At 42.9% G+C, this 72,089-nt stretch overlaps 1 protein-coding gene and 1 long non-coding RNA gene across 2 annotated transcripts; one reads left to right on the top strand and one right to left on the bottom strand.

The window, feature by feature from the left end:
- Positions 1 to 2,999: 2,999 nt before the first annotated feature.
- Positions 3,000 to 13,754, bottom strand: LOC126473386 (ankyrin repeat domain-containing protein 54-like). The gene is made up of 7 exons (XM_050100395.1): positions 13,250 to 13,754; positions 13,039 to 13,165; positions 12,824 to 12,946; positions 12,166 to 12,316; positions 4,637 to 4,752; positions 3,767 to 3,894; positions 3,000 to 3,687 (listed from the first exon to the last, which is right to left on the bottom strand). The coding sequence occupies exons 1-7, from the start codon at positions 13,478 to 13,480 to the stop codon at positions 3,514 to 3,516; spliced, it is 1,050 nt and encodes a 349-aa protein (XP_049956352.1). The 5' UTR covers positions 13,481 to 13,754; the 3' UTR covers positions 3,000 to 3,513.
- A 35-nt stretch (positions 13,755 to 13,789) lies between these two features.
- Positions 13,790 to 52,367, top strand: LOC126473387 (uncharacterized). The gene is made up of 3 exons (XR_007586449.1): positions 13,790 to 13,861; positions 51,456 to 51,577; positions 51,725 to 52,367. It is a non-coding gene; the product is annotated as an uncharacterized LOC126473387 (long non-coding RNA).
- Positions 52,368 to 72,089: the final 19,722 nt, after the last annotated feature.

The following is a 72,089-nucleotide window of genomic DNA, read 5'->3' on the forward strand; positions in this document are numbered from 1 at the left end:
AACAAGGAGATGTAATGGATTGTTTAGTAGAAAGTGTATGCTAAACCATTTGTCATTGTTCCCCCTGAAACTGAAACATCCAGATATCTCTTGATTCTAAAAGCTTCTAGTAGTGTATTACCTTCAATTCGCAATGTTTTTCTTATTTCCCACCTACATCTAAAACTGCTAACCATATGGATACAGAAAGCATGTGTCTGAACATTACTTCAATGACAGCAAAATAGCATGTACAAATCTCATACGAAGTATGCTCTCCCAGTTTAGTGCACTGCACGTAATATGTACAATTAGTATGTTTGGTGATTAATAAACATAGTTTTGAATTTTATTTCATAAACTGTTTTCTACAGAGAAAGCCATACATGACCTTATAAACAAAGTCATGATAAGGTTAAACAAAGCAAAAATATGTTGATGACATGGCCTGGCAACTTGCAAAAATCTTCAACTTTGTGAACCATAAAATTTGATTTAGGAAACAAAAATTTTACGTATTTGCTAATTGTGTTCAGTACATCCCACTATAGAGGAGAGGCTTCCAGCATATGGAACAAACCAAGCTATACGTTAGGCAGGCAGTAGTAGTATATCAACTGCACGGACAACTAAAAATTCTTACAGTACACTGATATCTGTGTTTACAGCATGCAGATAAGTATTGATCTATGATAAATATCTGTGTAATCATACAGACAGTATTAGAATAGAACAAACAGCTGATTTGTGCCAAATCATTGAAGGTTCTCCTTCACAATGAGATCTGAAGGACAGATGTTAAGACAAAACAAATTTTTCTGCCCCTTTTTATCCCAACAATCTATGATGCATTATATAAACAAAATTGGGCATCAGTTCACAGTAAATGAAATGATGGTCAGGCGGATTTCAATTTAAAATGTAATTTGTAGTTATGGGTCACACACTATTCTTCATAAGATTACAATACAGCCAATTGTTTATCGAGTTAGTTGCATATTTTGTTGTTCGTTTCTTAGGATTAGTCACGTTACTGAAGCTCATCCTTATTCTCAATATTGACTTTCAGTGTGATAAAGCACTTATCTTCTAAGAATAGATTATGTTACCACGTTGTGTCATGAACACTGGATGTCATTGCAGTTACTTTCATGTTGCACAGGCTATTTGCACAATAAATCGTAATATGTGGTACAAATCATTTTAGATTCAAATCACAAATTAATTTGTAAATATGGCTCATGCTGAACAGTGATATATTTTTTTAAAATAAGTATGTGAATTGGTACTTCCTACCCACCTCTCTGTGCAGATTACAGTAATACAAAGTCTTCTACAGAATGGAAGGCATTGTCAAGGAGAAATTTTTTTGTTTGTTTTCAAATTTTACGTTGTTGTCTATCAGATATTTTATATCACTGGGTAAGTTATCAAAAATTTTAGTTGCAGTATTACGCACTCCCTTCTCATGCTAAAGACAACTTCAACGTTGTGTAATGAATGTCTTTTTTTTCTGCTATTGTAATTATGTACATCATTGTTCTTTTTGAACTGCAGTGGATTATTTACAACAAACTTCACAAGGAAATAAATATATTATGAAGCTGTAGTCAAAATGCCCAAGTCCTTTAACAGACATCTAGAAGATAATCAAGGGTAAGCACCACGCACTATTTTTAAAGCACATTTTTGAACAATGAAGACTTACTTTCTTAAAAATGAGTTGCCCCATAACATTATTCCATGAAAATACAGAAAATATGTCAACTTACTGATTTGTGTCTGCCTATGATTTGCAGTGATTTCCAATGATTCTAAAGGCAAATGTGGCTGGAACCAAGCTGTTTTAGGAGTTCCAAAATGTACTTTCTCCAGTTTAAATTCCCATAAATATTAACACCAAAAATTCTGAAGTTTCCACCATATTTATTATTTCCTCACCACGTGTTACACTTACCACTGGCGTTGGAACCCTAGCGCAGAACGGAATGTGTTGTGTTTTTTGTAAGTTGATGATGAGATCATTCACAGGAAACAAATCAATGATACTTCTAAGAACATTTTTTTACCATTTCTTCTGTTGTTGTATGTACATTAAGCTTGATCACGTAATTAAATTGTCACATTTGATGAACACTAGGTGTTTAATTTTGTAGATGTGACCAAACAGCTAAGGAACACTTTCTTCTCACATTTTTTTATTTGATTTACATTTCTACAAGATATGAAGTGACTGTTCATGTTAATATAATACACTTTGAATACATTACAAACAAACTTTCTTTAAATTGCAAAACAAAATACATGTACAAATGTACAAGACAAATTTTCCAGTCAATAAACTGAAATCCCCATCTCCCTTCACTTTGAATCCTCATTAAAAATTCAACATTCTCTTTCACTAAGAATAATATTTTCTCTTTCTTCCCTTCTCCAGCTTACATTTGCTGTAATGTAACAGCAAAATTTCAAAATAATGAACACAAATACTCCCAAGAATAGCTTAATGATTGTGTAAACACCTGTTACAAGATCATGGACCTGGGATACTTAAATGTCACATGTACATTCATTGGCAAACACTTGTAGAATAACATGCCCCTAGAAACTGTCCAAGTTGCCATCAACACACAAATGGTGTTTGTTATTTATCAGTCTCAGTGTAATTATGTGATCAGTTTTATGCGAGAAACATCATACATTGGTGTCACAACTGAAATTAATTCATTTCTTTTTTCAGTCAGCTTTTTAAATGTGTACTATTATGCAAAAAAGATGAAATATTGTAGTACTGTAGGTAGTTTGTGCAGTCCATCTGAATAGTCAGATTATTAAAATATTCTGGTTTCATCAATGTGAATGCCTTCTGATAGACATTTATAACAATAACATATGATGCATCTTTACTTACTACATTTCTGTAATAAATAAGTATGTAAATATGACAGTACAAAAAAGGAAAAAAAAGCTCCTTTCTTGGTACCTCAGTTAAATTTCTAAACACTGACATAGAAAATGGATTAGTATGAAAATCTTTTTATAATGCACAACACACACACATACAAAGAGCGGCAGTGAAGATTAACACTCCAAGTATAATAAGTATCATGTCCTTTAGATATACAACAATACTGCAGTATCAGTCATATTGATAATATCATTGAGTGAGTTTGCAACAAATGCAAACCGATCCTGTCCTTACTTTTTTATTTTTTTGAAAATAAATCTACTTACCTAAGTTACTTGACTGTTTCACAAGCTACCTGCCTTATGCAGCAGGATACTAAAATCATGAAACTAGCTAAAAATATAAGACAACTGCTTGATAATGTCAGTTCATCTTTCACAACCACATTCTTATTTAGTGTGGACTATCAAGGAACAGAAGAGGTACTCAATCCTATAGCAGCCACTATTATAAGTACAGATACTAAAAATAGAGAAAGTATGCAGAAAATTTTATACGCACTGTCACACATCCAAATATCTAAAATTGACTTCATCAAAATCACAAGCTGCCTTCTTCAAAAATAATCATTTCTTTGTATCCAAGGTCAAATTGTTAAGACTCGCCAACAAGTCTCGCACATCAGTTTCAACTTCTTCTTTTGAGTTGCTTAGGGTCACACGGGATGAGAATGCAGTTAAAAGCTCCATTTCCATTTGTTGGCCTTTCTTTTGCAGATATGCCATCATCATGTCTATGACCTAAGAACATTTACACATTATATTAGTAAATTACATCTCATACAGTACCAAGGATCATATTTTGGAATGCCATTTTTACCTTTTGCACTTCGCCTTTAATAAATTTTGAATCTTCATTGTCACTTCCTCTTTGTAGCAATTTCAGCTTTGCCTGAGCAAGCTGCAATGGATTTCGTCCAAACAAGTCCAACGAACTTACATCAGTTCCTGAAAATGGGGAAAAAATTATGTTAATCAACATTTCTTAAATGTACATCTTAAATCTGTTTTCGAATTGTAGAAAATATGCAGATTAATATCCACACTTCATATAATAATGACAGTACTCACAAAACCTCTATGGGTTCTTTCAGAGTTTCAACCACTAAATATTAACAGTGAACACAAGTTATGTTCATTTATTCTACCTAAAAAGTTCTGCGAGATAACATTTTACTACACACTGATTAAAAAAATATTTTGTGGCAAGTCTATCATACAAATCTCAGGTTTGTACCAATATTTAATGTTTTGACACCCAGTTGGTCAAGATCTGTGAAAGCTATCTCAGTCATATTATGTGCACCTTATACTCTACAGTTTTTCACTGCTTACCATAAGGGTATTTTTAATGATCTGGCCACATATTGTTGCCCATCTGGTATTAGTCGGAACTATGAGATCATCTAGGAAAGAATTTAATTCTTAGATCTGACACACATTGATCATTTCTAAAAATACTGTCTTTTTTTATTTCAGTAAATTCACACAATTGTTCATGAAAGAGAGTAAAGCAAACATTACAAGTACCCTCTTAAATAGTTAATAAGAAGATATCAGTAAATAAAAGCAAAAAAAGGCACATAAAGTGTAGAGCAAAGTTTATTTAACATCTTGGAACAAATTGTTACTAGAAGGAAATGGCGATTGCAACCTTGCACACATGACGGCTCTGTTTGGTGGTACTTACCAGCCTTCAGCAGGAGTGTGACAACACTCAAATTGTTTGTGCATGCAGCCAGATGGAGAGGCGTGTTTCCAAGAGAATCTCTCTGATTAGGGTTTGCTCCTTTGTCTAGTAGTAGTCTAAACAAATAATATTTTATTAGCATCCATGATTAAACAGTCAATTTAAAATTTATGGTCACAAATAATTTTAAAATACTTTGCTTATCAAATTAAATTAAATTTAATAACATACAAAGGTGCCACTCATGATGGGCTATATGCTTGAATACTGAACTAATAAATACATACTTCTGAACTGAAGCCCACATTCAACAACAAGATGTCTTTACATGTTTGATCAATTTCATGTCATTTCACAATTTGTGAGTAGATACATTAATTGAAATAAGAGTATGTTACATTGGTTGCCACTGAGGCATTCCATTGGTGGTGGGGGAGAAAAAAAAGGGAACTTAGTTTGGTAGCATCGAACGTATCACGGAATTTTGTTAAGATATTATTTCAAACAAAACATATAGAGGAACAGAAATAAACAGATATTACAACAGTGCTCTTCTTATGCACAGTAAGAGACTGATATATTCCTGGAGAACATGACAGCAAGTGATTGTAAGAGAGAGAGAGAGAGAGAGAGAGAGAGAGAGAGAGAGAGAGAGAGAGAGAGAGGCGGGAGGAAGGGGGGGGGGGGGGATGGTTTGCTTTAGCCATCTTTCACACATGTCTGCAGGAGATATAAAACATAGCACTAACTCTGAAAATCTCTCTCGCACACATAAATGCACATGTACGCACACACATCAACAGCACAATTCTTCACTCCTCACAGGGTATGTCCGGTCAATTTTACGTGGCAGTCGTCAGCAGGGGGTGTTTTGATGTACGGTTGCTGAAGATATCAGTCGAGATCGGGCATGAACTACCATGTAACGACAACACCATCTGCTAACAACTGTGCTCCAGCTGTTACCAAATGATTTATGGGGTCCACTTTGCTTTGAGTTGTGCTTGCTGGTTGTTTTATTTTCTTATTTTGAAATAAGTGCAGAGAGGAATCTTGCTCTGTCACAGGGTTTGAATATGACACACACAACACCAGATGGAACCAGTGATCCATATGTACATTATTACATCAGCTCTGCCTTCCCAGGAGCTCAGAACATGGGCGTAGGCTGCCAGCCGTGTGAGTGGGAGGTGTGGCTTGTCCCACCACTCTGGTCTTCTCCCCATGACAGCTAAAATTCGTTGTTTGTTTTACGTTCACGGACGACTGCCAGAAAAGTGTCCACTACAACATGAGTGCCAGTATGAGAAATAATAGAGCATGTGTAAATTATTCGAATGTGTAATCTGGATTTTGCGAAGCAAATTTAATGAAATTACCAACATTTAAAACTAAAAGCATTGTACCCACCAAAAGCATCAACTCCATGACTTTGAGAAGACAGCTTCAAAATAATTAGTAGGAATTATATTGTAAATTGATTCGTCGCTCCTTCATGTTGGCAAAAAAAATCTGTCATCATAAATGTTCCATTTAACACATGAATGACTTTTCACACAATAGCATCCCTAAGGCACTCAGTCATTCTTCTTTCATGGTGTTTCGTAGGAACGTTTAAATTCTTATGAGCATGATCTCTGCCCAAACTCTTTGCCTTTACAAATTTCTGCTTGTGTCTGTGTATGTGCGGATGGATGTGTGCGTATGTGCGCGTGAGTGTATACCTGTCCTTTTTTCCCCCTAAGGTAAGTCTTTCTGCTCCCGGGATTGGAATGACTCCTTACCCTCTCACTTAAAACCCACATCCTTTCGTCTTTCCCTCTCCTTTCCTCTTTCCTGACGAAGCAACCGTTGGTTGCGAAAGCTTTAATTTTTTGTGTATGTTTGTGTGTCTATCGACATGCCAGCATTTTCGTTTGGTAAGTCACATCATCTTTGTTTTTAGATAATCACACACACACACACACACACACACACACACACACACACACACACACACACATCATATTTGCAAACCACCTCAACAATCACCACCCTATTGTTTTAAAAACTCCAGCAAGCAGTAGGCTGATTACAATCTGTAGACAGGTAGTGCTCACCTATCACAACCCAAAATAGATCCTCTACAGTAACTTTAAGCATCACAATTGACCCATGCCACCTTTCTCACTTGAACACCTAATATTTTACAGTTATAATCTATGCCTAAAATGTCTGATACAGATTTTGCCTGTGTTGCACATGACATGCTGCATTTTAAGGATATACATGAAATTGAAGTGGACAGACAGCTACAGAACATGCATAAAGTAATATAAGGTAATACTCAATTAATTATTATTAAATTTCTAAGTTGTCTGACACTTACTGCTTCCAAAAATGCACTGATTTCAGGCCACAGATTCCAAGACACATCTTTATTACTACAATCTCATCCTCCAGATCCCAAGCAACTCCCTTCTTTCTCATAAACCATGTTTAGAGCGTGGGAACATCATCCATAGGAAACAAACTGATTTGAATTCTGCCGACTGTTGTCTGTAGGATCAGGGATTGAGATCTGTTGCACTGAGACCACACATGCACTGGCACGCTGATTTGAAAAGATCAGGCGTCTTCAGCCGATGACGGGTGTAAGCAGAATGGTTCACTGTTGGTGCCAGTGACCACAGGCTCCATAACATGCCTAACACTGGAGCTCCCAATACCTAGCAAATCCCTCCCTCCCTGTGCCTGCTTTGACCCTGCTGAAGAAGTAACCACTTGTCCATTCATTTATTGAGGGAATGGTTGAGGCGAGATGGCCAGTCCCCATATTCATCCTCCACTTTGAGTGCCACTAACATGTTACACAACTTGCCACTTAATCTGCAGTGAGTGAGGTTCTCTCGTGTTGGGTAATTTTGCACATTATAATACTACCTGCTATTCTTGCACACTGGAGTAGTCTACACTTTTTTCCATTCACTTGGGCCTGCTCTCTGTGAGGGATATTCATGATAATGCTAGGGGCCAATGCCTCCAAGTACTGACCAGGAAACCAAACTGGATTCCACCATCGGGGCCTGGTGCCTTATTTGTCTTCAATTGGTTCAAGTTGTTTCTCAGCCAAGAGGCTTATTTGTCAAAGTCAATAGGGCCAGTGGCTTACTTACATGTTTCATGCACAAATGATGTCGGCACTTGCCATGAGGTATGATGGTAACAAAAAGAGGTGTTTCAGTTGTTTGTATTATGCAGCCAAGGAGAGAGCAGCAGGCAGATGACATGTTTCAGAGTAATACATTTGGAAGAAAGGGTGAAACATTTCTGTAAATCAGGATTACAAATTTAAGTGCTCCTTGTTAGAGTTGCAGCTATTCTAAACTCTGCTAGCGTCTGCAAACCGATGACAGTGTCACAGCCCATGATATATTGTGAACTATTTCTCTGCTCTATATTGTTACACAGTTGTTCTGTGCAAGCGCAATGAGTAAGTGGATCAATGTTTATTAACATACTGACAAATAACTATTATTACCTAACACTGATCGGGTCAATGGAAGCATCTGATTCCACTCGTCGGCTATGACCCGTGATGTAAGGCTGTTGTGGTGTGTGACATTACGAAGGCGCGGAGTTTAGTTTGTGAGAGTGGCATGTTTGTATGTGTCGTTTTGATGTGATCAGTGGTGTTCTCTGGTGTTGTTGTTGGTGTGTGTGTGTGTGTGTGTGTGTGTGTGTGTGTGTGTGTGTGTGTGTGTGTGTGTGTGTGTCAGGTGATGTTTTTGGTTTAGTTTTCTTGTGTGGAGTGTTTATTGGCGGCGTATTGTTGCGGTCGGTGGTCCTCTCTGGTGGTGAGTTTATGGGTAGTGTGTTATGTGGCATATGGGATTCATTTGCATGGTAGCATTGCACGTGTGTGGTATCGGTCGTGACTGTGCTTTCAGCGGAATATTTTTCAGCGAGTTAACGATTTTGGTTTTGTTATGTCAATGTTATTGTAGTTTTTTTTTCTGTTCATCGTGTGTGAATTTTGGTAAATTGCTTTGCTTATGTCTTTGGTAGGTATGGATATGACTGACAAGGTCAACAGTTTTTGGTTGTCGACGATGATGGGGGACAGAGCGTTGTCTCTAATAAAATTTCTTCAGCTATTCGGCCTGCTGGCTGAAGTCGTGAAGTGTTCAGTGTGTCATGAAGAAATGAGGTTTACTAAAGTTCCGGCATCTCGGACCAGGGACGGCTATATGTGGAGATGTCGTAAGGATAACAGGTCAAGGGAAGTGTTCGACTTAAATTTTGATTTTCTAGGTGTTTTTTTGCGGTAGGGTTAAGTGTGGTGGTAGTGAATGTTTTTAGATTTATAGTGTGGCATCGGTTGTTTCTGTTGACCTATATAGGTCAAGGCAAGTGATAGTTTCCAGTGGATTTTTGTGTGTGGTGGAATTTGGGAAGGTTGTGGGGTCCTGTTATTTTAGTGTTTTTTTGTTATTCGGTGTAGTGGCATGTGTTTATATTTAGTTTGTCCCCATCCAAACACCCCCAATTTCCCCTGCTTGTCCTGTTAGTTTCATTATATATCCGTTTGGCGGTTTTTCGATCTATTTTCGTGTTTGTTGCCATGTTTACGTGATGACATCATAGGAGCGGTATGGGAGTTGTTGTGAATGGTTGTTTCCGCCATACTGGTGACATCATTGGCCAAAGCAGAGGGGTGGAATCGGACACTTCCATTATCCCCATTGATCCACCTACCTTCTCCTGCGATTCAATTAAAAAACACTGATCCACTTACTGAAAATGGCAGTTTCTGCTGTAGTTCCAGATGGCTCCACACAAACCTTTTGCTCATTAAGAGTCATTTCACTGCCAGATTTTATACATTTTTATGTTTCTGCAATTAATCTACGAGACATGAACCAATAGCCAAAGACACTGTGCAGAACTTAATAACTTAAATAAGTCCTCTTTATAGCACTCACTGCCGTAACCGCAAAATATTTCTCTAGAAACTCACTAATGCACCAAAAACCAGCAAACAAGACAGTGGTTTCAGTTTCCATACTACAAATACGTTGTCTCTGGTCTCACCTCTCATTGGTTATCTCAGAATCAGCCCACTGGCTACATGAAATTGACGCATTGCCAACCTATGAGTAGTAGATAGGCACTGCTGTGACTGATTCTGGTCCTGGCTAGACTTTAGATACCTTATTTCTGTGTCATCCAATTGGGAGTTTGCGAGGCAGTTTAATAATAGTATGATTTCCCCTATGAATGATCTTTCTAAATGCTAGATTTAAGACTCCAGCTTCCCAGTTGCTGGTCTCTGGTTCCACACCAGACCGGCAAAGGACTGAATACAAGCTTTGAGGAAAGACTGAATATAAGCTTTCCACTCACATATCAATTTCATGCAGCATCACTAAATCTCTTGAAATATTTTTTCATGTATGACTGTGGAAATTATTGTATGTGTCATGCATAGCTCTCCTTATAAAGACACTCAATAATGTTTACCAAGTATTGAATGTCAGCATTTCTGTATCCTTTTTTTAATCAAGAATGCAACAATCTCAGTTTCCTCTGCATTTTATGAATGTTGTTAATAAATCAGGGTGATGCTAGATGTCAAGGTGTAACTAAACAGAGAACAGACGCAGAATATAAACATGATGCACAAACTAAAAAGTCAAGATTGTGAATACCAGAATGCCTTCTTTTTGTTATCAAGAGAAGATGTTAAACAATATCTCAAACAGCAATATTTAAGTGCTGACATTTTGTAAAACTTTATTCTTCTTTTAAGAGCCATATTACAGCAAGCTGGTATCAGGCACAATACAATTTTTACTTTTGTTTGTCTGGAATGTTAGCCGTAAGGCAGGATAGCCTATTCTTAAGATGTATACAATATAACAGAACTCAGCGGTGCAAACGGCAGAAGACATCATTCACTACAACAATGCTAACATTTACTAGATACAATTCTGAACAGTGTAGATAGCTATTGTGTTTTGTGCCGCTGTTGCTAAAAAATAACCCTGCGAATACAACAAATATGGTGAGTCAGTTGGTATCCAATCGGAACACTCCTCCGAAACTTCCTATGGTTCCTAAATAAAGTTAATTGAGGTTTTTGTCCCATAAATTAGAATTTAGCCATAACACAATTTTTGGCAAAATTTGAAATAAGACATAAAAGTTGTTCATTGCAATGATGCATGTATCTCTTCGGCTATGCTACACACCAGCCTATTATGACAACTATTATTTTTGTATAGATATTCATTGGCTTTAACAGTTTACAGGCAAACTGTCACATTTTAAACTAACCAACACTTGGGGCTATAGTATAGGTCAGTTTGTCAGCACACACAGTTTTCTTCCAACTCTTCATGCTGAAAACATACATACTCCATCTGTATCGTCTACTGAAAGAAAGCATTAGATTTAGCAATTACCACTGTCTTCCATGTAGGCTACTATCACCTGATTGGCTACCACCATCAACAAAATGCCAAAATCAGCACTCAACGGAGAAACTGCAGACATCAGAAGTGTACTTGTCACAGTATGCCATCTTGTCTTTGTGTAATTTTAAGAATTTAATGGTTTGATCTTGGTTTATACTATGTAACTCATACTGTCCACATAGCAAAATTTTTAAAGAAGTATTGCACATACATTAAGAACCAACAAAAAGGAGAGAAAAGTCATTATGTTTTGCTTTCTGTAATCTTGAGAATCTGTACGCTAATGGCTGGTGACTGATACGGCTTCAGCAAAGCTTCTCCAGGAACTGTTACTTTACCAAGCAAACTGTGCACAAAGCACTTGAGCAATTTTATACTGATATTTACATTTCACACAAGAGCACTGCTATCAGAAAAATTTTATCTGATCAGTGGCACATAATTATATGTTAAACAAAAGACGTGAGACAATGTACTAGTTGGTTAAAACCCAAAAAAATAACTTCTTTTTTCAACTCAGAAGTTTGAGAAGAATAAATATGGCACTATCATAAAATTGTTTCTCAAAGATAATACTAATTTTTTTCTCAGTCAATATAAAAACCTAAAAAAAACAAAAACACTAGAAAAAGAAAGTGTACAGATGGTTGCAAGATATACCTAATGACCAATATAAAATCTTGTTGCTCATAAGCTCATAAATATTAAAGAATTAGGATTTCCACAATCCCTGAAAACTGAAATGCGTCAAACATTGCCACGACTAAAAATGAATTTTGTGACTGCACAGTGACCTTCACCATGAAGCAAGTCTCATTTTTTTTTAAAAAATCAAAGAATGTCTACAACTCATTATTATTATTATGTCTACTGTGCAATTTCAACAGCCACCAAACTGCAGCAGCCAGGGAGAGTTGTTATTCATTCAGTCAGCAATGCAACAAAGGGAGATTCAGTAACTAACGATAATTTCACCCAACTTTTCCATTACTGAATGTAAAACTGAATTCCTATATGTAACAATCTAATTCGAGAGTGGGACCATGATGATAATTGTAACCCATTACTTACTTCACAACATCGGCGTATCCGCGGCATGCAGCAAGATGTAATGGTGATCTGCGCTGATCATCGTAACAGTTCGGGTTGACGCCCATGTCAAGTAAGGCTTGAACCAAATCTAAATTGTTTGTGGAGCATGCATGTCTTAACTTCCGCTCATCTGCAAACATCAATGCATTTTCAGTATGTCACTTTAATGTTTAAAAAGTGGTCATAAACTTTTTTTTCACCCAATGATCAGGATGTAATTTATAATGGTACTGTGTTACTAGTTCAGTGAGCTTGATAATTTTACACCCTGGGACAATCCTCCAGATATTCCTCCCTTCTTCCCCTCCCCCCTCCTCAAAGCTGTTAATTACAAAGTTATGTCAAACATTACACCCCTGTTCTTTCTATTATTTGTGTGTTATCTGTTCATTCAATTAACACCGAAAACCAAATAAACATATTTTACATATATACTGGGGCCTATTTACCAGTAATAATGGAGCATAGTAGATAGTAAACTACAGATGGTAGAAAAGCTGGTAACACAATGACAAATACTATTATTATTAAGCAGTTTAAGAAAAAAAAAATGTCCCATTTCCTTGGTGCCAACCAAATACTGTTTTCTGAGACTACCAGTTTTAATGAATAAAAACAACGAGTTTACAGAAATTACTGAGAGGTCCTTTAAACTGCAACCACGCTTCACGAGTAGTCTTCAGCCTGCACCGCACAGCTCGGAGTTTCCTCTGAAGTTCAAATTTCTGGTACACAGCTGTCAGATCATAACCTTTGTTCTCTGTAAACGAAAAATAAATTTTATAGCGAAATCAACCTGATGTTCTCTGAAAACGGAATGAATAGGTTTTTTGACTCCTAGAATTTACTTACCAGCCCTGACCACTTCATAACCATTTCCAAGACCAAGGCTTGTGCGCTGTACATTACAGAATGTGAGTCCAGCTGGTGGATCGATTCCAGGAATTGGTCTTTGAAGAGGGAGCAGGAAATTTACAACCTGACGAAAGAAAATAATACTAGTGATATACAATGTTGCTAGAAATAGTTGTATAACAGTGTTCTTAAGCCACCATGAACTAACCTTGTCATCTGGCTTTATCCTGACTAGTGGAAACTGGATATCATGATCCGTCGTCGAACATGATTTGTCGACTGCTGTTTGACACACAGTAAGGGTCTGTTGTATGTCGGTCGTAGTCGTCGTAATTAATTTTGCTGGGGTTATTTCAAGTGTTGGTGACTGTGGATCATGTGTCGCACAACTATCATTACTGTCATTGCCAGTTTCAACGCCAGAATCAACCGATGTCATTTGTAAACCTTCCTGTGACGACGCACTAAACTTTCTCCTATCCTCTTGTTTTTCAAACTTGTCCTTGTGACTTCCCAAGAATTCGAAAACAAGTAAATTACTGTTTTAATACAGAACGCCAAGCGAGGACAACATCACATATTCTTTCGTCACATTAAATTAAAGCACTAAAGTACACTTCCGACGCTTTGACATATAAACTTCCATTGGATACAAACTCAATCACTGGCGTGTTTACGCTTCACAGTGTATATGCGTACTTGCGTAGGTAAGAAGTGTGAAGTCTTTGCTTATATAAATAGCAAAGACGCAAATATTTGTGATATACGCAGTAAACACATGTCATACGATCAAGAACGGCAACTGTGAATCATTACGCAGGTAATACAAAATAAATGTCAGATTGAATTTATTTTGTGTGATGTTCACAACTGAGAAGGTTAACCATAAGATTCAGTTCATAAATTATGAGAAACGCAGGAGCCAGACGAAGTATCACAAAAATGTTATAATCTGGGATTCAATTAGGAGTCTCCAAATTTCTTATGACGTGGGAATCGTTAGTTCTCAAGTAATAAAGTCCAGTATTACCCAGTGACACTGGTAAAAAAATCTAGTGTGGTCAAAGAACGGAAGGTTCTAAGCGCCTCCACGAAAAAAAGTTGTTAAAATCACGAATGAGATCCAAACAGTACACAGACGGTTCAAGTACCGATGTTTTTAAATAACAGAATTATTAAATTCATTAAGTGATATTATTTATGAAATAAGAGTCTAAAAATGAATGGACGTTTCCAAAATGGGTCTTTCACTCTACACCAGAATGTCCACTATATTGAAACGTTCTAGCAGATTATAACCACAGTCTAACATAACAGTTGCGACACTTAGCCTCGATTTTGTTGCCTTCAGCGCCAGCAGTGTTCCAAGCGGCCGGTAGGATGAACTGTGAGTTCGGCGCGATCGTGAAAGCGAATAGTGATTGTTTATTTTGATGTATACAATGATTTTTACCATCGGGAGCGTTTGTAGCGCAATAAATTGCAGCAGCAATAGGAAGAAGACACCACAGCTGTCTTTTTTAGATTTCCTAAGGATCCTGAGAGGTATACCATCATGTTACTAAACTGTATCGTCAGGATTCATTTGCAAATGTATGTGTATAAATCATGAATGTTTCGTTTTAGGAGCAAAAAAATGGCTAGTTAATAGCAGACGAGAAGACCTTATGAAGAAAGACCCGGTTTACCTGACTCATAAACCACACCAAATAGGGGAGAGGTACTGGCAGAAGTCAAACTGTGGGCGTGGGCCATCAATTGTGCCAGTATAGCTAAGCTGGTAAGATCACTGCAACTGAAAGCTAAGGATCCAAGCTCATGTTCAGGTCTGGCGTATCTATTTAACCTGTCGTAGGTTTTGAAAAACCACACACTTCACTACTGAGTGAGAGATCATTCTGGCAACAGTGCTGTAAGCTGCAGACATATCTCTGCAACATCATTGCCTCTGGAAGTGCTAGGCAAAGGTACACATGAGAGCATCTTCCCTTTCATGCGTATTGTTCTTACCAGTTGAGCTATCCAGGCATGAATCCCAGGTCACGATCTACCATCACAATTTTACTCCTGCCAGTACTTGTCCCACTTAAGGCAATGTGGTGAGTCACACCTGCGTCATTCGACCAATCAGAGTATGGCCTGCAAAGAGCAAGATTTTGAGTTTGAGACCTGATATATAACATATATACTGAAAATTTCTGGTGCATTAGAACTTTGTGCTAGACCAGTCTCCTGCAGCATTTTTTTGTCTGTATGTGAAGGCAAGTCACAGAATCTACTGTAGGAATTTTGATACGCTTTTCACTGATCGATTGATCTGCAGTGAAGGAATACACTGCGCTGACAAAAGTTATGGGATACCTCCTGATATTATGTCAGAGATACTTTTGCCCAGCATAGCGAAGCAGCTAGAAGAGGCATGGACTCAACAATTCGTTGGGAGCCCGCTAGAGAAATACTGAGCCAGGCTGCCTCTACAGACATCCATAATTGTGAAAGGGTTGTCTGTGCAGAATTTTGTGCACGAACTGACCTCTTTATTATGCCCCACAGATGTTTGATGGGATTCATTTCGGTTGATGTGGGTGGACAAATCACTCGCTCAAATTGTCCAGAACATTCTTCAAATCAGTCACCAGCAGTTGTGGCCTGGTGACATGACATAGTTGTTTGGGAACGTAAAGTCTATGAATGGCTGAAAATGGCTTGCAAGTACCTGAACATAACCATTTCCATGCAATGATCGGTTCTGTTGGATCAGAGGACCCAATCCATTTCATGTAAACACAGCCCACACAATTATGGAGCCACCACCAGCTTGCACAATGCCTTGTTGACAACTTAGATCTGTGGCTTTGTAGGGTCTGTGCCAAATTCGAACCCTACCATCAGCTGTCACCGATTCAGATCGGGAGTTATCTAAACACGCCATGGTTTTCGAATAGTCTAGGGTCCAACCAATATGGTCACAAGCCCAGGGGTGGTGCAGCTGTTAGCAAAGGCACACACATCAGTCGTCTGCTGCCATGGCCTGTTGATATCAAATTTCGCTTAATTGTCCTAACGAATTTGTTCACTGTACGTAACCCATTGATTTCTGTGGTTGTATCATGCGGTATTGCTTGTCTGTTAGCACTGACAACTCTACACAAACATATTTCATTAATTAACCTTTTTTTAACAATGAACAAGTGAGCTCTATTGAAGGATGTTGGAGTAGAATAAGCAGTCGTAATAAGCGCATTAGTATCAGTGCAGCAGTAGTGCAGCAGCAGTGCAGTAAGGAGTCGCATATTTAGCATTCATATTTGTTTTGTAGTTTGATTCTTAATTTCGTTCCGAGTGCTTGTGCACTTGCATATTTAATTACATAAAATCGACTTGCAGTCGTCTGCAAGTTGTTGCTCACCTTGGCACCAATGATGCCTGTCGCTTGATTTCTGAGGCGATCCTCAGTTCATACAGGCAGCTGGCGGATTTGGTGAAGACCGCTGGCCTCGCACGTGGGGTGCATGCAGAGCTCCCTATTTGCAGCATCGTTCCCAGAGTAGATCGGGGTTCTTTGGTTTGGAGCCGAGTGGAGGGTCTCAACCAAAGACTTCGTCGACTCTGTGGTGGTCTTGGCTGCAGATTTCTAGACTTGCGCCATTGGGTGGGGAATTGTAGGACGCCCCTAGATAGGTCAGGGGTGCACTACACAAAGGAAGCAGCTACTCGGGTAGCAGAGTACTTGTAGCGCGCACACAGGGGTTTTTTAGGCTAGGCAGTAGTGCGAGGTGTCCTGATGAACAGTCACCAGTCGACGTGCAGGCAGGGAAATCAGGACGTGCTCAGTGTAAAGACACTTCAGCTATCAAGATATTAGCAGTAAATTTTCATAGTGTTCGGAATAAAGTTCCTGAATTTACTGCCCTCCAGGAAGCGTGTGGCGCGCAAATTATTCTCGGGACTGAGACCTGGCTGAACACTGGGATAGGAAGTTCTAAAATATTTAGTGAGAGTTGGAACGTGTATCGGAAAGACAGATTAGACACCGTAGGAGGTGGTGTCTTCATTGCAGTTGACATAAATATTGTGTCTACTGAGGCCGAAGTAGAGTGTGATTGTGAAGTTATCTGGACACGTTTAACAGGGCTAGGAGAAATAAAGTTAATTGTCGGATGTTATTATCAGCCACCAGCTTCCACTGTGACAGTTCTAGAATCATTCAAAGGGAGTCTACACTCTGTATCGCAGAAGTACCCGGATCATGTTATATTAGTCGGAGGCGACTTCATCCTACCTAGAATAGACTGGGATGTCTATGGATTCATTACAGGTGGTACAGACAAGCCGCCATGTGAATTACTTTTGACCACATTATCCGAAAACTATCTTGAGCAACTAAATCGACAGCCAACGCATAATGGAAATATTTTAGATTTGGTAGCCACGAACAGACCAGACCTCATCGACGGTGTCAGTGTTGCGACAGGGATTAGTGATCACGATGTTGTCATTACGACTGTGGTTATGGAAGTTAAAAAGTCGGTCAAGAAGGCTAGGAGAGTATTCTTACTAGAAAGAGCAGATAAGCAGTTGATAGTATCCCACTTAGTAAATGAATCGACTTCATTTACTTCCGGTACGATGGACGTGGAAGAATTATGGGCAAATTTTAAACACATTGTAAATCGCGCATTGGAGAAGTATGTGCCGAAAAAAGGGTTATGGACGGAAAATACCCACCGTGGTTTAACAGCGCAATTCGGAGAATGCTCAGGAAGCAAAGACAGTTGCACTCGCGGTACAAGAAAGATCGGGAGAATGAGGACAGGCAAAAAGTTAGTAGAGATTCGTGCTGTTGTAAAAAGAGCGATGCGCGAAGCATACAACCACTACCACCGTCATACCTTAGTAAAAGATCTTGCTGAAACCCCAAGGAAATTCTGGTCTTATGTAAAATTGGTAAGCGGATCGAAGGCTTCCATCCAGTCACTCACTGATAAGTCTGGCCTGGCAACGGAAGACAGCAAAACGAAAGCTGAAATTTTAAATTTAGCATTTGAGAAATCTTTCACGCAGGAGGATCGTACAAACATACCGCCGTTTGAGTCTCGTACAGATTCCCGTATGGAGGACACAGTGATAGACATCCCTGGGGTTGTGAAGCAGCTGAATGGGTTGAAAATAAATAAATCGCCAGGTCCTGATGGGATTCCAATGCGGTTTTACAGAGAGTACTCTACTGCATTGGGTCCTTACTTAGCTTGCATTTATCGCGAATCTCTTGCCCAACAAAAAGTCCCGAGCGACTGGAAAAAAGCGCAGGTAACGCCTGTATATAAGAAGGGTAGAAGGACGTATCCTCAAAATTACAGACCAATATCCTTAACATCGGTTTGTTGCAGGATTCTCGAACATATTCTCAGTTCGAATATAATGAATTTGCTTGAGACAGAGAAGTTGCTGTCCATGCATCAGCATGGCTTTAGAAAGCATCGCTCCTGCGAAACGCAACTCGCTCTTTTTTCACATGATATCTTGCGAACCATGAATGAAGGGTATCAGACGGATGCCATATTCCTTGACTTCCGGAAAGCGTTTGACTCGGTGCCCCACTGCAGACTCCTAACTAAGGTACGAGCATATGGGATTGGTTCCCAAATATGAGTGGCTCGAAGACTTCTTAAGTAATAGAACCCAGTACATTGTCCTCGATGGTGAGTGTTCATCGGAGGTGAGGGCATCGTCTGGAGTGCCCCAGGGAAGTGTGGTAAGTCTGCTGTTGTTTTCTATCTACATAAATGATTTTTGGATAGGGTGGATAGCAATGTGCAGCTGTTTGCTGATGATGCCGTGGTGTACGGGAAGGTGTCATCGTTGAGTAACTGTAGGAGGATACAAGATGACTTGGACAGGATTTGTGACTGGTGTAAAGAATGGCAGCTAACTCTAAACATAGATAAATGTAAATTAATGCAGATGAATAGGAAAAAGAATCCTGTAATGTTTGAATACTCCATTAGTAGTGTAGCGCTTGACACAGTCACGTCAATTAAATATTTGGGCGTAACATTGCATAGCGATATGAAGTGGAACAAGCATGTAATGGCAGTTGTGGGGAAGGCGGATAGTCGTCTTTGCTTCATTGGTAGAATTTTGGGAAGATGTGGTTCATCTGTAAAGGAGACCGCTTATAAAACACTAATACGACCTATTCTTGAGTACTGCTCGAGCGTTTGGGATCTCTATCAGGTCAGATTGAGGGAGGACATAGAAGCAATTGAGAGGCGGGCTGCTAGATTTGTTACTGGTAGGTTTGAACATCACACGAGTGTTACGGAAATGCTTCAGGAACTCGGGTGGGAGTCTCTGGAGGAAAGGAGGCGTTCTTTTCGCGAATCGCTACTGAGGAAATTTAGAGAACCAGCATTTGAGGCTGACTGCAGTACAATTTTACTGCCGCCAACTTATATTTCGCGGAAAGACCACAAAGATAAGATAAGAGAGATTAGTGCTCGTACAGAGGCATATAGGCAGTCATTTTTCCCTTGTTCTATTTGGGAGTGGAACAGGGAGAGAAGATGCTAGTTGTGGTACGAGGTACCCTCCGCCACGCACCGTATGGTGGATTGCGAAGTATGTATGTAGATGTAGAGGTAGACATTAATATTTGTGGAAAAATAATAGTGTACACCATTAAAGCAGAGAAACTAACTACACTTTTAAGAGAACAAAAGCTTCTTACCTCTTCTTGTCTCTTCTCTGTATCATCCATCACTCCTATTTGGTGCGGATCCCAGGCCGACGAGCAGTGTTCAGATAGTGGCCAAAAGGGTGTTTTCTAAGCTAGTTCCTTTGTTGATGGACTACGTTTCCTGAGGGTTCTTGCAACGAATCTCGGTCTGACATCTGCCTTACCCATCGTTCCATGTAAAATAGTTCTGTATGAGTACTCCTAGAGATCGTATGGAAATAGCTGCTTCCAGTTATTGTTCTGCAGTTGTGTAATAGTACAATAAAGGGTTTCTCTATATAAGCATTCGCAATACGTTACATTAGTTTACGTTGAGGGTCAACTGCCACTGTCTGCACCAAGCGTTAATTCTCTGAAAGTCTTCCTGCATTTCACTACAATTTTCTAACTTTGAAGATTCTCTGCACACTTAAGCATCATCCGCAAATAGCCTCATGGAACGTCTAACATTATCTATCATTTATATATTTTGTGAAAAGTAACGGCACTACAATAAGCCATAAATTTACTTTTACGTCTGAAGACTTCTCTTCATTCAGAATGACATACTGTGTCCAGTTTGCTAGAAAGCTTTCAATCCAGTCACACGGATATTCTGTGTGGTCGTATTTTGTTCATCAGGAGGCTGTGCGGAACTGTCCTAAATGCCATCTGGAAGTCAAAGAACATAAAACCTATCTGGGAACGTGTACCAACCGCTTTCTGGGTTTCATAGACAGATAGAGCGAGCTGAGTTTCATTCGAACGTTCGGAACCTGTATTGATTCCAACAGAGGAGATTTTGGGTCTCCAGAAATGTTTTAATACCAGAGCATAAAACATGTGCCAAAATTTTACGACAGGCCGGTCTCAGAAAAATACTTCTGTTGTTTTGTGCATCTGTTCGACGGCCATCCTTGAAGAGAGAAAATACCTGTGCTTTTTTCCAATCATTAGGAACGTTTCGGTTCTCTAGAGACCTGCGGTAAACTACTGATAGAACAGGGCCAAGTTCTTTCACATACTCTATGTAGAATTGTACTGATATCCCATCAAGTTCAGAGGCCTGTAACCTGTCGAGCGATTTCAGTTGTTTAGGTATCTCTTGGTCATTTATTAGAACATTTTCGTTTTGTCGTTTTTGCAACGATTTAAAGGAGGAACTACTTCATGATACACATGTGTGAAACAGTTTTAAAAAAGATGTTTAGTATTTCGGCGTCTTTCTTTATCATCATCTGTTTCAATGATATTATAGTTACATAGTGTCTGAACAAATGGCTTCGATCCGTTTACTGATTTAAAATAGGACCAGAACTTTTTAGGATTTTCCATTAAGTCGGTACATAAAATTTTACTTTTGGATTCGTTGACCCCTTCATTCATAGCCCCCCCCCCCCCCCTTCTTTCAATTTTTGTTTGTCTGTGTGACTTTCGCTACATCAAATTTGCAGTGAATCTCCCTTTACTTTCGTAGCAGCTTTCTAGTAGCAGTTGTCAAACCACAATGGGTCATTTCCACCCCTCACAATTTTGCTCGGCACATACCTGTCTAAAGCATACTGTACGATGCTCTTGAACTTTGTCCATTGATGCTCCACATTGTTATTGCTGGAGATGAAACGTTCGTGTTGACCTGCCAGGTAATCTGAAATGTCTCTTGTCACTCTTGCTGAGCCGAAAGATCTTCCTACCTTTCTTTGTATTGCTATTTACAGCCGAATTCAGTGACGCTGTAATGGTCTTATGCTCACTGATTCCCTGTTCAACTACGCTAAGTCGAAAAGTCTTGGTTTGTTTTTATCAGCGGGTCTAAGATATTATCTTCAAGAGTTGGTTCTCTGATTAATTGCTCAATCTAATTACCGGATAAAGTTGTTATTATACTTTCACTCGGTTCTTTGTCCCTACTACCCATCCTAATGACTTGAGTCTTCCAATCTAAATCTGGCAAGTACGAGGGTGGTTTGATAAATCTGGCAAATTTCCATGCGCGGTCCATTGTTGGTAAGCATGATTATTTCTAGAATCGTATAAAGAATTTCGACAATATACAGCATACAGTTCATTGTTGACAGTCGTCTGAATTGGTCAATGTGTCGACTATGATTGAAAATGTAGAAAACCGAGCTAGGTTTTGTATTTTATCTTGGAGGGCTGGACTGCAGCACAAATGAGAACAGAATTGGATGGAGTCGACGTGGACTCTGCAACATCACGGAAAACCATTTACTTTTGGATTAATTAATAATGTGCTCATGTGGTCACACAAGCACAGAAGACAAAGCGCACTCCCGCCATCCACTTTAGGTCACCACAAGAGAATCCATTGACAAGAAAAATTATTGAGACTGCTGAAAATGTAGGCATTTCAACTAAGCGAGTGCATAATTCCTGCACGGAAAATCGGTTGTGAAGATTATGTGTGCATGACGGGTGCCGTGATTGCTCACAGTCGACCAAAAGCGCATCTGGCACAATATTTCAGCACGATGTCTACGATGTTTAATCACAATCCCCAAGACTTTTTGCGCCGATTTGTGACTGTTGATGTCATTACACACGAGAGTCAAAACGGCAGCCAAAACAATGGACAAAGGCTGTGAAAGTGCATCGAAGAAGGAAAAGACCATTTTGTCAGCTGGTAATGTAATTAATACTTTTTTGGGGGGAATTCTCAAGGAATAATCGTCGTAGATTACTTGGAAAAAGGCAGAGCCATAACTCAACCCTATTATGTTTCGTTTTTTAATCATTTGAAACTTGCATTGGCTGAAAAAAGACCAAGAGTGACAAGCAAAAAGCGCACTATGATCAGGATAATGCACCATCAAGTCAGAGATACCAATGCCGACAGTGTAATAGTATTTTTCAGTGTTTGAAAGAACATTTTTTCTGATGGCGTGAGAAAGCTGAAGGATTGCTGGATACAGTAAATATCTCTCAAAGGAGACTATGTCGAGAAGTAAGATGAGTTGTTTATGAAACAGATGTTATGCTGAAATATTGTGCCAGATGCACTTTTTTACCAGAATAATCAAACCACCCTCATATCGCCACCTAAAATTGTAACCTGACTGGTAAATTTCCGCGAAATATTCTCCAGATTTCCCCTCAGATGTTCCGCCACCACTGCTGCTGAGGCAGCATCTGATGACCATGTTTGATCCACCTTTAAAGCTTTCCTTCACCTAAATTATTTCGCATTCTGTATCTGTACTAATCTCACTTTTTATAGGTATCTACACGCCTCCACCACCAGGATTCATCTTATTTTTGCGATATAATTCCAATCTGAATTTAGAATTTCATTGCTACTGACATCTGGTTTCACCCAGCTTTCTGTCCCTAGTACTATGTGGACATTGCGACGGTTTATAAACGCAATTAGTTTCGGGATCTTTCTATAGATACTCGTGCAGTTGACTAATAGTACATTACAGTTTCTTCATGTGACCTGCTATGACAAATGCTACCCTATCTGGATACAGAACACATATTTTCGGACCTGTGAAGGGATTCCTCTATCCTAAAAAGCGCTTATGTGCAGGAACGTGCCATGTGCAGCGGCAACAGGGATCCTACGCAGCACTGCAGGCTCCAGCGGTACCAAAGCTTTTTCGTCAGATGCCACAAAACACCATAGCCCAAGGCAGCAATGTGACGCCTGTCGACCATGGCCAATACATCTTCCACATATTTATGGACAGTGGCCAATAGCCCCTGAATCCGTACACAACTGGTGCAGTGTCTAACCATCTTTCATCAGTTATCATCTATATCACAAGTCATGTAACACTAACTGTGACGGTACGTCACATAAATATTGACATTTTTATCGGTTGTAAACCGTAGTTAACGTATTTTATGAATATAATTAGTATAAAAGATACAGTTAATGTTCTTGAAACAATTGATATGCAGCGATAATTTAAGAGTAGCATCTTTATTTAATGTCTATGATAATAAAAAAGGACCGAAAGAGAAGCGATTGTACGGCCGAGGAGGAAGGACGTACTTTATGGTACACACACACTGTTTTTTTTCGCGATGCGGAAGGCAACCATTGAGCGGCTACACATATTTTATGTAAGTTATTCGTATTTCTGCCAAAATAAACTTGTTATTGTTATCACAAATTGAATTTCTTAGTAATTGTTGTCACCTCAAATGCTCGCAGTGGCTAATTATTTTTAATAAGCATTTTTTCAGTAAATTGCGCTGCGAGAAGCTCATCTTCCGATGCAGCCTCTGGTCGGCCATTACGCGTCGAAGTATTAATTTATTTTTCAGTGTTAACAGTAAATGTAAACGCGAGAGATTTCGTTGTAAGAACCTTTCTAAATTGCAACATATAATTAATTTACGTTAAAGTTCATTTTTTAAATAATACAGATTCCATGAGTTCAGTGTTTTATCTTGGCCACTCCACAGCAACAATCGAAAATTCTCTCGAGCCTTGCTTTGCAATCAATAAATAGAAATTACCAAAATTACATTCAATTCAGTTAACGGCAACTATATTTTAGTCATCACGTTCAAAATCTTAAGCTGGTACATGAATAACAGCGTCCCTTCAAGAACCCGTTTCATATTTACTTATGCACGTAAATAAAAGTGATAAGAAACGACAATATCCCTGAGAGAAAGAATCATGCTCTAACAAAAGAAAAATTCATGCTGTTAAACTAAAAATAAAAATACAATATTATATATATATATATATATATATATATATATATATATATATATATAATTTTTTACATACAACGTAACAAATGGCACCGACGTCACATAACCCAAGAACGCTGGGTGCAGTCTAGGTTCTACAGCTACAGTACGTTACCTCTAGTCTATACTACTCGAGAAAGTCGCCTCCACACAAAGATAATGCACAAAAATTTACGCAAAACGCCTGGAGTAAGTTATTATCAATAGTCTACACAGTAAAATACACAGGTACAATTAAGTTCTTATCAGATGCAAACAGAAACTATGCTAAGTTGCTGTGTATTAGACAAACTTCCACAGCAGCACAGGTGCGTCCTCTCAGCTTCGTGATCCCGCTGCAGCGCTTGTCCAAGCACTGTATCCAACCGTCAGGAGATTCGAACTGACTCACGTGACGTGGAGCTTTTGGTATCGGAAAACTACACTAGAAAGTCGCCTCAAAAAAAGACATTCATTAAAATTTACGCAAAAAAATGAGAGTAAGCCCGTAACACAAGTCTACACAGGAAAATGCACAGGCACAGTTCCCTTCTTTACGGAAGCACTTGAAAAACGGAAAGTGGACATATTCGTTATAAAAACTTGCTACACCTGCAGGTGTGTCCTTTTGGCTCCGCGACTGCCGATAAACACATGTCGTATACATCGTTTCGAATTATTTTCATGATGTAATATTTTCTTGCTATGACATCCACGAGTATTCTCGTTCGGGGGCTTCGTTAACAACTCTTCTTGATTTTTATGTGTCAGAATGTATCGAATGTTAATTGTTCGATCTACATATTTTCCCTGATGAAATGGTGTTTTATGGCGATGTGCATTCTTCTTGGCAACGGCCTTGCCGCAGTGGATACACCGGTTCCCGTGAGATCACCAAAGTTAAGCGCTGTCGGGTGTGGCCGGCACTCGGATGGACCATCCAGGCCGCCATGCGTTGTTGCTATTTTTCGGGGTGCACTTAGCCTCGTGATGCCAATGGAGGAGCTACTCGACCGAATAGTAGCGGCGCCGGTCAAAGAAAATCATCATAACGACCGGGAGAGCGGTGTGCTGACCACACGCCCTTCCTGTCCGCATCCTCAACTGAGGATGACACGGCGGTCGGTTGGTCCCGATGAGCCACTTGTGGCCTGAAGACGGAATGCATTGCTCTTGATTTTTCTATAAGATACTTGGAGTGTGTAATTGCCTGAGGTGTTACTCAACAGTTATTTCTTTCAGGTCAAGACTCTGCGATAGCTCTCTCATCCATACCACATCTTTTGTGGAGGCTTTCACTGACACACTTTCTGCTTCCATTGTGCTCAATGCAATCGCGCTTCGTTTCTTATCCCTCATGAACGCTAAGGATCATGACAGTATTATCACATACCTGACAATACTTTTGCGATCATCTGTTAGCGCTGACGAATGCTTCAAGTACACACATCAAAAAAAGTTTTGCATCACCTCGGTTCCGAGAGTTCCGGAAACTGTACAGAAAATTGGAATAGAGATCAACATAAACATCATTTCCGCCCTTTTTATTGCTCATGAAAACCACACATTTCATGTTGTACCGCCATACAATACAGCGAGACCTTCAGAGGGGGTGGTCCAGATTCCTGTACACACCGCTAATACCCAGTAGCACGTCCTCTTGCACTGATGCATGCCTTTATTCGTCGTGGCACACTATCCACAAGTTCATCAAGGCGCTGTTGGTCCAGATTGTCCCACTCCTAAACGGCGATTCGGCGTAGATCTCTCAGAGTTGTTGGTGGGTCACGTCGTCCATAAACGGCCCTTTTCAATCATCGCATGCATGTTCGATAGGTTTCATGTGTGGAGAACATGCTGGCCACTTTAATCGAGAGATGTGGTTATCCTGAAGGAAGTCATTCACAAGATGTGCACGATGGGGGCGCGAATTGTCGTCCATGAAGACGAATGTCCCGCAATATGCTGCCGATATGGTTGCACTATCGGTCGGAGGATGCATTCACGTATTGTACAGCCGTTACAGTGTCTTCCATGACCACCAGCAGGTATGTCGGCCCCACATAATACCACCTGAAAACAGCAGGGAACCTCTACCTCGCTGCATTCTCTGCACAGTGCGTCTAAGGCAGTCAGCCTTAACCGGGTTGCCTCCAAACATGTCTCTGGCGATTGTCTGGTTGAAGGCATATGCGACACTCATTGGTGAAGACAACGTGATGCCAAACCTGAGCAGTCCATTCGGTATGTTGTTGGGCCCATCTGTACCGCACTGCATGATGTCGTGGTTGCAAAGATGGACCTCGCCATAGACGTCGGGAATGAAGTTGCGCATCATGCAGCCTATTGCGTCTAGTTTGAGTCGTAACACGACGTTCTGTGGCTGCACGAAAAGCTTTATTCAACATGGTGTCGTTGTTGTCAGGGTTCGTCGGAGCCATAATCTGTAGACAGCGGTCATCCACTACAGTAGTAGCCCTTGGGCGGCCTAAGCGAGGCATGTCATCAACAGTTCCTGTCTCCTCCATGTCCGAACAACATCGCTCTGGTTCACTCAGAGACACCTGGACACTTCCCTTGTTGAGTGCCCTTCCTGGCACAAAGTAACAATGCGGACGCGATCGAACCGCGGTATTGACCGTCTAGTCATAGTTGAACTACAGACAACACGAGCCGTGTACCTCCTTCCTGGTTGAGTGACTGGAACTGATCGGCTGTCGGACCCCCTCCGTCTAATAGGCGCTGCTCATGCATGGTTACCGGCCGAAGTGGCCGTGCGGTTCTAGGCGCTACAGTCTGGAACCGAGCGACCGCTACAGTCGCAGGTTCGAATCCTGTCTCGGGCATGGATGTGCGTGATGTCCTTAGGTTATTTAGGTTTAATTAGTTCTAAGTTCTAGGCGACTGATGACCTCAGAAGTTAAGTCGCATAGTGCTCAGAGCCATTTGAACCATTTTGAACCATGCATGGTTGTTTACATCTTTGTGCAGGTTTAGTCAAAGGGACTGTTTCTGTGACACAATATCCACAATCAACGTCTATCTTCAGGAGTTCTGGGAAACGGGGTGATGCAAAACTTTTTTTGATTTATGTATTTGACCATGTTGATATATATATTTCGTATGCGTACAACAAACAATTTACAGAAATCACACATTATAGAATAATTTGTCCTCTATAAAATTTACAATATTACAATGCTAATTTATAAAATAAAAGAAATGGAACGTTATATACAGTGTAATAAAATATTATGCAGTCCTTGCTTCATATCTCATTCTTCCGAAAGTCTACATATGCCCTCGCTGTTTCACTGCACGCCATCAGGTCTTGGGCCGTGCACGCTTTTGGACTGTTTACTAGCGGACATTAAAGCAGGTGGTTCATAGTCTGGATGTTCCCACACGGACACAAAGCACTTTCACTAATTCCCCACCTGTGCAGATTTTTGTTACATCTGCCCATTCCTGAACGCATCCTCTTCAGGCTTTTCCATGTCTCCCACTCAAGTTCCGCACCTGGTGGCAGCACTTGCTCAGAATCCTGGGCAGATTCTTGTTGTTCCTGCTATAGTCTTTTTCTAGAAGTTTTTGGTGGATCTGTGAGTGGTTCGGTTGAGTGGAGAAAACTACTTCTGGACTTTAAGGCGTTTTGGTACTATTTGGTACCCATGCAGCGGATGACGTTGATCTTGAACCTGTTTTGTTCGTTCAATTCTGCTCTGTATTGAACGTCGGACATTTGGCGGTTCAATTCCTGATAAGGAGTGTAGGTGTTCTACTCTTGCTGGCTTAAGACATCCAGTAATATGTCTACAAGTCTGGTTCAGGACAGTGTCCAGCTTGTTTGCGGCATGACTGCTCCCAGACAGGACTTGCAAACTCAGCAGCAGAGTAACAGAATGCCATTGCGGTGGTGCGTAAAACTTTTGGATTAGCTCCTCATTTTGATGTTGTTATCTTGCCAAGTACGTTATTCCGTGATTGGACTTTTGTCCTGCTCTTCTCAATGTGCTGCTTGAATGACAGTGCCCTATCAAGAGTAACTCCCAAGTACACTGGGAAAGGGCAGTGTGTTAATCTTGTGTCATTCCACCAAACATTCAATTTTCGCTTCGCCTCTCTGCTGTTAAGGTGGAATAGACAAGTCTGGATCTTACTGGGATTGGGTTTCAGCTGATTTTTATTGTAATAGTTGGTGAGATTTTCCAGGTTCTCAGCTAGTATTTCCTCAATATACTTGTAGTTTGATGCCGGAACTGCTATTGCTCTATCATAAGTATAAATGAAATATGTTGAATGGGGACCAATCGGTTGGTCATTTGTATAAATATTGAACATCATGGGGGCAAGAACACTGCCCTGGGGAAGTCCATTTTTTTTGTAGTCGCCATCTGTTCTTCTTACCCTGGAACTCAACAAAATATCTTATGTTAAATAGAACTGATTTGAGTACAGCAGTCAGTTGAAGGCTTTTTGTTGTTTTTTTGCACTTTCGCACTGAGATTTATGAAGTTTTTTGGTATCATATGCTGCTGTCAAATCTATAAACACCACTCCTGTAGCTAGTCTTTTCTCAAACGCATCTTCAATATACTGGGTTAGACTGAGAGCTTTACTGGTACAAGATTTGCCAGGCCTAAATCCTGCTTGCTCTTTTATTAGGATGCCCTCAATCAGCTCTTTGAATCTGTTTAGTATCAGTCTTTCAAACAGTCTGTAAGTTGTGTGCAACAGAGAGATCGGCTGATAACTCTTAGGATCCTCTGGGTCCTTACCAGGCTTAAGAATTGCAATTATTTTTGCTTGCCTCCAGATTTTAGAAATTCGTCCAGTTGCCCAACAGCAGTTCTTAAACTCCAACAGCCACAGTTTAGAGCAAACACCAAGATGTATCAGCTGTTCATTATAAATATCATCTATGCCTGCGGCCTTCCCAATCTTTAAACTTTTGATTGTTTCGTTCAGTTCTGATAATGTAAATGCGTGATCGAGTGTTTCATTATTTTCTTCTTGGGAAGCATTTAGTTTCCTCGTATGCCCTTTCTTCAGTCTGTGTTCCGCTTTACCGATTTTCAGCAACTGGGAGGCTATTTGATTTGGTGTAACGCCAACAAAAGCCTGGTTTTTCTGCAGATATACCATCTAGCTTTTTGAGCAGTCTCCACGCTTTCCATCTACTGTGGGTCATGTTAATGCTTTCTACAGTGTGTTGCCACTTCTGTCTTCTATTTTAAGTCATTGTTGTTATGACTTCTTTGCCCGCCTCCATTGCTTCTGGAGAGAATGGGTTGACGTCATAAAGATCACAATACGTTTTGTATTTCTCCTCTGTCTCATCGCTGTTGCCTGGAACGTACGAGTGTCTACATCCTCTCGGTATACCCTGCCGTGCGCAGTATTTTAAAGCTTTGACAAACTCAATGTAGTTTTCTGGTAGAGGTTGAAGAAATGAAAGTTTGTTGTCCTCTCCTTCCGAGAAAGCTTCCCAGTTAGCTTTTTGGAAATTAAATCTGTTTCGAACGGGAAACTCTGTTGGTTGTATCACTGGATAGATTTTGCAGAGTATTGGCCGGTGCTGGGACTTTGGGATGGGATTCAATAGGAGCTTTTAGCTTATGTTCGCGAGAGTATTGCTAGTGAAACATAGATCTGGATTGTAGCCTCTTTTCCATCTGCCGCTGTTGAATGATGGAGGCTCTTTGGGATCGTGGATCAAATAGAGCTTGTTGTTTTCAGCCCACTGTTCCACTAGTTCCCCATCTTTGTTAGTTTGTGTATATCCCCAGGCCACATTATGACTGTTGAAGTCTCCCATTATTATGTCTGGTATATCCTTGTTCTTCCTCAGGGGTGTAGTGAACTGATATGGTATGTTGCGTGACTTGTATACAGAGTGGATGTTTATGTTACCCAGACTTACAGAGACTATTTCTACACTGTTTTGATCATTAGTTCTACCTTCTGTGATTTTGAGATCGTTCTTGACGAAAATTGCACTTCCGTATTGGTTATGGGGAATCTGTTTGATTAGTTGCATGCCAGGTATTCTTGGCCTTGTGGAGTCTGGCCCTCTGTGCGTTTTCTGGAGGCACAGAACATCACACCTATAATCCTTGCACATATTTGAAATAAGATCTTGTTTTGAATGTGTCAGTCCTGTGTTGAATGAGATAATTGTCAGTGTTGGCTCTGAAAGGAGCCTTTTATGATCTCTTATTTTCCGCACTCTCATGAGGTTTGTAGTCGCTGGGTAGAAAGATTAGCCGGCAAGCCCAGGGTACGCCCAACTGGGTATTTCTGATGCTTCTTGGAGGCTCTTCCTTTGTCCTCTGCCATGTTGATGATGGTACAGGGTGTATCAAACAGAACGACGTGATTTCAAAACTTCGTATGGACTAATGGAAATATACACTACTGGCCATTAAAATTGCTACACCAAGAAGAAATGCACATGATAAACGAGTATTAATCGGACAAATATATTATACTAGAACTTACATGTGATTACATTTTCACGCAATTTGGGTGCATAGATCCTGAGAAATCAGTATCCAGAACAAGCATCTCTGGTCGTAATAACGGCCTCGATACGCCTGGGCATTGAGTCAAACAGAGCTTGGATGGCGTGTACAGGTACAGCAGCCCATGCAGCTTCAACACGATACCACAGTTCATCAAGAGTAGTGACTGCCGTATTGTGACGAGCCAGTTGCTCGGCCACCATTGACCAGACGTTTTCAATTGGAGAGAGATCTGGAGAATGTGCTGGCCAGGGCAGCAGTCGAACATTTTCTGTATGGAGCTGCAACATGCGGTCGTGCATTATACTTCTGAAATGTAGGGTTTCGCAGAGATCGAATGAAGGGTAGAGCCACGGGTCGTAACACATCTGAAATGTAACGTCCACTGTTCAAAGTGCCGTCAATGCGAACAAGAGGTGACCGAGACGTGTAACCAATGGCACCCCATATCATCATGCAGGGTGATACGCCAGTATGGCGATCACGAATACACGCTTCCACTGTGCGTTCACCGCGATGTCGCCAAACACGGATACGGCCATCATGATGCTGTAAACAGAACCTGGATTCATCCGAAGATATGACGTTTTGCCATTCGTGCACCCAGGTTCGTCGTTGAGTACACCATTGCAGGTGCTCCTGTCTGTGATGCAGCGTCAAGGGTAACTGCAGCCATGGTCTCCGAGCTGATAGTCCATGCTGCTGCAAACGTCGTCGAACTGTTCGTGCAGACGGTTGTTGTCTTGCAAACGTCCCCATCTGTTGAGTTAGAGATCGAGACGTGGCATGCTAGTGATACGAGACCATTGGGATCCAGCACAGAGTTCCGTATTACCCTCCTGAACCCACCGATTCCATACTCTGCTAACAGTCATTGGATCTCGACCAACGCGAGCAGCAATGTCGCGATATGATAAACCGCAATCGCGATAGGCTACAATCCGACCTTTATCAAAGTCGGAAACGTGGTGGTGCGCATTTGTCCTCCTTACACGAGGCATTACAACAACGTTTCACCAGGCAACGCCGGTCAACTGCTGTTTGTGTATGAGAAATCGGTTGGAAACTTTCCTCGTGTCAGCACGTTGTAGGTGTCGCCACCGGCGCCAACCTTGTGTGGATGCTCTGAAAAGCTAATCATTTGCATATCACAGAATCTTCTTCCTGTCAGTTAAATTTCACGTCTGTAGCACGTCTTCTTCGTGGTGTAGCAATTTTAATGGCCAGTAATGTATTAGAAAACAGAGACAAATCTCAAAATACTCATAAAATATTTAAGTTTTAGTTATGTTATTACAAATGGTCTATATGTCCACAAGCAACAGTACAGACAGTGTCCATATAGTAGACACATTCGTCATAAAAACTATTTAGCCTAACATATCAATGCCTACGTAAGTCACTACAGTTCTTATTCTATTCTTCAGCTCATCTATGTCATGAAGTAAAGGGACTATGAAAACACTTTTCCTTACATAACCCCACATGCTCAAATCCATCATGGCGGCCCCGAGGCGGAACTCGACGAGATGCGGCGCGAGGTGACACAACTGAGGGTAGCCCTGTAGTTCGCATCTCGCACGAGACATGAAGAGGCACCGACACCCACGCGGAAGCGCAAACGACCGTCTCTCTGGCCGATGCGGCAACGCAGGTTGCTACGGAGGTGGTCATGGAGTCGGGGAAACCCACCGACAGCAAGAAGACGCCCCCCTTGGACATGGCCGCCCCTTCTGCCTCTGCAGATACGCAGACGGCCGAAGTGACGCCCATGGAGACCGAGGGAGAAGAAGACGATCCGGATTTGAGTGCCTGCCCCTGCCGAACAAGAATTGTGTGAGGGAGGTACTCAGCAAGATTGCAGACTCCCTACGTGACGGCAGCTATCCCCACCATGAAAATCCATATCTCTTCACTGAAACCAATATCCCTCCCCTGCTCCACAAACCCTATTCGTTCCACTGGGGGTGTGAACCCCTACAAACCAGGAGGTCAAAGGGAGGGAACTCGCCCGGTGTGAGGATCTGGAGTTAATAAACTGCTATCCGATCTTCACCGACGACGACTGGAAGTACATGACGGAACAAGCCGTCCTGTACATCAAACAGAACACGCCGCCAGTGGACCTCTCCCACCTGAACAAAATCGAGTTCAGACAGCCAGGAAACCACACGAAGAAGAACAGGAAGCCGCCAGAGACATCTGGCCGATAATTCTTTCTTACAGATAACCAGAGGCCCATCCAGAACCAGAGGCAAAACAACCCAACCAGCCAGGAATAGAGGAGGAACAGCTTCCGAAAGCTTAAACTCCTATGACTCGGCCAAGAACAAGGCCCATCATTTTAGCGTCAGCGTCAGCCAGCGGGCAGAGCCCCGCAACCCTTGGTCGCCGCTGTAGACGTCTGGCTCTGCACCACTCTGCCTACCTGTCCAGTTGTCGATTACCCTAGTGGTCTGCTGTTGAAATTTTTTTTCTTTTGGTTTTGTTACAGGTACATTAAGCAATACTATCCTATGGCATTTGTTAAGAGAAAATTTTGCCTCTTCCCTTATGCTGAGGTTGCGGTGCTATGATTCTGTTTAATTATTCTCAGTGGCCCAACTTTAAATTACCATTCATAATGTTTGGAGTTAATAAGTTAAGAAATGCAACGGATAACGGTAGTCGCAGTTCAACCAACAGATTCACCATAGAGGTAGGTAACTCTTGGTTGAAACATGCCCCTAACCAAGCTGACACTAAGCTGAACTACAGGAATATTATTAATTATTTAATTAAATTTCAATCAACTTTCTTACTACTCTTTTCTCTTATGGAAGTTATATTTGATTTCCATCAATCAATCAATAAAGAGTGGGCTAGGAATTGTCATGGACAACACTTAATTAGTATGAACGAACTTCTTTTATTGTATCAAACAACATTCTCTCTGAATATGAATTACATGGACTATAATTAACATTATTTCTGAACTTGAATGACATAAACTTTAGTTATATGGAATTGCTAGTAAATGAACTTCTCTTAATCGGTCTCTTAGTCATGAATTACCCCTTGTCACACTATCAAGAAGGCAAGAGGGGGAAACGCTCTCAGAACAACGCAACATTTTCTCGCAATGACACTCACAGATATGCACTTCGAAATCAGCAGCATGCTACCGATAAAACTAACCGCGTTAATATACGTCATGCAAAAGCTCTGCAACAAAGATGCCTCAGGGCGCATTGTTTACGTAAGCTCGTGAAAAGAGTGGGGAAGGTTGAATTAATGAGCAAACACATGTTCAAAGTGGAGGTTTGATTACGATCAGTAATATAGAAAATGTTTTATCACTTGAACCAATGACGTAAGCAGACAGTGGTGGGCCATGAACTTTTGGCGGGAGCACTCAGAACTGCTACAGCAAAAAACAAACAAACACAGTCCTAAAAGACCTTGAAGACCTAACGATACCGACCGGCCGCCATGTCACCCTCAGTCCTTAGGTGTTCGAATGGCTCTGAGCACTATGGGACTCAACTGCTGAGGTCATTAGTCCCCTAGAACTTAGAACTAGTTAATCCTAACTAACCTAAGGACATGACAAACATCCATGCCCGAGGCAGGATTCGAACCTGCGACCGTAGCGGTCTTGCGGTTCCCGACTGCAGCGCCTTTAACCGCACGGCCACTTCGGCCGGCAGTCCTTAGGTGTCACCGGATGCGTATACGGAGGGGAATGTGGTCAGCACATACACGTGCATATAATAATTCCAATCCCAAAGAAAGCAGTTGTTGGCAGATGTGAAAATTACCGAACTATCAGTTTAATACGTCACGGCGGCAAAATACTAACGCGAATTCTTTACAGACGACTGGAAAAACTGGTAGAAGCCGACCTCAGGGAAGATCAGTTTAGATTCCGCAGAAATGTTGGAACACGTGAGGCGATACTGATACGGCTTATCTTAGAAGCTAGATTAAGAGAAAGCAAACCTACGTTTCTAGCATTTGTAGACTTAGAGAAACCTTTTGACAATGTTGACTGGAATACTCTCTTTCAAATTCTAAAGGTGGCAGGGGTAAAATACAGGGAGCGAAAGGCTATTTACAATTTGTATAGAAACCAAATGGCAGTTATAAGAGTTGAGGGGCATGAAAGGGAAGCAGTGGTTGGGAAGGGAGTGAGACAGGGTTGTAGCCTTTCCCCGACGTTATTCAATCTGTATATTGAGCAAGCAGTAAAGGAAACAAAAGAAAAATTCGGAGTAGGTATTAAAATCCATGGAGAAGAAATAAAAACTTTAAGGATCGCCGATGACATTGTAATTCTGTCAGAGACAGCAAAGGACTTGGATGAGCAGTTGAACGGAATGGACAGTGTCTTGAAAGGATGATGTAAGATGAACATCAACAAAAGCAAAACGAGGATAATGGAATGTAGTCGAGTTAACTCGGGTGATGCTGAGGGAATTTGATTAGGGAATTTAGACACTTAAAGTAGTAAAGGAGTTTTGCTATTTGGGGAGCAAAATAACTGATGATGGTCGAAGTAGAGAGGATATAAAATGTAGACTGGCAATGGCAAGGAAAGCGTTTCTGAGGAAGAGGAATTTGTTAACATCGAGTATAGGTTTAAGTGCAAGGAAGTCGTTTCTGAAAGTATTTGTATGGAGTGTAGCCACGTATGGAAGTGAAACATGGACGATAAATAGTTTGGACAAGAAGAGAATATAAGCTTTTGAAATGTAGTGCTACAGAAGAATGCTGAAGATTAGATGGGTAGATCGCATAACTAATGAGGAAGTATTGAACAGAATTGGAGAGAAGAGAAATTTGTGGCACAACTTGACTAGAAGAAGGGATCGGTTGGTAGGACATATTCTGAGGCATCAAGGGATCACCAATTTAGTATTAGAGGGCAGCGTGGAGGGTAAAAAACGTAGAGGGAGACCAAGTGATGAATACAGTAAGCAGATTCAGAAGGATGTAGGCTGCAGTAGGTACTGGGAGATGAAGAAGCTTGCACAGGATAGAGTAGCATGGAGAGCTGCATCAAACCAGTCTCAGGACTGAAGATCACAACAGCAACATCATGTGGGCAGCACAATGCATCCCACCACGAACCACAAAAATAGTCAGCCGAACACTCAAATTAATCGAGTAAAATATCTTTCTCGAAATTCGTGCTACCTCTAATAATCCCTGACCACAGATAAACACTCATCGATCATGGTTTTCGTGACTGATGCCACTTATTCTCAATCAAGGAGCTCCTCAATTGGCCTCACAATGACTGAGTGCTCACCGCTTATGAACGGCGCTCAGCAGACCCAGACAGTGACTCATTCGAATGCTACTCAAGCTCGACAGCACTTAAGTTCGGTGATCTGATAAGAAGCGGTGTTACCACTGCGGCAAGGCCGTTGGCCAGAACTGCTGTCACTCACGCAAAATCCGCATGAATGTTACCATAAACATGGCTGAAGGCCGTTATAATTCTGATAATGAAATCGAAAGAGGGGGCAGTAAATGGAAAACAATGGTCACAGGGACCACGTGGATCCTTGCTAGGGACGTGGCTATCTCTCCCTCACAAAGAAACGCATTCAAAATTACACAAAATTCACACAAAACTAACATAAAAATGTTCCAAATTACGCGTTAGGACACTGTTTTATTAACTGGCTGCTTAGTTCATGACAATACCTACCAACTGCTTACACGTGGGCACCACAATGCATCTACCGCGAACCACAAAAAGAGTCAACCGAACACTCAAATTAGTCGAGTAAAATATCTATCTCGCAATGCACGCTACCTTTGATAATCTCTGACCGCACTCATCGATCTTGGTTTTCTGACCGTTAATGCTTTCTTTCGGAAGTAGCACTGATACGTGGTGCGGACTCAAGCTACAAAGAAACTGCCAGGCATTCGTCCAAAAATTAACTAAAGGCATTGTAGCCCGGTTTCTGTTATATTTCCTGAATGTTCGCTGTCACTGACCGTTTTCAAACCTACGCATTTTCTGCACTTATTGTGTCGCACTGGGATTGGCGCGATGCAGTGGCCAAGACCTCATTACAAAGAAAACTACTTCAAAATTTACCTCCATTCCACAAAATTACGTCTGCAAAGAAATATCTTTACACGCTTTCGTAAATGCCACCATTTAACACTCTGAAGGTTGTCCTGTAAGGTGCAGCAGTAGAAAGACAGATGCAGCTACCACTCACTGATCATCTTATTCCGACAAAATAATAATAATTACGTCAACATTTGACACTTCATTAATCAAATCAATCCCAAATAACACATCGAGAGTCCTACCCACAATGATGTAACTCGTTTTTCAACTTCTTACCACCGCAGTGGGCAACAGCCTTGCCGCAGTGTATACACTGGTTCCCTTGGGATCACCGAAGTTAAGCGCTGTCGGGCGGGGCCGGCACGTGGATGGGTGGCCATCCAGCCGCCATGCGCTGTTACCATTTTTCGGGGTGCACTCAGCCGCGTGATGCCAATTGAGGAGCTACGCGACTGAATAGTAGCGGCTCCGGTCAAAGAAAACCATCATAACGACCGGGAGAGTGGTGTGCCAACCACAAGCCCCTCCTATCCGCATAATCAACTGAGGATGACACGGTGGTCGGATGTTCCCGATGGGCCACTTGTGGCCTGAAGACGGAGTGCTTTTTTTTCACTACCGAAGTTAAGTGCTGTCAGGCTTGGCTAGCACTTGTATGGGTCACCATCCGAGTCTGCCGTGTGTTGTTGGCAAGAGTGCGCTCAGCCTTGTGAGGCCAATTGAGGAGCTACTTGACGAAAAGTAGCGTCACCGCTCACGAAAACTGACAAGGGCTAGGAGAGGGGTAGCTGATCACATGCCCATCTGTATGAGCATCTTGTGACACCTGAGTGCTGACCGGACTTTTTCTTTTACCACATACCAAGCGGAACTCAGCCACAGCAGTCTCTTCAGCTCAACGCCCTAGGAGTATTGCCGGAACATGGCTGCTTTCCGGAAACAGCGGCCCCTTTTTCAAACCATTGGTCTCCAATTGACTGCAGGCCAACTTACGACCTTCCCTTTCATCCGAGTCGATCTTTCTACCGCCCCCTGAGATAAACTCTGTGCTTAGCTTTCCCATGCTATGCTTTGACAAACCTGTTGCTTCCTAACTATCCTTGGATTGGTTCTTCACCCACCTACATCTTATTATAATCTCATATCATGCCTCCATACACACTAGGAAAGGTATAGATAGGACGAGGAAGTGTGATACTGAGGGGTACTTATCGTAATGAAACATACGGTTGCACAATTTGATGTCTGTTGGCCGAGGCTTATGATTACGAGAGAAGAAACACTCTTGTCATGTCATAGATTACTGTGAATACTACCTAATTTGCTTTCTGATATCACTTGCATATCGACAATTGAAGCGTAACAGGAGTAGCACTTCAGGGTCACTGGTGAAAATGGTTGGGCAAGCTGGCTTGTCGGTAACGTCTTCCTTGCCATAGCCTGACGCCCCATCGCTCTGCCCTGTGTGATGCCATCAGCTCCCCGTAGCTCGCTCTTCCATCCACCCACGTGCCCGTTGCACAGAGCTAATAAGTCCTATGTTAATTTCTACTAAAACATTGGATGTATGTAACAAATTACAATGTTTACAGATATTTCATAAGAGTAAACTTCTTATTGAGAAAACAATTCTTTCTGATAACTTTTGCCGGTCGGTGTGGCCGAGCGGTTCTAGGCGCTACAGTCTGGAGCTGCGCGACCGACACGGTCGCAGGTTCGAATCCTGCCTCGAGCATGGATGTGTGTGACGTCCTCAGGTTAGTTAGGCTTAAGTAGTTCTAAGTTCTAGGGGACTGACGGCCTCAGAAGTTAAGTCCCATAGTGCTCAGAGCCATTTGAAGCATTTTGATAACTTTTCATGATAATGGAGGGAGTTACGTCTAAGAGTCTACATGACAAAAGTGACTTGTTATGGGATTTATACAATAATGAAATAAGCGTATGACATCGTTGGCTGGGAGGCTCCATCCGGGGAAGTTCGGCCGCCAAGTGGAAGACTTATATCAGTCGACGCTACATTGGGCGACTTACGCACCGGTAATGAGCATGAAATGATGAGGAGGACAACACAACACCCAGTCCCCGAGCGGAGAAAATCTACAACCCGGCCGGGAATCGAACCCGGGCCCACTTGCATGGGAGGCGAGCACATTACCACCAAGCTAAGCAGGCGGGCTGGGATTCACAGATTATTAAATTAATATGTATTTGACTCATGGTGAGTTATTCGTTAGTCTTATTTAGCTTGTTAATAATCGTGCAACGTCATTTTCTTTCTTTTTTTTCTTTTTTTTCTTTTTTTTTTTGTCGTGCAATGTTTCAAGTTTATGTACCTTCTTCATGTCGTTCGTTTTATGCCTTTAAACTGCCACACAATTCATGTCTTAAACTGCGCTAATTACCGTTTATCTACTCAAGTACAAGAGCAGGAAACCTTCACCGTATCATACACAGCATTTACTATGTGTCGTTCTCTGTTTTCTTCTCTCATTTTATGCATCATACCTTCCTCATCAGCTATACGACCTTTTCATTGGTTGTCATAGTGCTACGAATCATTCTATCACCTTTTCAGGAACCGCGCCGCTGCTACGGTCGCAGGTTCGAATCCTTCCTCGGGCATGGATGTGTGTGATGTCCTTAGGTTAATTAAGTTTAAGTAGTTCTAAGTCTAGGGGGCTGATGACCTCAGATGTCAAGCCCCATAGTACTTAGACCCATTGGACCATTTTTCTTCTTTTCCGTCCTTCCGCTCCATCTGCACGTCGACAAACTGTAGGGACGTATTCCTGACTGGAAATGGAGGAAAAAAAGTCACACAAACACGTGTTCGGAAATGCATCGTTGCCACAGTACATGACGATGGCGAATGACAGTTCGTCTGACTCCGGTGCCCTGTGTTCCTCGTGTGTTGCAGGCTGTGTGGCTGACTCACCGTACTGTAAACAGCAGAATGATCCAGAATTCATGTTGGGAACACACTTGAGATGGTGTTTGCTTCCGGCCAAGTAGGTGGAAACGGTCAAGAGGCAGCACAGCTATACCAAGAGAAGTACCCTCACAGACACCGACACGTTACGCAAAATTTCAAGACCTCTTCCGGCGTATGTGTGATCGTGGTTCCTTTCAGACAGACGACCGTGCAGGGAGGCGGCAAACTGCGTACGCCAGATTTGGAGGACCGAGTCCTACTGGATATTGAGGCGAACGTTAGTACAAGCTAGAGGCGAGTGGCCCGCCAACGTGGAGCAAGCCAAAGTACGCTGAGGTGTATCCTGTATGACATTATACCCCATGGGGCCACTCTGAAGCTATCTTATGACGTGGATTTGATACAGCTCTGTGCTGTGTTTTGTTGCCGTTGCACGCACATCGTCCGTTCCTGAACACATATTCATAGGACCTTTTTTCCTCCATTTCCAGTTAGGAATCCGTCCCTGCAGTTTCTCTTTTTTTTAATGTTCACCATACATATTTATGCAGATGGTGCAGTCATTGTCATCCGTACTTACATAATCAAGTTTCGTGCTTCGTTAGAATAATTTAGAATCTCGTCTTGCAGTTTCCTTCTTGATGTATTCTCTTTGTCGTGTCCATATTGTCCTTGAATTAATTCTCCTTCTCTCATGCTGGCGTCATAACACTACATAAATAACAGTTTTATTAAGACAAGTGGCCCCTTACTTAACGTTCCGTGTATTTGAATTGTGATGGTCGGCTGGTAAGCATCGAACTCCCAGCTGTGCGGCTCACAATGTCACCCTTCTTAAATATCGACAGAACGTATACATTATCTCCTACAGACACAACCTCATGTCTCGACATAGGATTTCTACAGAAAAACAAACCTGAAGAACACTTAACACCATTACAAAGACATCTGTACATGCATTTATTATTTTATCATGAAGTTCGATGTAACAAACAGAACATAAACTGATATCCCACAACTGACTATTACCCAAAACAAATATCACACTGTTCCTCACATTCCTACCCATATGCGCGAATAATTACCCCCCCCCCCCCCCCCCCCCCGCCGCTTGTATTTCAATTAATCTTTTATCTCCTTCCTTGTCTCCCATATTCTAGACTGACCATTATTTAATTTAGTACAAATGTCTGAAATGACCTAAGACTGGACCTTGCACTTCTTCACTTTTTTCGCGTACTGGGAAAGCCGAGGAACGAGTAAGTGGTGGTGATAGGCTGTAGGACCTAGGGCAAACACTGTTAAGAATTACAAAGATCTTTACTGATCTTACAAGGAAACCTCCCCATTGCACCCCCCTCAGATTTACTTATAATTTGGCACAGTGGATAGGCCTTGAAAAACTGAACACAGATCAATCGAGAAAACAGGAAGAAGTTGTGTGGAACTATGAAAAAATAAGCAAAATATACTAACTGAGTAGTCCATGGGCAACATATGCAACATCGAGGATGATGTCAGCACAGGCGCGCCGTGGTCCCGTGGTTAGCGTGAGCAGCTGCGGAACGAGAGGTCATTGGTTCAAGTCTTCCCTCGAGCGAAAAGTTTACATACTTTACTTTTGCAAAGTTATGATCTGTCCGTTCGTTCATTGACATCTCTGTTCACTGTAACAAGTTTAGTGTCTGTGTGTTGCGACCGCACCGCAAAACAGTGCTATTAGTAGACGAAAGGACGTGCCTCTCAAATGGGAACTGAAAACATTTGATCGCAAGGTCATAGGTCAACCGATTCCTCCACAGGAAAACAAGTCTGATATATTCTATACGACACTGGTGACGGCATGTGCGTCACATGACAGGAATATGTTGTCGACCCACCTAACTTGCACACTTGGCGAATGGGTAAAAAGATTCTTCTACCTTGCGCGATTTAGCTTTTCTTGTGGATGTGATAATCACTTCCAAAAAAGTGATGAAAACATAAGAGTGTGTCACATAAACTGCAACAAATGAATGCAACAGTTTCACAGTCGCACAGTCTTCTCTGTGCTCTGTCAAAACATATGTTTTTAACGTTTTCAGATTTTTCCGTGTGTAGACCGTCAAATCCTGCATATGTCCAAGCAAATCTGAACATGTCCTGGATTTTTGGAGAGCGAAGTTGATTATTTGTGAGTGCCTGAACTCTGATAATTGTCTGAAAATAAAAATTAAACTTTTCACTCGAGGGAACACTTGAACCAAGGACCTCTCGTTCCGCAGCTGCTCACGCTAACCACGTGACCACGGCGCTCCTGAGCTCACATCGTCCTTCATGTTGCCTATGTTGCCCATAGACTACTCAGTTTGTATATTTTGCTTATTTTTTCATAGTTCCACACAACTTCTTCCTCTTTTCTCGATTGATCTGTGTTCAGTTTTTCAAGGCCTATCCATTGTGCCAACTTATATCTAAATCTGAGGGGTGTGCGATGGGGAGGTTCCCTTGTTAGTACATAGCGGAGCCCAGTCGTCGCATGGTCCAATGTCGCTCTGGAATGATAAGTGATCCCTTCCCAGAAATCCAAAGTTATTTATATGCCTCCAGTGCCCATTTGTTTCGCTACATCCCAGTCAAATATTCTATAATATTAAGTTTATATACGTAAGGGTGTCGTACAAGATCATTCTCCACAATCACACTGATGAAATACGGCTTTATGTAGCTGTTAGTGAATCGATTTATTAATCTATATCAATGCTGATTGTAATATGAATGAGGGTACGCTAGAATAAATAGTAGGTCAATATTAATAAGGTACGTAATTAAAAATGATAAGATATGGTGTCAGCAGACACTTCATGACATAACGCGTCAATTAGAATATATATTTTAGTTACAGGATCATTAATATAGGACTGGTGGACCATTTACATATGTGTCAAAGCATTGTAAGAAGTGTTTAACTTGTTTGGGTGTTGCTTGAGCTCTCATCGGCTAAAATGTTATGACGTTGTTGGTGGAAAAGGTGCTTTTCGGAGCAGGATGGAGCAAGAAATGGGAGAACAGCTCACGATATCTACTGAGAAGGAGAGACTCTAGCTTTAGGAGTTTGGAGCTTACTGAATAAACCATCTGTTCTTAAAGTTAAATGTACAGTGTTGCCTGTGTTTATTACAAATTTTTCTCCATTTTTTTATTTTCATTAATTTATAATTCACAGTACTTGTCTACACTCAGTTATTCGACCTCAGGATCACCTTTCAATAAAACATTTTGCTTGTAAAGCACACGGTGTATAGCTCGTTTCTAGGATAATTACGAACCAAGCTTTATTCAGAGCCATAAATTGCACTGCCTCATTAAAAGCAGAGCAGAAACGTCGCATCCTCTACCTCGTAATTTCTGATTTTTACTTTGGCGTCAACGTCTCGTGATGCGACCGTGACCTCTACCTCGTATCACAGCCCACAGCGCTTGCTAACTCCATGCTTTCATCTCCCCCTGTTTCCTTTTCGGATGCGCTATGATCTGCCTGTTCCATGGGAAATGTTACCTGCTCCACCCCCGTATCTACCTCTTCACCGTCCTGGCTTTGCTCATGTTTGTTACTGGGTTAACATTAGTCTGGTCTCTTGTTAACCTGCTTTGCCTTCTCGTTTTCATTCAAACCATGAGCTACTCAAAGATGTTTCAAAAACCTACGACAACAAAATTACAAATAAAGACAATACCTAAAACATATATATCCCAACCGATCCAAAAGCTACAACGCTGTTACCGACGCCGATATTCACAGGATGTGGAACAGAACCCACAGAATAAGAGGAAAGCTGTAAGGAAAATACATCACTTAAGTATTTGCGCCAGCAACTGAAACTAAAATTATATTAAGGGGTTGCTGGTGTATCTCAAACATTCTACTATGAAAAGTAGCTATAACTGATTATACTCAGCTCTATGTTATCGGTTTAACGATTCAATCCTAACTGCCTCTCGAAAAGTAACAGAAATATCCGAAATTATGGCCAGGGTCGGCCAATTTATGCGAAACACCTCTCGCTGTTAAAGAGAGTGAGAAAAGATGCTAGTTATCTATCTAAATCACCCCCCCCCCCCCCTCCCCACAGACACACAATGAACTATTATAATTAAACTGCATGCAATAGAGTAAATGAACGCCAATTTTCCTGCCAGCAATGGATTAACGTGTGGGAGTAGTCATGTAGTTTTCTGAATTGTGAACAGCAATGACTAGCTATGAAACGAAGTTCAAAGTTACTATAAAGTCTTCAGTTTATTCGCACAAGTCGATTTCGTTACAAACGTTCTCAACTTATTCAGTAAAAGTAACTCCAGATGCAACAGCAGTAACAACAAACACAAAACAAGATAAAACTGAAGCGACCGATGGCTGGCAAAGTTCAGGAAGGGGAGTACATTATGGTAGGTTCAGCTCCCTAACATATTAAATTTTAACTGACTCAGGTCCGCTACTGAACAACACTGACTGCAGTCTTGACTGGAATACAAGTGAAATTCTTGTGCAACCATGCTAACCCCAGTGGTCAGTTAGAACCTAAATGTGAAATTATTGACGGTTATTAAATTCATCAACAAAAGCAAAACGAGGATAATGGAATGTAGTCGAATTAAGTCGGGTGATGCTGAGGAAATTAGATTAGGAAATGAGACACTTAAAGTAGTAAAGGAGTTTTGCTATTTGGAGAGCAAAATAACTAATGATGGTCGAAGTAGAGAGGATATAAAAATGTAGACTGGCAATGGCAAGGAAAGCGTTTCTGAAGAAGAGAAATTTCTTAATGTCGAGTATAGATTTAAGTGTCAGCAAGTCGTTTCTCAAAGTATTTGTATGGAGTATAGCCATGTATGGAAGTGGAACATGGACGATAAATAGTTTGGACATGAAGAGAATAGAAGCTTTCGAAATGTGGTGCTACAGAAGAATGCTGAAGATTAGATGGGTAGATCACATAAGTAATGAGGAGGTATTGAATAGAATTGGGGAGGAGTTTGTGGCGCAACTTGACTGGAAGAAGGGATCGGTTGGTAGGACATGTTCTGAGGCATCAAGGGATCACCAGTTTAGTATTGGAGGGCAGCGTGGAGGGTAAAAATCGTAGAGGGAGACGAAGAGATGAGTACAGTAAGCAGATTCAGAAGGATGTAGGTTGCGGTAGGTGCTGGGAGATGAAGAAGCTTGCACAGGATAGAGTAGCATGGAGAGCTGCATCAAACCAGTCTCAGGACTGAAGACCACAACAACAACATTAAAGTCACCGCAACCTGTACCACTGGTGCTACCCGTAAATCTCACCATCGTTGGAGCGTGCTCTGGCTGTGGAAGGTGCCAATGTATCGCTAAGCGCAGCCTGTGTGGGTGCCGCTGCTGCATCGTCCTCGGATGAAGTCTGACTGGCGAAGTCTCTGTCTGGAGGGCCATGACCGCAAAGTGTCGCATCTGCGAGCGGAGCGCAAAGTGTCTCTACCGAGTGTAAGACGCAAAGTGAATATGCTGCAGTCGATTTTCTCTGCCTCGTGATGACTGGGTGTTGTGTGATGTCCTTAGGTTAGTTAGGTTTAAGTAGTTCTAGGTTCTAGGGGACCGATGACCATAGATGTTAAGCCCCATAGTGCTCAGAGCCATTTTTTATGCTGCAGTCAGAGGCTGAAGTGTCCCCTCTGCAAGCGCAGCCTGAAGTCGGTCTACTCGGAGCAAAATCCGAAGTAAAGTTAAAAGTGCAGAGTGCGTCAGTTCTGAGGACGATTCCCGCATCTGAATTGCCAATCAGAAAGTAACATTTTTGTTCCACAACAGAAAAATTAAGCTCACGCAGCTGTACTTCCAGCAACGTAAGAAAAATTGGCCCTTCCCACTCGAGTGTACCGAAAATCCTATTGCATAAACTTGTGTCTGAAAATTGTATTTCACGATATTCCAACCAATCCATATCTCTTATATATGGCGCCTTCTGTGCACTGTTTCCAAGCTTGGGAACACAAAAAGAGAAAAAAAAGGAAAGGAAAGGGAAAAATATTGGGCTAGATGCCGAACAGGCGGCTGAAGCGTGTGACCATCATTCTCAGGGACTGTCCGTGTCTTTTAGAAGGCTTTCAAGATCAGTGTCCGTTACCTAACGGATATTTTGCAGAGTAGTTGCTCTCCACACAGCGTTCCATAGAGCAAATCAAATGCGACTTTACCTAACCTTGCTTGTACCTTAGGTAACTGGGCTATGCACGTCTCTGCTTGAAAAAAAGGAAAAAAGCCATATAATGTGGTAGGTTCGAGCCGCACACATCTGTTTTCACACCCAGTAGCGACATCGTTGCAAATAATAACTTGCAGCCGTGATCCTGCAGTGCAGTTTGGCTACAATTGTGAATTAATAACATAAACAGACATATTCAATAAAGCAAAATGAATAATTAATAAAAAGGATTCTGTTCTAATGTCTGTAATTGATGTAGATGACAGAGAATTATGTTGAATAATGTTTATTCAAGAAACTAAAATCCCAATAAATGGAAAGTGATCCGGCGATAACTAAGTGTATTACAGTCAGAAATAAACTTATTAAATGCAGTACAGTTACAGTGAGAAGGTTAAAAGAATTGTAGCAGAATTCTCAAACTAAATAGTCATCCAAGACTCGCGAAAAGTAAGTCAATTTCGTGACCAGAATACACGAAATACTCCAAGCTCAAAACCGTTCAGAACTCCGAATGACGTTGTACGAATTATCACACGTGAGATAACGAATGGAAACTCATTTTCTGTCTCTTCTCAGTTCCGTTATGCAATCGAAAAACGTTAACGTTGTGCACTGGAGCACATTCAGATCTCGTGTGGGTTAGAGTTCCTTAGAAAGGTAGAGTAGTGACCGTACACTATCCAGAATCAGTTACGCCTATGATCGAATAAGTCACGCTACCACAGACAGATTTGCATTCGTCCAGAACTCACGTAAAAGTGTCCGAATCGCTCCCTTGAATGCACCACTCAAAAAGTGTTCCGTCTCCAATTGTCCCCAGCAGTGTTCCACCACTGCCTGCTTCTCCACTGAATGCCGTCCTTATCAAAAATTCATCGTTGTTATGTTCTACAGACATGGTTTTGACTCAGCTTGACCACTTTCTGCACTAAACTAATACATTACAACAGCATTTAAATAAAGAAATGTTATAAATATTTGGTCACATTCACAATAAATATAAATAAAGCTTTGTTTATAAATAAATAAGCCATCATCGTTGCACCAATGTGCTCACGTCAAATGACAACAAACTGTCGTGAAATACTGTTAAAACAAATATGCCTCCTTGAGAGAAGCATCTTTTGCTTCTCTTTTCAATGACGGTGACGGCTAGCATATACTACTGATCACTTTTAAATTATTGTGCTTTGGAAAATCAGTTGTAATCAACATTTAAATAACGCAATTGCCAAAATAGTAGAAAAATGGCTCTGAGCACTATGGGACTCAACTTCTGAGGTCATTAGTCCCCTAGAACTTAGAACTAGTTAAACCTAACTAACCTAAGGACATCACACACATCCATGCCCGAGGCAGGATTCGAACCTGCGACCGTAGCGGTCTCGCGGTTCCAGACTGCAGCGCCTAGAACCGCACGGCCACTTCGGCCGGCCCAAAATAGTAGAAATTCAATAAATATCTATCGAAGTATGACAAGATATGAGATATTCATGCTGCATCCATTTGCTGTGATATTGCGGAGAATTCTATGCTCTGACAGGCATTTGCACAATGAAAAAGGTACAAATACGTCATGAAGTCAAAAATAAATTAGATACAGATGAGTGGCTTTGAGGGATGATAGTTATAGTACAATTCTGTCACCTGGGAAATATGAAGCGTTGTTAATTATAAAGTTCGTTGTGAAAATATTTAGTCACTATAAATTATTAACTTTTGTAATTTTAAAAATATTGAAAATATTATTTTTCATTAGATATGCCTCATTTATCTGAGACTGCAGATGTATTCAGATTTGTTATATTGTTTAACTGTGGTTTCTTATAGAGTTTCTAAGAGCTGTAAGCAGCCATATGCCAGACTGCCTTCAACTCCACCATTCCCGGTGAATCTTCTGCACGCTGAGTAAGCGACCGACTGCTGTCTGCCTTTCTAGCTAAGTGCTCCTCGCCTTTGTACTTGCCCGACCGGGCCAGCAATGGCCTCTGTGTCCGGCACGGCCGCAGCACTATGTGAGAGCTGGCCACACCGCTCCCAGGCCCCTGGGGCCGCTAGCGTTCAACTGCACAAGCAAAGTCATCTCCTACTAATTCTAGGCGGCTGAATAATGCGCCTGTGTACTCGTAATGTTACGCATTTCAGTTTTGTGGTGGTGGTGGTTAGTGTTTAACGTCCCGTCGACAACGAGGTCATTAGAGACGTAGCGCAAGCTCGGGTTAGGGAAGGATTGGGAAGGAAAGCAGCCGTGCCCTTTCAAAGGAACCATCCCGGCATTTGCCTGAAACGATTTAGGGAAATCACGGAAAACCTAAATCAGGATGGCTGGAGACGGGATTGAACCGTCGTCCTCCCGAATGCGAGTCCAGTGTGTTTTTCAGTTTTGTGACATATGTCATTCGAGGTCTGTACACTGCAGTGAGAGGATTATGAAACGCCAGAAGGTATCAGCCACCACCACTTACGACCAGAATAAAAAGAATACGAGGCTGTCACATTCAAAAGTAAGTACAAGGGGCATTCAGTAACTAATGCAACACGTTTTTTTTTACAATGAAATGAATACCCCTAGCTGCATACAGGCGTTGATATAAGTCAACGGGGACAGTTGAAAATGTATGCCCCAACCGGGACTCGAACCTGGAATCTCCAGCTTACATGGCAGATGCTCTATCCATTTATTTTTTATTTTTTTGATTTCAAATATCACACCATCTTAACATGAATCAGTAATGAAGGAAACTAAGACAGAATCGTACGAAGATTTGTGATTAGCTCGTTGAATGTTTGGCTTAGTCAATCTGAATGGAATAGGCAAGTTATAAGATGAACATCAAGAAAAGTGAATTAAGGGTAATGAAATGCTGTAGAATTAAATTAGGAGATGGTGAATTAATAAAATTAGGAACTGTGACACTAAAAATAGTTGATGTGTTTCCAAACTGGGCAGCAAAACAACTGATGATGCTTGAAGTAGAAAGATTCAAGTGCTACAGCACGAAAAGCATTTCTAAAAAGAGGAATTTGTTGAGATTGAGTATCAGTTTAAGTGTTTGGAAGTGTTTTCTTGAAGCATTTGTCAGGAGTGTAGCCTTGTGGGGAACTGAAATGTGTACGATAAGCAGTTCAATCAAGAAGTAACTAAAAGGTTTTGAAATGTGGTGTTATATCCATCTGAACCAGCGAGGACACAGAAGATAGTGCGACTGCAGGGACTTATCTCTGGTACGCCTCCCGTGAGACTCACATTCCCAACTTACAGGGTTATTACAAATGATTGAAGCGATTTCACAGCTCTACAATAACTTTATTATAGGAGATATTTTCACAATGCTTTGCTCTGGCGGCAGAAACCTGAAGTGCGGCTTCAGCCGAACTAAACTTTATGAGTTTTTCTACGTATCTGTAGTGTGTCGTGACCATATGTCAATGAATGGAGCTACAATGAATTTATGAAATCGCTTCATCATTTGTAATAGCTCTGTATTGTCCCGTACTATATTCTTAGTGCCCCTGCCCATTATACTAATTACTCGCGGCTTTTTGCCGATTCCCGTGAGAGTTCGGGCACTGTTTGTGCATCCGCACAGAAGAAGATGGTCAAATGGCCGGTGAGCCTTATATATATATATATATATATATATATATATATATATATATATATATATATATATATATATAAGATGGTACCTGTTTCCCGGGTTCGATTCCCGGCGGGGTCAGGGATTTTCTCTGCCTCGTGATGGCTGGGTGTTGTGTGATGTCCTTAGGTTAGTTAGGTTTAAGTAGTTCTAAGTCCTAGGGGACTGATGACCTAAGATGTTAAGTCCCATAGTGCTCAGAGCCATTTGAACCATTTTTGGTACCTGTTCTTCGGCAAAAAGCCGCGAGTAATGATAAGTATTTTTTTAAGTTTTTGTTTTTTTTGTTTTTTTGTTTTTTAGCGCAGTTGGCACTTAAAGCTGTGTGCCCGCTGGGTTTTGCCACGCCTATCCGAAGACCACAAAGAGCAACGAAGGCCCATCTGTGCTGAATTGGTTGCTCATTACGAGGTGATGACAATTTTTTGTCGAACATCATCACAGGCTATGAACCATGTGTTCAGTACTTCGAACAGGAAACAAAACGGCAATCCATGGAGTGGCGCCCCACCACCTCTACACCAAAGAAAGACTTCAAAGCCGCACCCTCAGTTGTTAAAGTCACGGAGACGGTCTTCTGGGACTCTAACGGGGTTATTCTGGTCCGATGTCATCCCTCAGTGTGCAACAAACAACTCTGAACTGCATTGTGCAATACCTCAGGAAATTGAAGAAACGACTTCAACGTGTTCTTCCTCATCCACCCTACAGTCCACATCCCACACCTTCTGACTTCCATCTGTTTGGACCAATAAAGGATGCGCTCCATAGGAAGCAGCATGTGGATGATGGGGAGGTTACTGATGCAGCAAGACGTTGGCTCTGACGTGGGTCAGTAGAGTGCTACCGTGCGAGCATACAGACCGTCCCAGTAAGGTGGCATCGAACGGCATTCATATTGTAAAATAGAGTTTTTGAGCCAAAAGAGTAGGGAATAACAAGGTGTATGGAAATCCTGAATAAAAACCAACCTGCTTTCAGAAGAAATATGTTGCATTACTTATTGAACACCCCTCACTATAGACCATCCATCACTCTCATTATTAATCATTTATTAATAGTGTGTGTGTGTTTCTACTTACCATTTCTCTTTTCCCACAAATGATCATTTATTTATTAATACTCTGTGTGTTTTTGCTTAAGGTTTATTTTCTTTTTTCCAACAGCACGACAAGTCCCTGATGTGTCACTAGCAGATATTGTGCTAGTTTCATCATTCGAGGTCTGTACGCTGTAGTGAATGGATTGTGAAGCCGCAGTAGAGATCAGCCACCATCACTGCAATGTCGTGTGACTAGGGCCTCCCGTCGCGTAGACCGTTCGCCGGGTGCAAGTCTTTCGATTTGACGCCACTTCGGCGACTTGCGCGTCGATGGGGATGAAATGATGACGATTAGGACAACACAATATCCAGTCCCTGAGTGGAGGAAATCTCCAACCCAGCCGGGAATCGAACCCGGGCCCTTAGGAATGACGTTCTGTCGCGCTGACCACTTTTTTTCCGATATGGTTCGTTGCGTTTGGTCTGGGCGGACGTCACAAGACATCCGTTCAAGTTGATCGTTGATCCCTTGACTCAGTTTTTTTTGTTACAGAGAGCACGCAGCACTCTGACCAAACACGCTGAGCTACTGTGCCGGCACCACTCAACTACCGTAGGCGGACAGCCACCGTCACTGACCAGAATAAAAAGAATAAGAAGGTTGTCACATCCAAAGTAAGTATTAGTCCGTCCATCTCTCTGATTATTAATCATTCATTAATATTATGGATGTTTATACTTATGATTTTTCTTTTTCCACAAATGAGCAAGTTTTTATTAATATTGTATGTGTTTTTACTTACGATTATTTTTTCCCAACAGCACAACTGGGCACTGAAGCGGTACGAGGAGGTATATTGAACCAGGAAGACAGGTCTGAGATTCTGTTGTCTGTACCACTACAACAGCAGCATCCCACAGTTGGCCCACCATATTTATTTGATCTACAGTTTGAGTATCTCACGCCACCACAGCAGCAGATGCCTGAATTATGGGATCAGGAAACACAGCAGATGCATGGAGTTTACTCAGCTTGCAGCCGCTGTCACGTGATTCCTAAATACTGCTCTTTGCCAATATTTAAAATGTGACTGCCAATGGATCAGAACATGTGAACGTAGCCTTGGCAGCAGATAGTGACTTTGATGTAATAATTGAAATTGAAAATGTTCAATGTGTTGGTCTTAAGTGCAGTATACATGGCATGAGCGGGACTGTTTGAGAAGCAATGCTAAAATTAACTTCTGGAGACTCGTACATTTACATTAAATATTTAAGTGTTGTGAACTATACAGTGCATTAAGCGACCGCGACAGGTTGATTTGGTGGCAACAGAACGTCAGAGCTATGTTCTATGACTTAATAACCTATCCGAGTGGGTGTACTGAATGAGTTCGAGCAGTTCATAAATTTCTAAAATCTGTAGTTGTTTTCCCCATAATTACAAAATCCATAGAAACAGAATTTACAGATGTAATACCCACGTATATTATTTGACCTATAAGGCAGAATACAATATGAGGTGAATTTAAGGCATATGGTAAACAGTTATTTGCAAAATACTGTAAAAAAGTAATAACTGTAATTTTGTGATGATTGACGGTATATATTTATACAGGGTGTTTCAGAAGTGATGGTCAATAATTCACACATGGAAAATACAGACCGAAGATAGCTAAAAAGTTCCAGTAAACATGGATCCACAAATCCATCGTTGTCAAGATACAACACATTTTCTGTTGCGGTTCTTCAGTGTTTAGGAACACATGGCATCTCTAACTAACGTTTAGTATGTGTTCGAAATGTTGTCCATGCATCTGAATGCAACATTGAACTCGTCTCTGTAAAGTGTTGCGAATCCTCTCGAAGAACAGAGCACACTGCTGCTCCCTGTTCCTCCGCTAATTATTTTCCGAAGTTTTAAAAAAATAGAAATAGTGATAAAATGGAAAAATTTTAACAGGGCATGCGGCGCACATCTACCATACATTGAATATATGCCCCTGCCGAAAAATTCGATACTTCAATATACAGCGCCAATAATCCTAACGGGATAAAGACTCAAAACAAAAAGGTTGTTGGCCTAATAAAAGCTGAATCGAGTGGATCCAGGTTGTGGAGTTTTCTGAGTCTCAGGCCCAAATGTATGCATACCTTGGCGATAGAGGTGCCATCTAAAGATGGGATAAGTGAGTGCATCATGTGGTCTCAATGGCTCTCACGATTCATGATAACAAGGATTGCCTGCCCATGGTGCTGACACTGCCCTGCATATTTTGCATTAAACAATCATGCTGTTGCAAGACCGTGTGGTACATACTGTATCGCAACTGAAAGGCGGCCTCTCGTGCCCTGATGACAAACGGTTCATCTGTGAAGAGAGGATCAGAACTTTCCTGTTTTCTCAATATTTACTTGGCTGATTGAGAGGAAGAGAGTGCGTGGGTATTTATTTGTAAAATGTGGATATTTGTATGAGAAAAGTAGTATCCACCATTTGTCATAATGTAAACAAGTCTGTGTGCTTGCCTGAGTTGACTGCACACGATGAGTGTGTGTATATATTATATATGTATGTTATGCACACATCTGAATTTATTGTGTGTGTGTGTATGTGTGGTTTTATCCTCATGCTGCTAGTTGTACCAGTCAGTATTGTTACTGTCTTGTTTGCACGTAAAATTAATAAAAGCCTCTATGTATTCAGATTGTGGTTTCAAAGAGGTATCTGTCGTGTAGAAATGCTGTTTAAGAAAAAGATAATTTTCCACGTAAAAATAATAAAAGCCTCTATGTATGCAGACTGTAGTGTCAAAAAGGTATCTGTCGTGTAGAAATACTGTTTAAGAAAAAGATAATAGCTGTAAAAAATTGAATTGTACAAAAACACATCTGTTACGTAAGAACGAAACAGAAAAGAATAATTAAAATTTTTGTAAAGATTGTTATGGGAAATGTAGTATATAGTCGTCATTGAACTACAAAATAAGTTAACTAAAATAAAACGTATTGTAAAAATCTTTGTTAGTAAACAGTAAATTACTGATGAACTAGAATTTGTTAGCAAAGAAAAGATATTGTTAATAAACCAAAAATTTAAAGGGTGTTAAGAAAATAAAATGTGTTGCAGACCTTTGTTAGCAAGAAAAAATAATCTTAATAAAAAAGGAATTAATTTGTTATCGTATTTATCCTCATTATTGTTTACAAAAAACCTATCAGCTGATCCTTTCACTACCACGTAGAGATCTCAAATGACGAAACTCACACTACTGGAATAATAATAAAAAGGGGGAGGGAGGACTTGATGTAAGTCATCCTATCGTCCTAGAGAGAGCTGGGGGAAGGGGAGGGTCGCTTTTATTTTGGATCCAGAAATGGCACAGTGGATGGGTGACCATTTTCCCGCCATTTTTATGTCACACAGTTGCCTGAGAGGTCTGGGCTGGGTATTATGTTGCATTCAGACCTTGAATGTACCACACAAATTTGCCCAGTGGCATGGGCGGTTTATCACGTTACACTATAACCTTGAATATGGAAATATGTAAAGGTTTTCTAAATTACCGCTACCAGTCAAAAACTTTGTCAACTATTGTATTACTTATTTATTTAGCGACATGTTTCGAGGGTTACATCTCATCTTCAGGCTAAATGGCATTACAAGAACAACTTTACAATAAGGTCATACTGATGTTACATAGTCTTTTCGTAAATTCTGTGGTCATCTTTGTTCTTCTGGCGTGGTGATAACGCGGTGATGTGTTGCGGTGTTTCTATTTCCGCGGCTCTCTTGACACTGTTCGCAAATTGTCACTAACATAGCAGTAACTTGGAAACAAGATCACAAACAGTTCTGTAGTGCTCCCTGCACCTGCCAAACCAGTCTGACCATGCCCGACTACTTCCAAATGCAACATCAAAATCTCTGCACAGACAATGACCTGCATGCAACTGGGACAACAAGACGAACTACTGGTAACCGCACTCCAGTGGTCAGCAGTTTGGTGACACCACATGTAATTGTCATTCGCCTTGCAACCACCCAAAAGAGTTGAGTTAATGCAGTTCGCGATAGACACACTGAGCCATGGTTGCCATGCAAGTCGCCTTGTTTAAAGTGTCAACAGTTCACCACCACCTCATCAATAAGCAATAAAGGCAGGGTCCATATCCTGTATCGACGAGGACAGCAACACTAATTAATCGATTCAGGTTCAGTCGTTAGTGTGATGTCCCCCAATCTCGACCACCACAGCCTACAATAAAACAGCTGTAGAGCTTTTCACAGCAAACAGTTCTACAATCTCTGTTTATGGCTCCAAAACATCTTAGATATGGGATTCGCAGCAACATCTACATGGAGCTTTCAAATTGCAGATGTTAGCAATCCTGTCCATGGAGCAGATTTCCTAGCACTAATATGAGCTACTCCTGGATTTATTCTGCGGCACACTAACCAAATGTAACACCAGCTGCGTAGTCTTCGGCATTATCAGTCGCGCCCTTCCTCAGAAGCGACACAATATCACTGCACCTCGTTCAAACGGCGAACGACAAAGTACTGAAACGGATCCATATTATCTATCATCAACTCCTTGCCTGCATCACCATGCTTTAACAAATCAAACAAAACCAGTTTCGTTACACTGAAACACAATTAGAGCCTCTACATCTTATTATGTATTAGTATGTAGTATTCTGCCTAGTGGCAGTTCTCTGTCTTTGTACGGAGAATTTCAGATGCCAATGTTCCCTGCCTTCAACTTATTCCTTCAGTCTGCTGTATCTCTTTCCATGTCATCCAAAAGTTGAATTCTTCTTCTTCCTCGTCCTACTATTCCCTAATTTTCCCTTCAATGACTTTGTGTATGAGCCCTCCGTGTCTAAGTATGTGTCCGATCCAGTTGGCCTTCCTCTGAAGAATTGTACTCAGAATGTCTATCTTCTCTCCTACTCTTCTCAATACATCGTTATTCGTCATCCGATCGGTCCACTTGACCTCCATTCTCCTCCACCACCACATTTCAAAACTTTCAAAGTATTTTTTCCCTTTTTTCTCATGGTCCACGTCTCTGCTCCATACAGTGCAATGCTCCAGATGTAGCACTTTACCAGTTTCTTCCTTAATTCCAAGCTTAACTTGCTGGTCAGCAGATTGCTCTTTTTATTGAATGCAGTTTTGGCCATAGCGATTCTTGCTCGAATTTCACTGGTGCATTGGGCATCCTTTCTCACCAAATTTCCCAAGTACTTGAACTGCTTCACATCCTCCATTTCTCGATTGTCGGTGGTTATTCTCAAAGGTCGGTCCCTTTTTGATATCGGCATCACTTTTGATTTTTCGATATTGATTTCCATGTCATATTTCCTTCCAGTTCGCACCAACTGGTTCATCATGTGTTGCAGTTGTCTTTGGTCTTCAGCAAGCACTACCAGGTCATCTGCATACTTGATGGTATTGATGAGGCGTCCTCCTATCCTGAAGTTTCCGCATCCATTCAAAGCTTCTGTCACCACCAGCCATTCCCCATACACGTTGAAGAGACTCGGAGATAGACAACAGCCCTGGCTGGCGCCACTTCCTATTTCCACTCTGCTTGTCTCTCCATAGTTCAGCCGCACCTTTACTCTTTGTCCCAGGTACAAGTTGAGAATTAGTTTCCTGTCTCTCCAGTTTATTCTTATCTCCTTAAGGATGTTCATCAATTTTATCTAGTTGACTCTCTCAAAAGCCTTCTGCCAGTCTATCAAACAAACACAAACTTCTTCGTTAACATCCAAAACTCTCTCTGACAATATCCTCAACATGCTGATGGCGTGTCTGGTCCCTTTTCTCTTCCTAAATCCAAACTGATCCTCTCCTATTACTTCTTCAATTTTGTGTTCCAGCCGTCTGTTGAGCATTCTTGCAGTAATCTTCGCTACATTTGAAATTAAACTGATTGTTACGAGATCACTACATTTCTTGGCTTGCTGTTTCTTCTCAAGAGCAACCACGGTGACATCCAAAAAGTCCTTAGACCATTCCCCAATTTCGTAGATTTTGTTATGAGATGCATCAATGCCTTCAAACCCTCTTTTCCGATTTCTTTCAGCAAATCCACCGGTATGGCGTCTTCTCCTGTGGCTTTCATCCTCTTCGTGTCCTTAATCGCCTTCTCTACTTCAGTTGTCAGTATGCTATGTCCTTTTTCGTCTTCGTCAATCTCTTCCTCTGTCTCTATTTCAATGCCTTGTGGGTGATGTTCCTTACCGTAGAGTTCCTTTATATATTCTTCCCATACTATCAGCACCTTTTTGTTCAGTAACATTTATCTTCTAAAGTCTTCTGTCCCGAAAGCCCTTACTCCTTTGTTTTCTGTAAATCCCAGTCCTTTGTTTTCTGGTACATAAGGTCATACCTTCCTCTTCTTTGTAGGTTCAGTATTTCGTCGCACATTCCTTCTATATACTTTTCTTTAGCTTTGTCAGCTTCTCTTCCACTTCCTCCTTTCCTCCATCTTTTCCAACATCTTATTGGTGAGCCATGGTTTCCTCGCTCTCTTTGCTCCCCTCCCAACTTCGCTCTTTAACGTATTCAGTAAAACCTGTTTAACATTTAGCTATTGCTCAGTCACATTTTCATTCGTATTTGCAACTCTCATTTCCCTAAATTGTTGTTCCAAGGATTCTTTTACTGCCTCATTGTTCTCTCTTAGCTTTTTCAAGTCCCATCTCTGCTTTCTCTTCCCATACTGTCGTATCCTCTTCGATCTTGTACTGATGTCTGCAACCAAAACGTTGTGGTCAGAATCGACATCAGCAGCTGGCAGAGTCTTAGTGTCTTTCACACTACCCCTAAACCTGTGCTTGACGATTATGTAGTTTATCTGGTATCTGTTAATGTCTCCTGGGCTCTTCCATTAGTAGAATTTACTCTTCCTTTTATGAATCCAAGTGCTCACCACCACCAACTTGTTTCTCTGAGACAATTCCACTAACATCCCTCCTCTGTCGTTTCTTCTTCCTAATCTATATTGACCCACGATGTTTGCTTCTCTACCTTGTCCAACCACACTATTCAAGTCGTCCATGAATTTGGTGCTCACGCTTCATCTTCCTTCAGAATGTATGATATCTTCTGTTTCATCGTAAATTTTCTCCACTTCTTCGTCGTCATGGTCTGATGTTTCGCATGTACACTTGTACTATCAGAATGTCTGCAGGTTGTGCACTTACTTTCACAAACATCAACGATCACTATGGCATACCACTTTAGTCCCACTTTGAACTATTTGATTTCCCATCACTATTGCTACACCACATTCAAAACTTTTTCCACCAGTATAAAACATTGTGTAGTTCCCTGATGTTACTTCACCCCTATCTATCCACCTCATTTCACGTACACCCATTACGTTCACTTAATATTTGTCCATTTCTCTCTTTAGATTTTCCAGTTTTCCTGATGTTCGAAGTGTTCTTACATTCCATGTCCCAATCTTGAACTTAAAATGATCATCCCTTTCGATGACTCCCTCAGAAATACTTCCCACCCGGAGATCCAAGCAGGGGAGTAGTTTACCTCTGGAATATTTTACTCCAGGAAGTGCCATCATGATTCTCCGTCTTCTGACGTTCAGGAAATATAATTATGTGGTAATCTTTCCATTTGCTTTCCACATTGCAGTATCATGGCCGAGGAACCAAACTATGATTGGTTTTCCCCATGAGTCTTCAATCGATCCATCTAAAGCATCATTTGCTCTGTGCATCAAGTCGATACTGGTGCCTTCTGCCTGGTACCAGCCTCTCTCTCTCTCTCTCTCTCTCTCTCTGTCCCCCCCCCCCCCTCTCTCTCTCTCTCTCTCTATATATATATATATACACTCCTGGAAATGGAAAAAAGAACACATTGACACCGTTGTGTCAGACCCACCATACTTGCTCCGGACACTGCGAGAGGGCTGTACAAGCAATGATCACACGCACGGCACAGCGGACACACCAGGAACCGCGGTGTTGGCCGTCGAATGGCGCTAGCTGCGCAGCATTTGTGCACCGCCGCCGTCAGTGTCAGCCAGTTTGCCGTGGCATACGGAGCTCCATCGCAGTCTTTAACACTGGTAGCATGCCGCGACAGCGTGGACGTGAACCGTATGTGCAGTTGACGGACTTTGAGCGAGGGCGTATAGTGGGCATGCGAGAGGCCGTGTGGACGTACCGCCGAATTGCTCAACACGTGGGGCGTGAGGTCTCCACAGTACATCGATGTTGTCGCCAGTGGTCGGCGGAAGGTGCACGTGCCCGTCGACCTGGGACCGGACCGCAGCGACGCACGGATGCACGCCAAGACCGTAGGATCCTACGCAGTGCCGTAGGGGACCGCACCGCCACTTCCCAGCAAATTAGGGACACTGTTGCTCCTGGGGTATCGGCGAGGACCATTCGCAACCGTCTCCATGAAGCTGGGCTACGGTCCCGCACACCGTTAGGCCGTCTTCCGCTCACGCCCCAACATCGTGCAGCCCGCCTCCAGTGGTGTCGCGACAGGCGTGAATGGAGGGACGAATGGAGACGTGTCGTCTTCAGCGATGAGAGTCGCTTCTGCCTTGGTGCCAATGATGGTCGTATGCATGTTTGGCGCCGTGCAGGTGAGCGCCACAATCAGGACTGCATACGACCGAGGCACACAGGGCCAACACCCGGCATCATGGTGTGGGGAGCGATCTCCTACACTGGCCGTACACCACTGGTGATCGTCGAGGGGACACTGAATAGTGCACGGTACATCCAAACCGTCATCGAACCCATCGTTCTACCATTCCTAGACCGGCAAGGGAAATTGCTGTTCCAACAGGACAATGCACGTCCTCATGTATCCGTGCCACCCAACGTGCTCTAGAAGGTGTAAGTCAACTACCCTGGCCAGCAAGATCTCCGGATCTGTCCGCCATTGAGCATGTTTGGGACTGGATGAAGCGTCGTCTCACGCGGTCTGCACGTCCAGCACGAACACTGGTCCAACTGAGGCGCCAGGTGGAAATGGCATGGCAAGCCGTTCCACAGGACTACATCCAGCATCTCTACGATCGTCTCCATGGGAGAATAGCAGCCTGCATTGCTGCGAAAGGTGGATATACACTGTACTAGTGCCGACATTGTGCATGCTCTGTTGCCTGTGTCTATGTGCCTGTGGTTCTGTCAGTGTGATCATGTGATGTATCTGACCCCAGGAATGTGTCAATAAAGTTTCCCCTTCCTGGGACAATGAATTTACGGTGTTCTTATTTCAATTTCCAGGAGTGTATATATATATATATATATACACTCCTGGAAATGGAAAAAAGAACACATTGACACCGGTGTCAGACCCACCATACTTGCTCCGGACACTGCGAGAGGGCTGTACAAGCAATGATCACACGCACGGCACAGCGGACACACCAGGAACCGCGGTGTTGGCCGTCGAATGGCGCTAGCTGTGCAGCATTTGTGCACCGCCGCCGTCAGTGTCAGCCAGTTTGCCGTGGCATACGGAGCTCCATCGCAGTCTTTAACACTGGTAGCATGCCGCGACAGCGTGGACGTGAACCGTATGTGCAGTTGACGGACTTTGAGCGAGGGCGTATAGTGGGCATGCGGGAGGCCGGGTGGACGTACCGCCGAATTGCTCAACACGTGGGGCGTGAGGTCTCCACAGTACATCGATGTTGTCGCCAGTGGTCGGCGGAAGGTGCACGTGCCCGTCGACCTGGGACCGGACCGCAGCGACGCACGGATGCACGCCAAGACCGTAGGATCCTACGCAGTGCCGTAGGGGACCGCACCGCCACTTCCCAGCAAATTAGGGACACTGTTGCTCCTGGGGTATCGGCGAGGACCATTCGCAACCGTCTCCATGAAGCTGGGCTACGGTCCCGCACACCGTTAGGCCGTCTTCCGCTCACGCCCCAACATCGTGCAGCCCGCCTCCAGTGGTGTCGCGACAGGCGTGAATGGAGGGACGAATGGAGACGTGTCGTCTTCAGCGATGAGAGTCGCTTCTGCCTTGGTGCCAATGATGGTCGTATGCGTGTTTGGCGCCGTGCAGGTGAGCGCCACAATCAGGACTGCATACGACCGAGGCACACAGGGCCAACACCCGGCATCATGGTGTGGGGAGCGATCTCCTACACTGGCCATACACCACTGGTGATCGTCGACGGGACACTGAATAGTGCACGGTACATCCAAACCGTCATCGAACCCATCGTTCTACCATTCCTAGACCGGCAAGGGAACTTGCTGTTCCAACAGGACAATGCACGTCCGCATGTATCCCGTGCCACCCAACGTGCTCTAGAAGGTGTAAGTCAACTACCCTGGCCAGCAAGATCTCCGGATCTGTCCCCCATTGAGCATGTTTGGGACTGGATGAAGCGTCGTCTCACGCGGTCTGCACGTCCAGCACGAACGCCGGTCCAACTGAGGCGCCAGGTGGAAATGGCATGGCAAGCCGTTCCACAGGACTACATCCAGCATCTCTACGATCGTCTCCATGGGAGAATAGCAGCCTGCATTGCTGCGAAAGGTGGATATACACTGTACTAGTGCCGACATTGTGCATGCTCTGTTGCCTGTGTCTATGTGCCTGTGGTTCTGTCAGTGTGATCATGTGATGTATCTGACCCCAGGAATGTGCCAATAAAGTTTCCCCTTCCTGGGACAATGAATTCACGGTGTTCTTATTTCAATTTCCAGGAGTGTATATATATATATAGGAGTGTATATATGGAAATTGAAATAAGAACACCGTGAATTCATTGTCCCAGGAGTATATATATATATATATATATATATATATATATATATATATATACACACTCCTGGAAATTGAAATAAGAACACCGTGAATTCATTGTCCCAGGAAGGGGAAACTTTATTGACACATTCCTGGGGTCAGATACATCACATGATCACACTGACAGAACCACAGGCACATAGACACAGGCAACAGAGCATGCACAATGTCGGCACTAGTACAGTGTATATCCACCTTTCGCAGCAATGCAGGCTGCTATTCTCCCATGGAGACGATCGTAGAGATGCTGGATGTAGTCCTGTGGAATGACTTGCCATGCCATTTCCACCTGGCGCCTCAGTTGGACCAGCGTTCGTGCTGGACGTGCAGACCGCGTGAGACGACGCTTCATCCAGTCCTAAACATGCTCAATGGGGGACAGATCCGGAGATCTTGCTGGCCAGGGTAGTTGACTTACACCTTCTAGAGAACGTTGGGTGGCACGGGATACATGCGGACGTGCATTGTCCTGTTGGAACAGCAAGTTCCCTTGCCGGTCTAGGAATGGTAGAACGATGGGTTCGATGACGGTTTGGATGTACCGTGCACTATTCAGTGTCCCGTCGACGATCACCAGTGGTGTACGGCCAGTGTAGGAGATCGCTCCCCACACCATGATGCTGGGTGTTGGCCCTGTGTGCCTCGGTCGTATGCAGTCCTGATTGTGGCGCTCACCTGCACGGCGCCAAACACGCATACGACCATCATTGGCACCAAGGCAGAAGCGACTCTCATCGCTGAAGACGACACGTCTCCATTCGTCCCTCCATTCACGCCTGTCGCGACACCACTGGAGGCGGGCTGCACGATGTTGGGGCGTGAGCGGAAGACGGCCTAACGGTGTGCGGGACCGTAGCCCAGCTTCATGGAGACGGTTGCGAATGGTCCTCGCCGATACCCCAGGAGCAACAGTGTCCCTAATTTGCTGGGAAGTGGCGGTGCGGTCCCCTACGGCACTGCGTAGGATCCTACGGTCCATTTCCAGGGGTGTGTATATATATATGATCTTCGTCTCCGCCATCCCTGCCATTGAGGTCTCCACCACTACCCTGGCAAGGGACCCTCGTGAGGCACTATCACCCAGGCCTGGTGAACCAAGGTTTTTTAATGAGGTGTTCTCCTCCCGCTCCTCCTTTCTGAACCGGGCTTGGGACCGGCTATGGCAGAGTTCTCTACATCTGATGATGATGATGATAATGTCCCATACTCCGAGGAGCATTGGAGACGATGCGGGAGACCCACACCGTCGTACTAGGCAAGGTCCTAGTGGAGGTGGTTTGCCATTGCCTTCCTCCTACCATAATGGTGATGAATGATGATGATGAAGACGACACAACAACATCCAGTCATCATGAGGCAGGAAAAATCCCTGACCCCGCCGGGAATCGAACCTGGGAACCTGTGCGCAGGAAGCGAGAATGCTACCGAAAGACCACGAGCTGTGGATTCTCTACATCTACAACAGGATAATAAAACACTACGTCTGGTGATACTGGAAATGTCCGACAAACTTGCCACAGCATGACACCATATCCAAAATCTGCAGCCAACTCCAGCTGTCAATGACAACTTCTGCGAGCAGACACAGCACAGCCATGGCACGCCTCCACCTGTCTCGTGAAAAGCGCCATCGCTTACACAACCTGCATATACGAACAGGGTCAAGCACATTCCAGCCCCTTGGCATCCAGTCTGCACTTACTGCCACCCACAGACCTTTTGCGCAGTGTGCCATCACAAACGGCACTGTACACTAGCCAGTGCTCCCAGTTCTGACAGAGTATGCCAGTTTTCACCCAATAAACTCCGCATGGCGAAAGCAGCTGTCGATGAACTACTAAAAGCAGGAACAGTTAGATCCTCAGACAATCTATGGGTTTCTCACATCAAACTAGCGCCAAAGAAACACTGTACTTCATGCTTATGAGGTGCCACAGAATCCTTTATACGCATAATATCCGTTGTGCCGTGCAAAGAGGTGCCAAAGCTTGGTTGGCACCTTTCAACGAAGCCACAGAACAATATAGTCGCCGCTTTAGACACGCCGCTTTAGACACGCGTCATAGACCTCTGCTACACCAGCGAAATGGCTCATCTACTTACGGCTGAGCAGAGGAACTTCTCCGAGTTCGCAGTCAACGATCAAGACGACAGCATCATCTTAGATAGGCCACTAGCGTATTAAATGTTTTAGGCAGACCATACTGTTAACATTATGTCAGTTGTTCTTCAAGTAAAGAGTCTTGTAAATGTGTCTGCATCCTGTTATGCTTTAGTATTCAGAGACAGTTGTAAATACTCAGAGCATCCCTGCAGAAATGGATTGCGCAAATTTAACGAAATCTTCCTATCTATCTTGTAATTAAGTGAACTAATATTTTATGTGTTACAGTTTCACTAAATCTTCTCCTGGAGCAAGCCAAGGAACCCACCGCTATGCAAGCGAATGTATTTTCGTATGGCATAACAGTTGGCGACGACGCTGGTTGTAAATTAGCCTTGCATCTGCCGCTGCATGGTTGCAATGTGCGAATGTGCACCCTCTTTCACTGCGTGGTGTTGTTAGCATCCTGTTTTTGAATTTTGTGTCACATACCAAGTGTTTCACCAAGCCTGAGCCACCACAGGAAATGTCCCTAGCCGAACTTGCTAAGTTTCAGGCGCCACAGGTTGATTGACTGCTTCTCAGTATTCAGCGTCTGAGGTCACTACTTTCTCATCAAGCAGCACCGCCACGGGCTGTTGCACCTAAATTTCGCAAATACCATAGTCAGGAAGTAGTATGGTCGAAGTATCTGGCTCAGTTCTTAGAGGCCCATTTTTCTGCTTACAGCGTAACAGGTATGGAGTGCAGTGATTTCTTTTTATTGACAGTCAGCGGCAGCGTCAACCGCCTGTGTGTAAAACTATGTTCAGTCACTAGTCGCGAATCAGTAAAGTACGATGACCTTGTCAACCTGAGTGGTGAACATTTCGATAGTCAGATTCATGTCAGATTTAAATTGTTTCGTCTCAAGCAGCAACAGTGGATTACCGAACTCAGGAGGCTAACAAGGCATTGTAAGTTTGAGGAATCTTGTGTAATCAGTTCCAGTGATTTCGTCTTACATGATTCAATCAGATGGGATGTGTCAGACGCACACATTCATGCTGATTATTATTAAGCAGAGCCTGTGAACGAGTATCTCGAAAACGGCGAAGCTGATCGAATACTCACGCTCTACGTCCGTGAGCAACTACAGAGAGAGGTAGAAGGGCAGTGAAACTACCACCAGACGCTAAATGGATAGACGTCCACGACTCTTCACAGAACGTGGGGCTTGGAAGCTTGTCTGATCTGTAAAATAGGATAGATGGCAATTTGTGGCATCTCTGCCAAAAGAGCACAATGCTGGTGCACGCAAAAAATGTTTGGAGCACATTGTTCATCGTACATTGCTGAACATGGAGCTCCGAAACATATCCCCCGTACGCTATGTATTCAAAAGTATCTGGACGCCTGGCTGAAAATGACTTACATGTTCGAGGCGCCCTCAGTGCTGAAATTCAATATGGTATTGGCCCACCCTGAGCCTTGATGACTTTTGTAACCGCGACCGGAACGGTCGCGGGGTGGCGGAGAAGCGGCCCTCGAACAAACAAACGAACGGAAAGGACGGACACGAAACAACGACGGACGATGGAGAGAGACCTTAACGACGACAACACGCAAGAAGCAACGGAGTGACAGAGACAACCTAACGAATCCAAGACGTCCACTAGTAATGAAAACAAAGAACGATAAACACGCTGTCTGTTGTCGAGGCCAAGTGTCAAGATTCACGCAACGATTAGACTCGCTGGCTGAGCTTTTTTCCCTTTTGTTGTTATTTGAACACCTTATACAAAAGGTGGGCCGGCAGCGGCAATATTACGCCGCTCTTCGGCCATAGACAGCACAAATAGAAACTAGGAAGACACAGAAAAACAAAACCTAATGTTGGACAAAAATCAGTAGACACATAAGTAAAAAACATGGAGCTGTTCACAGGTGTAGTAAAATAAAAAACGATCAGCACTGTGTACGAATACTGATGATTGAGATGACACACGTGAGCGATGGAGCGTGGGCGGTGAAAAAACTGAAGCACTAACACAACGGCGCACACACAGAACTGATGGCGATGATCTCCAGTGCGTGAATGTTCACTTGAAGTGTGCGAATCCGGGGACCTGCCAAAAGGAGAAAAGGTGGGAGAGGAAGGAGAGAGGAGAGTGTAGATGCCAGTGGCAGCAAAGGAGATGGAAGGGGGAGGAAATAAGGCACAGGGGGGATAGGGGAAGCTCAGGGGGAGGAGGGGGGCGGAAGGGAGGAGGGAGAGAGGGCGCCCTAAGGAAAAAAACACAGGGTGGGGAAGGGGAGGATCAAAGTTGGTAGGAGGGGTAGATGGAGGGGATGAGGGCATCATCAGGGAGGGGGAATTGGTGGAAGCCACCTTGGGTGAGGGTATGGTCTGTGGAGAGATGGAGAGCAGGTGGGACATGGGAATACAGGCGTGGCAGTGGATGGGGGTGGGAGAGGATGGGAGAGACAAGCGGGTGAGGGGGACCAAGTTTATGGGAGGTGTAGAGCATCTGTATCTGTTCGAGGAAAAGGAAGAGGTGCAGGAATGGAATAAGGTCATACAGGATCTGCGTGGGGGAGGGGAGACAGATGCGATAGGTGAGGCGGAGAGCATGGCATTCTAGGATTTGTAGGGATTTGTAAAAGGTAGGAGGGGCGGAGATCCAGGCAGGGTGGGCATAGCAGAGGATAGGGCAGATGAGGGATTTATAGGTGTGGAGGAAGAGCTTGAGGAGATGGAGTCGGGAGCGTGCCTTGGCTTGGATTGTCTGGATTTGGGTTTCCAGGAGAGGCGACGGTCAAGAGTGACGCCAAGGTACTTGAGGGTGGGGGTGAGGGCGATAGGACGGCCATAAATGGTGATATAGAAATTAAGGAGATGGAAGAATGCGTGGTTTTGCCTAGAATGATAGCCTGGGTCTTAGAAGGATTGACCTTGAGCAACCACTGGTTGCACCAAGTGGCGAACCAGACAAGATGGGATTGGAGAAGGTGTTGGGAGCGTTGTAGGGTGGGGGTGAGTGCAAGGAAGGCGATGTCATCGGCGTACTGGAGAAGGTGGACGGGGGGTGAAGGTGGCGGCATGTCCGCCGTATACAGAAGGTAGAGTAGAGGGGAGAGGACAGAACCTTGGGGCACACCAGCAGAGAGGTATGAATTCGGCGTAGTAATCCGTGTTATGGATGGTGATGTAGGAAGGACGTTGGGAAAGCAAAGGCCCGATCAGACGGACGTAGTTGATAGGGAGGGTGAAGGTTTGGAGCTTAAAGAGGAGACTGGAATGCCATACACGCTCATAAGCACGCTCAAAGTTGAGGGAGAGGAAGATGGCGGATCGACGGGAGTTGAGCTGTTTGGAGAGGAGATGAGTGAGGTGAAGGAGAAGGTCATCAGCAGAGAAGGATGGTCGAAAGCCACACTGGGCAGTGGGAAGGAGGCGGTGCTGGTGGAGATGCTGGTGGATGCATCGGGTAAGGATGGATTCCAGGACCTTGCTGAAGACCAAGGTAAGGCTGATGGGACAGTAGGAGGAGACAGCAGATGGTAGTTTGTCTGGTTTAAGGAACATCAGGATATGGGAGGTTTTCCACGGGTCGAGGTAGTAGCCGGTGGACAAGACCGCATTATACAGCCCGGCCAGGGTGGAGAGGAAGGAGGTGGGAGCTTCACAGAGGTGGTGATAGGTAACATGATCGTGACCGGGAGCGGTGTTGCGTTTTGTGCGGAGTGTAGTGATGATATCCTGAGTAGTGATGGGGGCATTGAGTTCGTAATGTTGTCTAAGTACTGTCAGTTCGATCCTGGCTGAGCGAGAGGCAGACGCTTAAATACCCTATCGGGGGTGCCGCTATTGGCTGCTGGAACCACGTGTTCCACTGTGGCGCCCTCACACTAAATGCAGGCTAGGAAGCGCGCGCCGCCACAGCTTACGGCGCGATGGTGCAGATACCTCTAGGGGTCTTCGATGTCCATGACGTCTGGTGGGGATTCAAATTCTGCGGCTCGCGGTACCAGAATGACAGCTTCCACTCTCGCAGTCATACGTTCAGTCAGGTGCTGGAAGGCTTTTTTGGGAATGGCAGCCCATTCTTCATGGAGTGTTGCACTGAGGAAAGTTATCAATGTCGGTCGGCGAGGCCTGGTATGAATTCGGCGTTCCGAAACATCCCAAAGATGTTCTATAGGATTCAGGTCAGGACTCTTCGGGCCAGTCCATTACAGGAATGTTACTGTCGTGTAAAAAAAAAAAAAAAAGTTCAAATGTGTGTGAAATCTTATGGGACTTAACTGCTAAGCTCATCGTCCCTAAGCTTACACACTACTTAACCTAAATTATCCTAAGGACAAACACACACACCCATGCCCGAGGGAGGACTCGAACCTCCACCGGAACCAGCCGTACAGTCCATGACTACAGCGCCTAGACCGCTCGGCTAATCCCGCGCGGCATTGTCGTGTAACCATCAACCACAAGCCGTGCATTATGAACAGGTGCTCGATCGTGTTGAAAGATGCAATTGCCATCCCCGAATTGCTATTCAACAGTGGGAAGCAAGAAGGTGCTTAAAACATCAATGTCGGCTTGTGCTGTGATGGTGCCACGTAAAACAACAAGGGATGCAAGCTCCCTCCATGAAAAACACTACCACACCATAGCATCACTGCCTCCGAATTTTACTGTCGACACTACAGACGCTGGCAGATAACGTTCACTGGGTATTCGCCATACCCACACCCTGACATCGGATCGCCACATAGTGTTTTTCCACTGTTCAATCGTCCAATGTTTATGCTCCTTACACCAAGCGAGGCGTCGTTTGGCATTTAGAGGCGTAATATGTGGCTTATGAACAGCCGCTCGATCATGAAATCCAAGTTTTCTCACCTCCTGCCTAACTGGCATAGTACTTGCAATGGATCCTGATGTAGTTTTTAATTCCAGTGCGATGGTCTGGATAGAAGTCTGCCTCTTACATATTACGACCCTCTTCAACTGTTGGCAGTCTCTGTCAGTCAACAGACGAGGTCGGTCTGTACGCTTTTGTACTGCACGTGTCCCTTCACGTTGCCACTTCACTATCACATCGGAAACACATAAGCTACTGACGTCCCTCATATGGAGTACCTGGCAGTAAGTGGCAGCACAATGCACCTAATATGAACAATGTATGTTTTTGTGGGTGTCCGGATACTTTAATCACATAGTGTATGTGTTCACATGTTGACCCAACGACATCGTCAATTACGATTGTAGTGGGCAAGGAGCCATCGGGATTCGACCGTCGATCAATGCAAACGTGTCGGCTCTTCGGAAGAATCACATTTTTGCTACACTAGGTCTCTGGTCGTCTCCGCAAACGTCGTCATCGAGGTGAACAGTGGCTGAAACGTACAGCGCTCAACGGACGCAGACTGATGGGAGCAGTATTATGCTGTGGGAGACATTCTCCTGCAGATGCATATGACCTGTGGTAGTAATCAAAGACATGCTAACAGCTGCAAACCACTTGCATCCGTTCACGCTTCATGTCCTCCCCGACGGCGATGTCATCTTTCAGCAGTATAATTGTCCTTTTCTCGCAGCCAGAATCATGCTACATCGGTTGGAGGCGCATTATAGCGAACTCACGTTGATGTCTCGGCGACCAAATTCGCGTAACGTAAATCCTATATAACCCATGTGGGTCGCTGCTGGGCGCCATCATTGCACATGCAAATCAGCGGCCCGTTACTTACTCGAATTACATGACCTATGTGTGGACGTCTAGTGCCACATACCATCACAAACGCCGGCCGTGGTGGCCGAGCGGTTCTAGGCGCTACAGTCTGGAACCGCGTGACCGCTACGGTCGCAGGTTCAAATCCTGCTTCAGGCATGGATGTGTGTGATGTCCTTAGGTTAGTTAGGTTTAAGTAGTTCTAAGTTCTAGGGGACTGATGACCTTAGAAGTTAAGTACCATCGTGCTCAGAGCCATTTTTGAACCATCACAAACCTACCAACAAACTGTCGAATCTCTGATACGCAGAATCAATGATTATTTCGTTCCAAAGACAGAAGAACAAGCTATTAACCAAGTGCATTGACTCATCAGTGTATATGACAGAATCGGTATCCCAGTACTACAGCAACGTACTTATATTCCCTGTGCCACAATGGAAAAGAAATTCCAGTCACTGGCGTGGGTTATTTACCTGCAACTTTTCGTGGTGTGACAAAGTGCGTTTCGTTTCATGTACTCAATTACAGAAAGATTGCAAACATTGTTGGTTTAGATTTATTTGCTTTTTTAATCCTGTGCTTACAAGACAACGTATTACAAATCAGTGGGTCAGTGCCACACGGTAATAGTTCTGACTCGTGTAGTATGTGCAAGAAACTGTCTGAACCAGGTTCAGGAAGGACCAAAAATTTTGAAGTGCACAGTACGGTGAAAGATAATGCACATTCGCAGTTTTTTTGCACATGGCCTGTCTCACACACAATGCTTTAGCAGGTTGCTCAGGAACTGCAAAGATGTGCAGACATTGGGGTTATCCACCACATTTCTACGAGCCAATGGGCACCACCCATGGCTATTGTGGTGGTTTGCGCCTGTGTGGCGATTTTAAAGCAAAAGTAAACCCACGACCTGTCATAGATTCTTTTCCTCTTCCATGTCTGGAGGAGCTGATGGACGAACTGGGACAGGGCAAATGCTTTTCAGAGGCTGAGTTTCTTGAGGCGTATTTTCAGCTACCACTAGAGAAGCATTCCAAGCAATACTTTGTGGTAAACACACAGCTAGGTTCAAAATGGCTCTGGGCACTATGGGACTTAACATCTGAGGTCATCAGTCCCCTAGAACTCCTTAGACCTAACTAACTTAAGGACATCACACACATCTATGCCCGAGGCAGGATTCGAACCTGCGACCGTAGGAGTCGCGCGGTTCCGGACTGAAGCGCCTAGAAGCGCTCGGTCACCCGGCCGGCTACACAGCTAGATTTCTCAAGTTTCAAAGACTACTGTTTGAAAGCGCTTCAGCTATTCTTATTTTTCAACTGTTCCTTCTTGTATAGACTATTTTGGCGATATTGTACTCGTGGGTCATACGCTTACATGGCATTTAGCAAACCTATACTGCTTGTTTCAAGTTTTTTCTGCGGTTGGCCTAAAGCGTAACAAAGAAAGGCGCTCCTTTTTCCAGGAAGAAATGAAGAAGCTAGGCCACGTAATTAATGCACAGGGTATTGATCCTGCTACATCACACTGTTCTGTGGTTAGGGTTCTGTTGGCACCATGTGACATTAACGAACCCCAGTCAGTCATAGTGAAACTCAACTATTACACGAAGTTTATTTATGAAGCTGCACAAACTGCTGTACCGGTCAACCGGCTGCTCCAGAAAAATGTTTTTTGTGTGGTTCGAAGAATGGAAGAACGCATTTCAGCAAATGAAGGATGCATTTTTAAGTCGTCGATGCTTGATTCATTTTGACCCGTGCTGTATTAGCTGTAGACGTATCTTCTTACGGGATCGGAGCAGTTCTCTCCATAAAATTGGTTCTTCTGGTAGACCTGCTTGTGCCTCGAAAACTCTTAATAAAGCATAGAGTAAATACTGTCAGCTTGAAAAAGAGGCACTCGCCATTATCTCTGACGTTCAAAGTTCCATCAACATTTGTACTTTCTGGAGATCTATTTACTGGCAGATCATCGGCCTTTGATGGCCTTGTTCAATCCTACGAAGCGTGTCCCAACTTGGACAGTGCAAGAATTGGAACATTGGTCTCTGATAATGTCTAAGTATCAGTATCAGTTGCTGTACAGGCCCACTGGCCAACATTCGAATGCTGACTTGTCGTCTTGCCGACACAGCGTTTGATTCGTCCAGGAAATCATGTTTTCAAACAGATACTCAGAATTTTGAACATCTTCAAAATTTTCCTCTCGATTTTTGGTGTGTAGCTGCAGCAACTGCTTCAGACCCAGATCTTCAGCTTGTTTTGTAATATGTGTGCCATGGAAGGCCACACAGTTTGGAAGAAATTCTGCCCTGTAGCCTGTCGCTATCATACACAAATCTGTGTACTTTCGCGCAATTAGTTATTCTGCTGTTGCGTACAGAGAATGACAACATGCATGTTGTGCATACTCACCTCTTCAGTAGGAAGCGTTTTCTTCATTGCGCCGCATTCATTGGGGCATAGTTCGCACGAAGCGGCTCTCCTGACGTCGTTGTACTTGGCAGGGAATGAATGCCGAGATTGAGCAAAT

The sequence above is a fragment of the Schistocerca serialis genome, chromosome 4 (assembly GCF_023864345.2).
Source record: "Schistocerca serialis cubense isolate TAMUIC-IGC-003099 chromosome 4, iqSchSeri2.2, whole genome shotgun sequence".
In the NCBI taxonomy this organism is placed as follows: Eukaryota; Metazoa; Arthropoda; class Insecta; order Orthoptera; family Acrididae; genus Schistocerca; species Schistocerca serialis.

Excerpts from the sequence above, each read along its gene's own strand:
- LOC126473386 (XM_050100395.1), bottom strand. The coding sequence starts at position 13,480 with ATGACATCGGTTGATTCTGGCGTTGAAACTGGCAATGACAGTAATGAT. Across the intron at positions 13,166-13,249 it reads GGATAAAGCCAGATGACAAG|GTTGTAAATTTCCTGCTCCC; the intron begins GTTAGTTCATGG and ends TTCTTTCGTCAG. Across the intron at positions 3,895-4,636 it reads CACACTCCTGCTGAAGGCTG|GAACTGATGTAAGTTCGTTG; the intron begins GTAAGTACCACC and ends CCCCATTTTCAG.